This window comes from Rutidosis leptorrhynchoides, chromosome 5 (assembly GCF_046630445.1).
Source record: "Rutidosis leptorrhynchoides isolate AG116_Rl617_1_P2 chromosome 5, CSIRO_AGI_Rlap_v1, whole genome shotgun sequence".
NCBI classification, from domain to species: domain Eukaryota; kingdom Viridiplantae; phylum Streptophyta; class Magnoliopsida; order Asterales; family Asteraceae; genus Rutidosis; species Rutidosis leptorrhynchoides.
In genome coordinates this window covers 60,351,849-60,423,937 of record NC_092337.1, presented here as the reverse complement: position 1 = coordinate 60,423,937, position 72,089 = coordinate 60,351,849, and the positions used below count along the sequence as shown (strand labels likewise).

The following is a 72,089-nucleotide window of genomic DNA, read 5'->3' as shown; positions in this document are numbered from 1 at the left end:
ATTCTCGGTAGTGGGTAGCGGTTCTTGATGGTAAGTTTGTTCAACTCTCGGTAGTCGATACACAACCTGAATGTACCATCTTTCTTCTTGACAAACAAAACAGGAGCTCCCCACGGTGATGTGCTTGGTCGAATGAAACCACGCTCTAAAAGTTCTTGTAATTGGCTTTGTAGTTCTTTCATCTCGCTGGGTGCGAGTCTGTAAGGAGCACGAGCTATTGGTGCAGCTCCTGGTACAAGATCTATTTGAAATTCAACGGATCGATGTGGGGGTAATCCCGGTAATTCTTTCGGAAATACATCAGGAAATTCTTTTGCGACGGGAACATCATTGATGCTCTTTTCTTCAGTTTGTACTTTCTCGACGTGTGCTAGAACAGCATAGCAACCTTTTCTTATTAGTTTTTGTGCCTTCAAATTACTAATAAGATGTAGCTTCGTGTTGCCCTTTTCTCCGTACACCATTAAGGTTTTTCCTTTTTCTCGTATAATGCGAATTGCATTTTTGTAACAAACGATCTCCGCTTTCACTTCTTTCAACCAGTCCATACCGATTATCACATCAAAACTCCCTAACTCTACTGGTATCAAATCAATCTTAAATGTTTCGCTAACCAGTTTAATTTCTCGATTCCGACATATATTATCTGCTGAAATTAATTTACCATTTGCTAATTCGAGTAAAAATTTACTATCCAAAGGCGTCAATGGACAACTTAATTTAGCACAAAAATCTCTACTCATATAGCTTCTATCCGCACCCGAATCAAATAAAACGTAAGCAGATTTATTATCAATAAGAAACGTACCCGTAACAAGCTCCGGGTCTTCCTGTGCCTCTGCCGCATTAATATTGAAAACTCTTCCACGGCCTTGTCCATTCGTGTTCTCCTGGTTCGGGCAATTTCTAATAATGTGGCCCGGTTTTCCACATTTATAACAAACTACATTGGCATAACTTGCTCCGACACTACTTGCTCCGCCATTACTCGTTCCGACACCATTTGTTCCTTTCGTTCTATTAACCCCTGGTCCGTAGACCTCACACTTCGCCGCGCTATGACCATTTCTTTTACACTTGTTGCAAAATTTGGTGCAGAACCCCGAGTGATTCTTTTCACACCTTTGGCATAGCTGTTTCTGATTGTTGTTGTTGTTGCGGTTATTATTGTTGTTGGGATGATTGTTGTAGTTGCTGTTGTTGTTGTTGTTGTTGTTGTTGGGCCGTTTATTGTAGTTGCGATTGATGTTGCGATTGTTGGGATAATTGTTGCGATTATTGTTGTAATTGCTGTTGTTGTTGTATTGGTGATTCTTATCACCGTTTTCCTCCCACTTTCTTTTGACTTGCTTCACATTGGCCTCTTCAGCAGTCTGTTCTTTAATTCTTTCTTCAATCTGGTTCACGAGTTTGTGAGCCATTCTACATGCCTGTTGTATGGAGGCGGGCTCGTGTGAACTTATATCTTCTTGGATTCTTTCCGGTAATCCTTTCACAAACGCGTCGATCTTCTCTTCCTCATCTTCGAATGCTCCCGGACACAATAGGCACAATTCTGTGAATCGTCTTTCGTACGTGGTAATATCAAATCCTTGGGTTCGTAACCCTCTAAGTTCTGTCTTGAGCTTATTGACCTCGGTTCTGGGACGGTACTTCTCGTTCATCAAGTGCTTGAATGCTGACCACGGTAGTGCGTACGCATCGTCTTGTCCCACTTGCTCTAGATAGGTATTCCACCATGTTAACGCAGAACCTGTGAAGGTATGCGTAGCGTACTTTACTTTGTCCTCTTCAGTACACTTACTTATGGCAAACACCGATTCGACCTTCTCGGTCCACCGTTTCAATCCGATCGGTCCTTCGGTTCCATCAAATTCCAAAGGTTTGCAGGCAGTGAATTCTTTGTAGGTGCATCCTACACGATTTCCTGTACTGCTAGATCCAAGGTTATTGTTGGTATGTAGCGCAGCCTGTACTGCGGCTATGTTTGAAGCTAGAAAAGTACGGAATTCCTCTTCATTCATATTCACGGTGTGTCGAGTAGTCGGTGCCATTTCCTTCAAAATAGTTAAATGGAACAAGTTAATCATACAGAATATTAAGAGTAGTTAATAGTATTTCGTAGCATAATATGAACTCATTTATAAAAGCTTTTTCTTCATATTAGCATTTTATAAGTTTAAATTCGGGTAGTACCTACCCGTTAAGTTCATACTTAGTAGCTAATATACAATTCAACTACTACAATTCTATATGAAAAACTGATTATAATAATATTTCGCGTTCAAACTTTTACACAACATTTTGCAAACTTACAATACCGCTTATTTACATATAGCATGAAATATAGCACACAATAAATTTGATACAAGATGGTTGTGAAGATAATTCTAGCTAGTACACAAGTCGTTCAGCAAAGGCAATAAAGACACGTAATTCATACGTCCAGAAACAAGTCATGCATTCTGGTTTTACTAGGACTACTTCCCATCCTTGGTCTTGTGGAACATAACCGTTATGGCCGTTGATAAGACAGCGTGTTGTAACGTCGTCAAAGGGACGAGGGTTACGTAATGTCCAACAGTCCCGTAACAATCTAAAAACCTCATTTCTTACCCCAATTACCGACTCCGTCACTTGTGGGAACGTTTTGTTTAATAGTTGTAGCCCGATGTTCTTGTTCTCACTTTGGTGAGAAGCGAACATTACTAATCCGTAAGCATAACATGCTTCTTTATGTTGCATGTTAGCCGCTTTTTCTAAATCACGAAGTCCAATATTCGGATATATTGAGTCAAAATAATTTCTTAACCCATTGCGTAAAATAGCATTTGGGTTCCCCGCAATATATGCGTCAAAGTAAACACATCGTAACTTATGGATTTCCCAATGTGATATCCCCCATCTTCCGAACGAAAGCCTTTTATAAACCAAGGCATTCTTGGAACGTTCTTCGAATGTCTTACAAACAGATCTCGCCTTAAATAGTTGTGCCGAAGAATTCTGACCGACTCTAGACAAGATTTCATCAATCATGTCTCCGGGTAGGTCTCTTAAAATATTGGGTTGTCTATCCATTTTGTGTTTTTATACTGTAAAATAGACAAGAGTTAGATTCATAAAAAAAATACTTATTAATACAAGCAATTTTTACATATATCATAAAGCATAAGCACACTATATTACATATATTACACCACACGAATACAACTATCTTATTCCGACTCGCTTGTTTCTTCTTCTTCGGTTTTGGTTCGTTTTCCCAAGTTTCTAGGGATATATGATGTTCCCCTAATACGAGTCGTCGTGATCCACATTGGTTTAGAAAAACCTGGTGGTTTAGAGGTTCCCGGGTCATTGTTACAACTTAAGGACTTCGGGGGTTGACGATACATATAAAGTTCATCGGGGTTGGAATTAGATTTCTCTATTTTTATGCCCTTTCCGTTATTATTTTCTTTTGCCTTTTTAAATTCAGTTGGGGTAATTTCTATAACATCATCGGAATTCTCGTCGGAATCCGATTCATCGGAGAATTGGTAATCCTCCCAATATTTTGCTTCCTTGGCGGAAACACCATTGACCATAATTAACCTTGGTCGGTTGGTCGAGGATTTTCTTTTACTTAACCGTTTTATTATTTCCCCCACCGGTTCTATTTCTTCATCCGGTTCCGATTCTTCTTCCGGTTCCGATTCTTCTTCCGGTTCCGACTCTTCTTCCGGTTCCTCTTCGGGAACTTGTGAATCAGTCCACGAATCATTCCAATTTACATTTGAATCTTCATTATTATTAGGTGAGTCAATGGGACTTGTTCTAGAGGTAGACATATATCACATAATATCAAACGCGTTAAGAGATTAATATATCACATAATATTCACATGTTAAAAATATATAGTTTCCAACAAAATTTGTTAAGCAATCATTTTTCAAGTAAACACGGTCGAAGTCCAGACTCACTAATGCATCCTAACAAACTCGATAAGACACACTAATGCAAAATTCTGGTTCTCTAAGACCAACGCTCGGATACCAACTGAAATGTCCCGTTCTTATTGATTAAAAACGTTCCATATTAATTGATTTCGTTGCGAGGTTTTGACCTCTATGTGAGACGTTTTTCAAAGACTGCATTCATTTTTAAAACAAACCATAACCTTTATTTCATAAATAAAGGTTTAAAAAGCTTTACGTAGATTATCAAATAATGATAATCTAAAATATCCTGTTTACACACGACCATTACATAATGGTTTACAATACAAATATGTTACATCGAAATCAGTTTCTTGAACGCAGTTTTTACACAATATCATACAAACATGGACTCCAAATCTTGTCCTTATTTTAGTATGCAACAGCGGAAGCTCTTAATATTCACCTGAGAATAAACATGCTTTAAACGTCAACAAAAATGTTGGTGAGTTATAGGTTTAACCTATATATATCAAATCGTAACAATAGACCACAAGATTTCATATTTCAATACACATCCCATACATAGAGATAAAAATCATTCATATGGTGAACACCTGGTAACCGACATTAACAAGATGCATATATAAGAATATCCCCATCATTCCGGGACACCCTTCGGATATTATATAAATTTCGAAGTACTAAAGCATCCGGTACTTTGGATGGGATTTGTTAGGCCCAATAGATCTATCTTTAGGATTCGCGTCAATTAGGGTGTCTGTTCCCTAATTCTTAGATTACCAGACTTAATAAAAAGGGGCATATTCGATTTCGATAATTCAACCATAGAATGTAGTTTCACGTACTTGTGTCTATTTTGTAAATCATTTATAAAACCTGCATGTATTCTCATCCCAAAAATATTAGATTTTAAAAGTGGGACTATAACTCACTTTCACAGATTTTTACTTCGTCGGGAAGTAAGACTTGGCCACTGGTTGATTCACGAACCTATAACAATATATACATATATATCAAAGTATGTTCAAAATATATTTACAACACTTTTAATATATTTTGATGTTTTAAGTTTATTAAGTCAGCTGTCCTCGTTAGTAACCTACAACTAGTTGTCCACAGTTAGATGTACAGAAATAAATCGATAAATATTATCTTGAATCAATCCACGACCCAGTGTATACGTATCTCAGTATTGATCACAACTCAAACTATATATATTTTGGAATCAACCTCAACCCTGTATAGCTAACTCCAACATTCACATATAGAGTGTCTATGGTTGTTCCGAAATATATATAGATGTGTCGACATGATAGGTCGAAACATTGTATACGTGTCTATGGTATCTCAAGATTACATAATATACAATACAAGTTGATTAAGTTATGGTTGGAATAGATTTGTTACCAATTTTCACGTAGCTAAAATGAGAAAAATTATCCAATCTTGTTTTACCCATAATTTCTTCATTTTAAATCCGTTTTGAGTGAATCAAATTGCTATGGTTTCATATTGAACTCTATTTTATGAATCTAAACAGAAAAGTATAGGTTTATAGTCGGAAAAATAAGTTACAAGTCGTTTTTGTAAAGGTAGTCATTTCAGTCGAAAGAACGACGTCTAGATGACCATTTTAGAAAACATACTTCCACTTTGAGTTTAACCATAATTTTTGGATATAGTTTCATGTTCATAATAAAAATCATTTTCTCAGAATAACAACTTTTAAATCAAAGTTTATCATAGTTTTTAATTAACTAACCCAAAACAGCCCGCGGTGTTACTACGACGGCGTAAATCCGGTTTTACGGTGTTTTTCGTGTTTCCAGGTTTTAAATCATTAAGTTAGCATATCATACAGATATAGAACATGTGTTTAGTTGATTTTAAAAGTCAAGTTATAAGGATTAACTTTTGTTTGCGAACAAGTTTAGAATTAACTAAACTATGTTCTAGTGATTACAAGTTTAAACCTTCGAATAAGATAGCTTTATATGTATGAATCGAATGATGTTATGAACATCATTACTACCTTAAGTTCCTTGGATAAACCTACTGGAAAATATAAAAATGGATCTAGCTTCAATGGATCCTTGAATGGCTCGAAGTTCTTGAAGCAGAATCATGACACGAAAACAAGTTCAAGTAAGATCATCACTTGAAATAAGATTGTTATAGTTATAGAAATTGAACCAAAGTTTGAATATGATTATTACCTTGTATTAGAATGATAACCTACTGTAAGAAACAAAGATTTCTTGAGGTTGGATGATCACCTTACAAGATTGGAAGTGAGCTAGCAAACTTGAAAGTATTCTTGATTTTATGAAACTAGAACTTTTGGAATTTATGAAGAATACTTAGAACTTGAAGATAGAACTTGAGAGAGATCAATTAGATGAAGAAAATTGAAGAATGAAAGTGTTTGTAGGTGTTTTTGGTCGTTGGTGTATGGATTAGATATAAAGGATATGTAATTTTGTTTTCATGTAAATAAGTCATGAATGATTACTCATATTTTTGTAATTTTATGAGATATTTCATGCTAGTTGCCAAATGATGGTTCCCACATGTGTTAGGTGACTCACATGGGATGCTAATAGCTGATCATTGGAGTGTATATACCAATAGTACATACATCTAAAAGCTGTGTATTGTACGAGTAAGAATACGGGTGCATACGAGTAGAATTGTTGATGAAACTGAACGAGGATGTAATTGTAAGCATTTTTGGTAAGTAGAAGTATTTTGATAAGTGTCTTGAAGTCTTTCAAAAGTGTATGAATACATATTAAAACACTACATGTATATACATTTTAACTGAGTCGTTAAGTCATCGTTAGTCGTTACATGTAAATGTTGTTTTGAAACCTTTAGGTTAACGATCTTGTTAAATGTTGTTAACCCAATGTTTATAATATCAAAAGAGATTTTAAATTATTATATTATCATGATATTATGATATACGAATATCTATTAATATGATATATATACATTAAATGTCGTTACAACGATAATCGTTACATATATGTCTCGTTTCAAAATCATTAAGTTAGTAGTCTTGTTTTTACATATGTAGTTCATTGTTAATATACTTAATGATATGTTTACTTATCATAATATCATGTTAACTATATATATAACCATATATATGTCATCATATAGTTTTTACAAGTTTTAACGTTCGTGAATCACCGGTCAACTTGGGTGGTCAATTGTCTATATGAAACCTATTTCAATTAATCAAGTCTTAACAAGTTTGATTGCTTAACATGTTGGAAACATTTAATCATGTAAATATCAATCTCAATTAATATATATAAACATGGAAAAGTTCGGGTCACTACAAAATAAGTCGTCGATTCTCGGTAGTGGGTAACGGTTCTTGATGGTAAGTTTGTTCAACTCTCGGTAGTCGATACACAACCTGAATGTACCATCTTTCTTCTTGATAAACAAAACAGGAGCTCCCCACGGTGATGTGCTTGGTTGAATGAAACCACGCTCTAAAAGTTCTTGTAATTGGCTTTGCAGTTCTTTCATCTCGCTTGGTGCGAGTCTGTAAGGAGCACGAGCTATTGGTGCAGCTCCTGGTACAAGATCTATTTGAAATTCAACGGATCGATGTGGGGGTAATCCCGGTAATTCTTTCAGAAATACATCGGGAAATTCTTTTGCAATGGGAACATCATTGATGCTCTTTTCTTCAGTTTGTACTTTCTCGACGTGTGCTAGAACAACATAGTAACCTTTTCTTATTAGTTTTTGTGCCTTCAAATTACTAATAAGATGTAGCTTCGTGTTGCCCTTTTATCCGTACACCATTAATGGTTTTCCTTTTTCTCGTATAATGCCAATTGCATTTTTGTAACAAACGATCTCTGCTTTCACTTCTTTCAACCAGTCCATACCGATTATCACATCAAAACTCCCTAACTCTACTGGTATCAAATCAATCTTAAATGTTTCGCTAACCAGTTTAATTTCTCGATTCCGACATATATTATCTGCTGAAATTAATTTACCATTTGCTAATTCGAGTAAAAATTTACTATCCAAAGGCGTCAATGGACAACTTAATTTAGCACAAAAATCTCTACTCATATAGCTTCTATCCGCACCCGAATCAAATAAAACGTAAGCAGATTTATTGTCAATAAGAAACGTACCCGTAACAAGCTCCGGGTCTTCCTGTGCCTCTGCCGCATTAATATTGAAAACTCTTCCGCGGCCTTGTCCATTCGTGTTCTCCTGGTTCGGGCAATTTCTAATAATGTGGCCCGGTTTTCCACATTTATAACAAACTACATTGGCATAACTTGCTCCGACACTACTTGCTCCGCCATTACTCGTTCCGACACCATTTGTTCCTTTCGTTCTATTAACCCCTGGTCCGTAGACCTCACACTTCGCCGCGCTATGACCGTTTCTTTTACACTTGTTGCAAAATTTGGTGCAGAACCCCGAGTGATACTTTTCACACCTTTGGCATAGCTGCTTCTGATTGTTGTTGTTGTTGCGGTTATTATTGTTGTTGGGATGATTGTTGTAGTTGCTGTTGTTATTATTGTTGTTGTTGTTGTTGTTGTTGTTGTTGTTGTTGTTGTTGTTGGGCCGTTTGTTGTAGTTGCGATTGATGTTGCGATTGTTGGGATAATTGTTGCGATTATTGTTGTAATTGCTGTTGTTGTTGTATTGGTGATTCTTATCACCGTTTTCCTCCCACTTTCTTTTGACTTGCTTCACATTGGCCTCTTCAGCAGTCTGTTCTTTAATTCTTTCTTCAATCTGGTTCACTAGTTTGTGAGCCATTCTACATGCCTATTGTATGGAGGCGGGCTCGTGTGAACTTATATCTTCTTGGATTCTTTCCGGTAATCCTTTCACAAACGCGTCGATCTTCTCTTCCTCATCTTCGAATGCTCCCGGACACAATAGGCACAATTCTGTGAATCGTCTTTCGTACGTGGTAATATCAAATCCTTTGGTTCGTAACCCTCTAAGTTCTGTCTTGAGCTTATTGACCTCGGTTCTGGGACGGTACTTCTCGTTCATCAAGTGCTTGAATGATGACCACGGTAGTGCGTAAGCATCGTCTTGTCCCACTTGCTCTAGATAGGTATTCCAGCATGTTAACGCAGAACCTGTGAAGGTATGCGTAGCGTACTTTACTTTGTCCTCTTCAGTACACTTACTTATGGCAAACACCAATTCGACCTTCTCGGTCCACCGTTTCAATCCGATCGGTCCTTCGGTTCCATCAAATTCCAAAGGTTTGCAGGCAGTGAATTCTTTGTAGGTGCATCCTACACGATTTCCTGTACTGCTAGATCCAAGGTTATTGTTGGTATGTAGCGCAGCCTGTACTGCGGCTATGTTTGAAGCTAGAAAAGTACGGAATTCCTCTTCATTCATATTCACGGTGTGTCGAGTAGTCGGTGCCATTTCCTTCAAAATAGTCAAATGGAACAAGTTAATCATACAGAATATTAAGAGTAGTTAATAGTATTTCGTAGCATAATATGAACTCATTTATAAAAGCTTTTTCTTCATATTAGCGTTTTATAAGTTTAAATTCGGGTAGTACCTACCCGTTAAGTTCATACTTAGTAGCTAATATACAATTCAACTACTACAATTCTATATGAAAAACTGATTATAATAATATTTCGCGTTCAAACTTTTATACAATATTTTACAAACTTACAATACCGCTTATTTTACATAAAGCATGAAATATAGCACACAATAACTTTGATACAAGATAGTTGTGAAGATAATTCTAGCTAGTACACAAGTCGTTCAGCAAAGGCAATAAAGACACGTAATTCATACGTCCAGAAACAAGTCATGCATTCTGGTTTTACTAGGACTACTTCCTATCCTTGGTCTTGTGGAACATAACCGTTATGGCCGTTGATAAGACAGCGTGTTGTAACATCGTCAAAGGGACGAGGGTTACGTAATGTCCAACAGTCCCGTAACAATCTAAAAACCTCATTTCTTACCCCAATTACCGACTCCGTCACTTGTGGGAACGTTTTGTTTAATAATTGTAGGCCGGTGTTCTTGTTCTCACTTTGGTGAGAAGCGAACATTACTAATCCGTAAGCATAACATGCTTCTTTATGTTGCATGTTAGCCGCTTTTTCTAAATCACGAAGTCCAATATTCGGATATATTGAGTCAAAATAATTTCTTAACCCATTGCGTAAAATAGCATTTGGGTTCCCCGCAATATATGCGTCAAAGTAAACACATCGTAACTTATGGATTTCCCAATGTGATATCCCCCATCTTTCGAACGAAAGCCTTTTATAAACCAAGGCATTCTTGGAACGTTCTTCGAATGTCTTACAAACTGATCTCGCCTTAAATAGTTGTGCCGAAGAATTCTGACCGACTCTAGACAAGATTTCATCAATCATGTCTCCGGGTAGGTCTCTTAAAATATTGGGTTGTCTATCCATTTTGTGTTTTTATACTGTAAAATAGACAAGAGTTAGATTCATAAAAAAAATACTTATTAATACAAGCAATTTTTACATATATCATAAAGCATAAGCACACTATATTACATATATTACACCACACGAATACAACTATCTTATTCCGACTCGCTTGTTTCTTCTTCTTCGGTTTTGGTTCGTTTTGCTAAGTTTCTAGGGATATATGATGTTCCCCTAATACGAGCCGTCGTTTTCCACATTGGTTTAGAAAAACCTGGTGGTTTAGAGGTTCCCGGGTCATTGTTACAACTTAAGGACTTCGGGGGTTGACGATACATATCCGATTCCCTTATTATTTTCCTTATTATTTTATTTTGCCTTTTTAAATTCAGTTGGGGTAATTTCTATAACATCATCGGAATTCTCGTCAAAATTCGATTCATCGGAGAATTGGTAATCCTCCCAATATTTTGCTTCCTTAGCGGAAACACCATTGACCATAATTAACCTTGGTCGGTTGGTTGAGAATTTTCTTTTATTTAACCGTTTTATTATTTCCCCCACCGGTTCTATTTCTTCATCCGGTTCCGATTCTTCTTCCGGTTCCGATTCTTCTTCCGGTTCCGACTCTTCTTCCGGTTCCTCTTCGGGAACTAGTGAATCAGTCCACGAATCATTCCAATTTACATTTGACTCTTCATTATTATTAGGTGAGTCAATGGGACTTGTTCTAGAGGTAGACATCTATCACATAATATCAAACGCGTTAAGAGATTAATATATCACATAATATTCACATGTTAAAAATATATAGTTTCCAACAAAATTTGTTAAGCAATCATTTTTCAAGTAAACACGGTCGAAGTCCAGACTCACTAATGCATCCTAACAAACTCGATAAGACACACTAATGCAAAATTCTGGTTCTCTAAGACCAACGCTCTGATACCAACTGAAATGTTCCGTTCTTATTGATTAAAAACGTTCCATATTAATTGATTTCGTTGCGAGGTTTTGACCTCTATATGAGACGTTTTTCAAAGACTGCATTCATTTTAAAACAAACCATAACCTTTATTTCATCAATAAAGGTTTAAAAAGCTTTACGTAGATTATCAAATAATGATAATCTAAAATATCCTGTTTACACACGACCATTACATAATGGTTTACAATACAAATATGTTACATCGAAATCAGTTTCTTGAATGCAGTTTTTACACAATATCATACAAACATGGACTCCAAATCTTGTCCTTATTTTAGTATGCAACAGCGGAAGCTCTTAATATTCACCTGAGAATAAACATGCTTTAAACGTCAACAAAAATGTTGGTGAGTTATAGGTTTAACCTATATATATCAAATCGTAACAATAGACCACAAGATTTCATATTTCAATACACATCCCATACATAGAGATAAAAATCATTCATATGGTGAACACCTGGTAACCGACATTAACAAGATGCATATATAAGAATATCCCCATCATTCCGGGACACCCTTCGGATATGATATTAATTTCGAAGTACTAAAGCATCCGGTACTTTGGATGGGGTTTGTTATGCCCAATAGATCTATCTTTAGGATTCGCGTCAATTAGGGTGTCTGTTCCCTAATTCTTAGATTACCAGACTTAATAAAAAGGGGCATATTCGATTTCGATAATTCAACCATAGAATGTAGTTTCACGTACTTGTGTCTATTTTGTAAATCATTTATAAAACCTGCATGTATTCTCATCCCAAAAATATTAGATTTTAAAAGTGGGACTATAACTCACTTTCACAGATTTTTACTTCGTCGAGAAGTAAGACTTGGCCACTGTTGATTCACGAACCTATAACAATATATACATATATATTAAAGTATGTTCAAAATATATTTACAACACTTTTAATATATTTTGATGTTTTAAGTTTATTAAGTTAGCTGTCCTCGTTAGTAACCTACAACTAGTTGTCCACAGTTAGATGTACAGAAATAAATCGATAAATATTATCTTGAATCAATCCACGACCCAGTGTATACATATCTCAGTATTGATCACAACTCAAACTATATATATTTTGGAATCAACCTCAACCCTGTATAGCTAACTCCAACATTCACATATAGAGTGTCTATGGTTGTTCCGAAATATATATAGATGTGTCGACATGATAGGTCGAAACATTGTATACGTGTCTATGGTATCTCAAGATTACATAATATACAATACAAGTTGATTAAGTTATGGTTGGAATAGATTTGTTACCAATTTTCACGTAGCTAAAATGAGAAAAATTATCCAATCTTGTTTTACCCATAACTTCTTCATTTTAAATCCGTTTTGAGTGAATCAAATTGCTATGGTTTCATATTGAACTCTATTTTATGAATCTAAACAGAAAAAGTATAGGTTTATAGTCATAAAAATAAGTTACAAGTCGTTTTTGTAAAGGTAGTCATTTCAGTCGAAAGAACGACGTCTAGATGACCATTTTAGAAAACATACTTCCACTTTGAGTTTAACCATAATTTTAGGATATAGTTTCATGTTCATAATAAAAATCATTTTCTCAAAATAACAACTTTTAAATCAAAGTTTATCATAGTTTTTAATTAACTAACCCAAAACAGCCCGCGGTGTTACTACGACGGCGTAAATCCGGTTTTACGGTGTTTTTCGTGTTTCCAGGTTTTAAATCATTAAGTTAGCATATCATATAGATATAGAACATGTCTTTAGTTAATTTTAAAAGTCAAGTTAGAAGGATTAACTTTTGTTTGTGAACAAGTTTAGAATTAACTAAACTATGTTCTAGTAATTACGAGTTTAAACCTTCGAATAAGATAGTTTTATATATATGAATCGAATGATGTTATGAACATCATTACTACTTCAAGTTTAGTAGGTAAACCTACTGGAAGTGACAAGAAATAATCTAGCTTCAAAGGATCTTGGATGGCTTGAAAGTTCTTGAAGTAGGATCATGACACAAAAACAAGTTCAAGTAAGATTTTTACTCGAATTAAGATAGTTTATAGTTATAGAAATTGAATCAAAGTTTGAATATGAATATTACCTTGAATAAGAAAGATAACCTACTGTATATAACAAAGGTTTCTTGATCTTAGATGATTACTTGGAATGGATTAGAAAGCTTGGAAGTAAATTAGTAAACTTGAAGGGATTTTTGAAGTGTTCTTGAAGTGTTCTTCCTATGATGATTATAGCTTGATTCTTGAAGTGATTTTTGATGAAGATGATGGTTAACTACTGGAAAAATACGTTCATAATAGTGTGTGTGTGTTGAGAGAGAATTAGAAAGAGAATTGGAAGTGAAATGGAGTGAATGATGAGTGGTAATTGGTGAGTGGTGAGTGGGGTTAAAAGGAGTTCTAGTTAGTTGACTAGCTCATGGTAGAAGTTAAAATTGATTAGTCATACATGACATAATCAAGAGTGGAATCCCATGCTAGTTCCTATTGGTATATACCCATAGTAAGTACGTTTTGAAGCTGTGTATAATACGGGTAAGAATACGACTAGAATTCTTGATGAAAGAAAAGAATGGGAAAGTAACTGTAACCATTTTCGTTAAGTATGAGTGTTTTGATATATGTCTTGAAGTCTTCTAAAAGTATTTTAATACATCTAAATACACTACATGTATATACATTTTAACTGAGTCGTTAAGTCATCGTTAGTCGTTACATGTAAGTGTTGTTTTTGAAACCTTTAAGTTAACGATCTCAATTAATGTTGTTAACCTATTGTTTATTATATCTAATGAGATGTTAAATTATTATATTATCATGATATTATGATATATTAATATATCTTAATATGATATATATACATTTAAATGTCGTTACAACGATAATCGTTACATATATGTCTCGTTTCGAAATCCTTAAGTAAGTAGTCTTGTTTATATGTATATAACTCATTGTTAATATACTTACGGAGATACTTACTTATCATAATCTCATGTTAACCATATGTATATCCATATATATATCGTCATGTCGTTTTTACAAGTTTTAACGTTCGTGAATCGCCGGTCAACTTGGGTGGTCAATTGTCTATATGAAACATATTTCAATTAATCAAGTCTTAACAAATTTGATTGCTTAACATGTTGGAAACATTTAATTATGTAAATATCAATCTCAATTAATATATATAAACATGGAAAAGTTCGGGTCACTACAAGCGGCTTGTGCCGTATCCTGCCGACCCAGAAGTGCGTAAGACACCCCGTTACGTACTGACTATTTCTGGAGCCGGAACGTCTGCACCCCGTTTCGTGCGGTCTGCACCACCCGCACCACCCGCACCACCGGCACCACCCGCACCACCTGCACCGCCTGCCCCACCATCTCCCTCTAACGAGGAACTGAGGAGGGAGGTGGTAATCCTCCGAGCTCGGGTTACTGAGCTCGAGGAGCAGTTGGCTCAGGTTTTAGACATCCTACACCCACCTTCACCGCAGGACCTTTTGTATTAGATTTCATGATGTAATCTAGTTGTATTTTCATATTTCACTTATGTATTTTACGAATCTATCATGATGTATGAAACTTATTATTAATGAATAGAAACTTTGTGATGTTACTCTTTGCACAAGTGTTCTATATACGTTACTGTATGGTGTTTTGCGGTACTTGTATCAACTTGCGTTACTTAATTAACATGTGTTGTGCTGTTTACATGTTGGTTGTTATATACTATATTATTATATATTGAATGCTGGATTTTAATTTGAGTCAAAATGTTTGTATAGAACACCATGGCTAACGGTCGATCCACACCTACTGCTGCTCAAATTGAAGAGATGATCCAAGAACGTGTAGCCGCAGCCATTGCAGAAATGCAACCCCAAGCTCCACCGCCACCGCCACCGCCACCACCACCAGTTATTCAACCCATTCGAAATGGGTGTACTTACAAGGAATTCCAGAGCTGTAAACCACATAACTTCAGCGGCACTGAGGGACCGGTTGGTCTCACCAGATGGTTCGAGAAACTTGAATCAGTATTTCGAGTTAGCAACTGTTCGGAGGACAACAAAACCAAATTTGCTTCTTGCACGCTATCTGACGGCGCGCTCACGTGGTGGAACACAATGGCACAGGCACAAGGCATTGATGAGGCGTATGCTACGCCATGAGAGGAATTTAAGGGTGCCATGATTGAGGAGTATTGTCTGAGAACCGAAATCCAAAAGATGGACTAGGAATTCATGCAGTTAAAGGCCGTTGGGAACGACCTTGATGGTTACAACAGGAGATTTTTGGAACTAGCCCGGATGTGTCCGACAATGGTCACCCCAGAATTCAAGCGAATGGAGAGATACTTCTGGGACTCCCTAAGAGCATCAAGGGTAACGTCACCTCGTCCAAACCACCAAATTTTCCCGAAGCGATGCGCATGGCGCATACTTTAATGAATCAAATAACCATCGATGAACCGGAGAAAACTAAGTCTGAAGCAGGCACTAGTGAGAAGCGCAAATGGGATAACCACAACAACAACAACAACAACAACAACAACAACAACAACAACAACAACAACAACAACAACAGGGGAAGAAACTATGAACAGAACCCGGCAAAACGACATGAGGGTTTCAGAGGAAACAACAACGGTGGAAACCCCAACCCCAAAAACAACACCAACTCCAACCCGAACTACAAGGGAACCCTACCTCAATGCAAGAGGTGTTACAAACACCACACTGGGTATTGCAATGTTGTCTGCGAGAAGTGCCAACGGTCTGGGCATGTTGGGAAAGACTTCAAGGTCACCACTTTGAATGGGAAGCCGAATACCAATGGACCTAAAAAGTGCTACGAATGCGGGCAGACGGGCCATTTCAGAAATGCGTGCCCAAACAAGCGAAAAGACGGCGGACCACCCTGTGGTAGAGCTTTTAATGTTAATGCAAGGGACGCACGCGAAAACCCCGACTTGGTGACAGGTATATTCAAAATCAACAATCTTTTAGCTTCTGCCTTGTTTGATACTGGTGCAGATAGAAGTTATGTATGCAGACATTTTTGCAATAAGATTAATTGGTCGTTAGTCCCGTTAAAAGAGAGTATGCTTGTCGAGGTCGCCAACGGAAAACTTGAGAAAGTTGACCATATTAGTCGAGGAGCTATTATCAACATAGCTGGTGCAGATTTCGAAATTGACTTAATACCTATCAAACTGGGAAGTTTTGACGTGATACTCGGTATGGATTGGTTGAGCAAGATAAGGGCCGATATTATCTGTGGAGATAAAGCTCTTCGTATACCACACGGAGACGGTGAGCCACTGATCATCTACGGAGAGAGATGTACCTCGAAGCTGGACCTCATTAGTTGCGTGAAAGCACAAAAGATTATGAAGAAGGGACGTCTTGCTGTCCTAGCGCATGCGAAAATAGTAGAAACTGAGGTGAAGAGCGTGAACGACGTTCGAATTGTGAACGAATTTTCTGATGTCTTCCCAGAGGAATTGCCGGGATTGCCACCGCAGAGAGCAGTAGAGTTTCAGATTGATTTAGTACCAGGAGCTGCACCTGTAGCTCGCGCACCTTATAGACTCGCACCTTCCGAGATGCAAGAATTGCAGAGTCAACTACAAGAGCTGTTAGATTGTGGATTTATCCAACCAAGTTTCTCGCCTTGGGACGCACCTGTTCTGTTTGTGAAGAAGAAGGATGGATCCTTCCGTATGTGTATCGACTACCGTGAGCAAAACAAATTGACTATCAAGAATCGGTTTGTGAAGACTTTGATGTAACTTTGATGTAACTTTTGTTTGTGAAGAAGAAGGATGGATCCTCTTCCACGAATTGATGATCTTTTTGATCAACTACAAGGATCGAGCATTTACTCAAAGATCGATTTACGATCCGGTTATCACCAGTTGAGGGTGAAGGAAAGTGACGTGATGAAAACTGCATTCAGGACCCGTTATGGTCATTATGAGTTTCTCGTGATGCCATTCGGTTTGACAAATGCACCTGCCGTGTTCATGGACCTCATGAATCGTGTCTGCAAGCCGTACTTGGATAAGTTTGTTATCGTCTTCATAGATGATATCCTCATCTACTCTAAGAGCGAAGAAGAGCATGAGCGATACCTCCGACTAGTACTTGAACTCCTGAGACAAGAGCAACTTTACGTCAAATTCTCCAAGTGTGAATTTTGGTTGAAGGAAGTACAATTTCTGGGTCATGTTGTGAGCGACCAGGGTATCAAAGTTGACCCCGCCAAGATTGAAGCCATCAGCAAGTGGGAGACCCCCACTACTCCTACGCATATTCGCCAATTCCTAGGTCTCGCCAGTTACTACCGAAGGTTCATTGAAGGATTTTCTCTGATTGCGCGTCCTTTGACCGCGCTGACTCACAAGGGCAAGAAGTTCATTTGGGAACCCGCACACGAATCAGCATTTCAAACTTTGAAGAAGAAGTTAAACACCGCACCTATCCTATCACTTCCTGAGGGCAGTGACGACTTTGTTGTTTATTGTGATGCATCGAAAAGTGGTTTTGGTTGCGTGTTGATGCAACGATCAAAGGTTATTGCCTATGCCTCCCGCCAATTGAAGATTCACGAGTGGAACTACACTACTCATGATCTTGAACTTGGAGCCGTTGTCTTTGCACTCAAATTGTGGAGACACTATTTGTATGGAGCTAAGAGTACTATCTTCACCGATCACAAGAGTCTCCAGCACATCTTCGATCAGAAGCAACTAAATATGAGATAGCATCGATGGATTGAGACGCTCAATGACTACAATTGTGAACTTCGTTATCATCCTGGCAAGGCCAATGTTGTAGCTGACGCTTTAAGCCGAAAGGAGAGGACGGCACCTCTTCGTGTTAGGGCTCTGAACATCACCATTCATTCGAACCTCAACAGCCAGATCAGAGTAGCCCAAGATGAGGCTCTCAAGAAGGAGAATATATCTCACGAACATTTGAACATACTTGTCTCTCGATTCGAGGTTAGGGAGTCTGGACTCCGATGTTATGCCGGAAGAATTTGGGTACCTTATTATGGAGATCTACGTAACCTTATACTTGATGAAGCTCACAAGTCGAGATATTCGATTCACCCTGGAGCAGGCAAAATGTACCATGACCTTAAAGAACAGTATTGGTGGCCGAATCTTAAGAAGGACGTTGCGACCTATGTTGGTAAATGTTTAACCTGCTCGAAAGTTAAAGCCGAGCATCAGAGACCTTCTGGCTTACTGCAACAACCGGAAATCCCACAATGGAAGTGGGAAAGGATCACAATGTATTTCATTACTAAGCTGCCGAAGACGGTGGGCGGATACGATACTATTTGGGTTATTGTTGATTGCCTTACTAAATCTGCACACTTTCTAGCAATGAAGGAAACAGATACAATGGAGAGACTTGCTCAATTATACATCAAGGAGGTTGTATCTCATCATGGTGTGCCTTTATCGATCATCTCGGATCGCGATCCTCGTTTTGCTTTTAGATTTTGGCGTTCTTTGCAAGAAGCCATGGGAACTCGACTTGACATGAGTACTGCTTATCACCCTCAGACTGACGGCAAAGTGAACGAACAATTCAAACCTTGGAGGACATGTTGCGTGCATGTGTCATTGATTTTGGAAAGGCCTGGGAAAGGCATATGCCGTTAGCCGAATTCTCGTTCAACAATAGTTATCACTCAAGCATTAATGTCGCACCTTTCAAAGCATTGTATGGTCATTTCTCATTTCTCACATACACACTTTTACTTACATAACATTTTCTCTCTTTTTTCTCTCAACTTGTATTTAACTTGTTCAAGTTTTCTTCTTCTTTCTTTTTTCTTAAAACCGAATTGCACACATACATTATCATCATCATCACTTGTTCTTTGATTATTGTTTAAGTTACTTGAAGTTTATTGTTACTAGTTGTTGTTACTTTGTTACTAGTTGTTGTTTGTTACTTACTAGTTTCAAGAATCAACTTTTTAGTTTGATTCTTCATAATATCTTGTATTTTCAAGAACACAAGAACATAAACTTACTAGTTTATGATTCTACATTTATTGTTTCAAAAGATTTAGAGTATATGTGTTGCAAATCATACTTGTAAGTCATGTTAGTAAACTTTAAAGTTTACTTTCTAAAGATCAAACTTTGGTTTGAATCTTTAAAGTATGAACAACCCATGAATTTGTTTCTTGTTCATTTAGTTTACTACTTCATTTACTTGCACTTTAATTTTGTGATTATTGGTTGTTGTTGGTCAAGTACAACAAGTTAGTCTTGATCTCATTAATCTTGAACTAAAAGTTAACTTTGAAAGTTCAAGAACACATAAGTAAGCTTTCTTTAATTATAACTTTGTACACTTATGTTAGATCTAGACTTTTGAGTCTTGGATCTTCAAGATCAAACTAAAGAACTATGTTCTACAACTCAAGATCTTGATTTCATAAGTTTACTTTCAAGTTTGTAACTTATTATTATTTTTAAAGTTCATGTATGTGTTAGATCTAAGACTTTGATGTAACTTTGGTTCATCAAACTTCATACAACTCTTAAGTGAGTTGTGCTACATGTCTTAGATCTACACTTGTGTCATAATAGTCAAAACTTGCTTAATATTACTTTATAGTTCATGTATGTGACAAGCCTAAGACATTGATGTAACTTTGGTTCATCAAACTACATACAACTCTTAAGTGAGTTGTGCTTCATGTCTTAGACTTACACAAGAGTTATTGTAGTGACCCGAAATTTTCCATGTTTATATATATTAATTGAGATTGATATTTACATGATTAAATGTTTCCAACATGTTAAGCAATCAAACTTGTTAAGACTTGATTAATTGAAATATGTTTCATATAGACAATTGACCACCCAAGTTGACCGGTGATTCACGAACGTTAAAACTTGTAAAAACTATATGATGACATATATATGGATATATATATAGTTAACATGATACTATGATAAGTAAACATATCATTAAGTACAATAACAATGAACTACATATGTAAAAACAAGACTACTAACTTAATGATTTTTAAACGAGACATATATGTAACGATTATCGTTGTAAAGACATTTAATGTATATATATCATATTAAGAGATATTCATACATGATAATATCATGATAATATAATAATTTAAAATCTCATTTGATATTATAAACATTGGGTTAACAACATTTAACAAGATCGTTAACCTAAAGGTTTCAAAACAACACTTACATGTAACGTCTAACGATGACTTAACGACTCAGTTAAAATGTATATACATGTAGTGTTTTAATATGTATTTATACACTTTTTAAAGACTTCAATACACTTATCAAAATACTTCTACTTAACAAAAATGCTTACAATTACATCCTCGTTCAGTTTCATCAACAATTCTACTCGTATGCACCCGTATTCGTACTCGTACAATACACAGCTTTTAGATGTATGTACTATTGGTATATACACTCCAATTATCAGCTCTTAGAATCCCATGTGAGTCACCTAACACATGTGGGAACTATCATTTGGCAACTAGCATGAAATATCTCATAAAATTACAAAAATATGAGTAATCATTCATGACTTATTTACATGAAAACAAAATTACATATCCTTTATATCTAATCCATACACCAACGACCAAAAACACCTACAAACACTTTCATTCTTCAATTTTCTTCATCTAATTGATCTCTCTCAAGTTCTATCTTCAAGTTCTAAGTGTTCTTCATATATTCTACAAGTTCTAGTTACATAAAATCAAGAATACTTTCAAGTTTGCTAGCTCACTTCCAATCTTGTAAGGTGATCATCCAACCTCAAGAAATCTTTGTTTCTTACAGTAGGTTATCATTCTAATACAAGGTAATAATCATATTCAAACTTTGGTTCAATTTCTATAACTATAACAATCTTATTTCAAGTGATGATCTTACTTGAACTTGTTTTCGTGTCATGATTCTGCTTCAAGAACTTCGAGCCATCCAAGGATCCGTTGAAGCTAGATCCATTTTTCTCTTTTCCAGTAGGTTTATCCAAGGAACTTAAGGTAGTAATGATGTTCATAACATCATTCGATTCATACATATAAAGCTATCTTATTCGAAGGTTTAAACTTGTAATCACTATAACATAGTTTAGTTAATTCTAAACTTGTTCGCAAACAAAAGTTAATCCTTCTAACTTGACTTTTAAAATAAACTAAACACATGTTCTATATCTATATGATATGCTAACTTGATGATTTAAAACCTGAAAACACGAAAAACACCGTAAAACCGGATTTACGCCGTCGTAGTAACACCGCGGGCTGTTTTGGGTTAGTTAATTAAAAACTATGATAAACTTTGATTTAAAAGTTGTTATTCTGAGAAAATTATTTTTATTATGAACATGAAACTATATCCAAAAATTATGGTTAAACTCAAAGTGGAAGTATGTTTTCTAAAATGGTCATCTAGACGTCGTTCTTTCGACTGAAATGACTACCTTTACAAAAAAACACTTGTAACTTATTTTTCCAACTATAAACCTATACTTTTTCTGTTTAGATTCATAAAATAGAGTTCAATATGAAACCATAGCAATTTGATTCACTCAAAACGGATTTAAAATGAAGAAGTTATGGGTAAAACAAGATTGGATAATTTTTCTCATTTTAGCTACGTGAAAATTGGTAACAAATCTATTCCAACCATAACTTAATCAACTTGTATTGTATATTATGTAATCTTGAGATACCATAGACACGTATACAATGTTTCGACCTATCATGTCGACACATCTATATATATTTCGGAACAACCATAGACACTCTATATGTGAATGTTGGAGTTAGCTATACAGGTTTGAGGTTGATTCCAAAATATATATAGTTTGAGTTGTGATCAATACTGAGATACATATACACTGGGTCGTGGATTGATTCAAGATAATATTTATTGATTTATTTCTGTACATCTAACTGTGGACAACTAGTTGTAGGTTACTAACGAGGACATCTGACTTAATAAACTTAAAACATCAAAATATATTAAAAGTGTTGTAAATATATTTTGAACATACTTTGATATATATGTATATATTGTTATAGGTTCGTGAATCAACCAGTGGCCAAGTCTTACTTCCCGACGAAGTAAAAATCTGTGAAAGTGAGTTATAGTCCCACTTTTAAAATCTAATATTTTTGGGATGAGAATACATGCAGGTTTTATAAATGATTTACAAAATAGACACAAGTACGTGAAACTACATTCTATGGTTGAATTATCGAAATCGAATATGTCCCTTTTATTTAAGTCTGGTAATCTAAGAATTAGGGAACAGACACCCTAATTGACGCGAATCCTAAAGATAGATCTATTGGGCCTAACAAACCCCATCCAAAGTACCGGATGCTTTAGTACTTCAAAATTTATATCATATCCGAAGGGTGTCCCGGAATGATGGGGATATTCTTATATATGCATTTTGTTAATGTCGGTTACCAGGTGTTCACCATATGAATGATTTTTATCTCTATGTATGGGATGTGTATTGAAATATGAAATCTTGTGGTCTATTATTATGATTTGATATATATAGGTTAAACCTATAACTCACCAACATTTTTGTTGACGTTTTAAGCATGTTTATTCTCAGGTGATTATTAAGAGCTTCCGCTGTCGCATACTTAAATAAGGATGAGATTTGGAGTCCATGCTTGTATGATATTGTGTAAAAACTGCATTCAAGAAACTTATTTTGTTGTAACATATTTGTATTGTAAACCATTATGTAATGGTCGTGTGTAAACGGGATATTTTAGATTATCATTATTTAATAATCTACGTAAAACTTTTTAAAACCTTTATCTATGAAATAAAGGCTATGGTTTGTTTTAAAAATGAATGCAGTCTTTGAAAAACGTCTCATATAGAGGTCAAAACCTCGCAACGAAATCAATTAATATGGAACGTTTTTAATCAATAAGAACGGGAAATTTCAGTTGGTATCCGAGCGTTGGTCTTAGAGAACCAGAATTTTGCATTAGTGTGTCTTATCGAGTTTGTTAGGATGCATTAGTGAGTCTGGACTTCGACCGTGTTTACTTGAAAAATGATTGCTTAACAAATTTTGTTGGAAACTATATATTTTTAACATGTGAATATTATGTGATATATTAATCTCTTAACGTGTTTGATATTATGTGATAGATGTCTACCTCTAGAACAAGTCCCATTGACTCACCTAATAATAATGAAGAGTCAAATATAAATTGGAATGATTCGTGGACTGATTCACAAGTTCCCGAAGAGGAACCGGAAGAAGAGTCGGAACCGGAAGAAGAATCGGAACCGGAAGAAGAATCGGAACCGGAAGAAGAAATAGAACCAGTGGGGGAAATAATAAAACGGTTAAGTAAAAGAAAATCCTCAACCAACCGACCAAAGTTAATTATGGTCAATGGTGTTTCCGCCAAGGAAGCAATGTATTGGGAGGATTACCAATTCTCCGATGAATCGGATCCCGACAAGGATTCCGATGATGTTATAGAAATTACCCCAACACAATTTAATAAGGCAAAAGAGAACAATACGGGAAAGGGCATAAAAATAGAGAAATTTGATTCCAAACCCGATGAACTTTATATGTATCGTCAACACCCGTATTTCTTAAGTTGTGACAATAACCCGGGAACCTCTAAACCACCAGGTTTTTCTAGACCAATATGGAAAACGACGGCTCGTATTAGGGAAACATCATATATCCCTAAAAACTTAGCAAAAAGAACCAAGTTTGAAAAAGAAGAAATGAGTGAGTCGGAATAAGATAGTTGTATTCGTATGGTGTAATATATGTAATATAGTGTGCTTATGCTTTATGATATACGTAAAAATTGCTTGTATTAATAAGTATTTTTTTTTATGAATCTAACTCTTGTCTATTTTACAGTATAAAAACACAAAATGGATAGACAACCCAATATTTTAAGAGACCTACCCGGAGACATGATTGATGAAATCTTGTCTAGAGTTGGTCAGAATTCCTCGGCACAACTATTTAAGGCGAGATCAGTTTATAAGACATTCGAAGAACGTTCCAAGAATGTCTTGGTTTATAAGAGACTTTCGTTTGAAAGATGGGGGATATCACATTGGGAAACCCATAAGTTACGATGTGTTTACTTTGACGCATATATTGCGGGGAACCCAAATGCTATTTTACGCAACGGGTTAAGAAATTATTTTGACTCACTGTATCCGAATATAGGACTTCATGATTTAGAAAAAGCGGCTAACATGCAACATAAAGAAGCATGCTATACTTACGGGTTAGTAATGTTCGCTTCTCACCAAAGTGAGAAAAAGAACATCGGGCTACAACTATTAAACAAAACGTTCTCACAAGTGACGGAGTCGGTAATTGGGGTAAGAAATGAGGTTTTTATGTTATTACGAGACTGTTGGTCATTACGTAACCCTCGTCCCTTTGACGACGTTACAACACGCTGTCTTCTCAACGGCCATAACGGTTATGTTCCACAAGACCAAGGATGGGAAGTAGTCCTAGTAAAACCAGAATGCATGACTTGTTTCTGGACGTATGAATTATGTGTCTTTATTGCCTTTGCTGAACAACTTGTGTACTAGCTAGAATTATCTTCACAACTATCTTGTATCAAAGTTATTGTGTGCTATATTTCATGCTTTATGTAAAATAAGAGGTATTGTAAGTTTGTAAAATATTGTATAAAAGTTTGAATGCGAAATATTATTATAATCAGTTTTTCATATAGAATTATAGTAGTTGAATTGTATATTAGCTACTAAGTATGAACTTAACGGGTAGGTACTACCCGAATTTAAACTTATAAAATGCTAATATGAAGAAAAAGCTTTTATAAATGAGTTCATATTATGCTACGAAATACTATTAACTACTCTTAATATTCTGTATGATTAACTTGTTCCATTTGACTATTTTGAAGGAAATGGCACCGACTACTCGACACACCGTGAATATGAATGAAGTGGAATTCCGTACTTTTCTAGCTTCAAACATAGCCGCAGTACAGGCTGCGCTACGTACCAACAATAACCTTGGATCTAGCAGTACAGAAAATCGTGTAGGATGCACCTACAAAGAATTCACTGCCTGCAAACCTTTGGAATTTGATGGAACCGAAGGACCGATCGGATTGAAATGGTGGACCGAGAAGGTCGAATCGGTGTTTGCCATAAGTAAGTGTACTGAAGAGGACAAAGTGAAGTACGCTACGCATACCTTCACAGGTTCTGCGTTAACATGGTGGAATACCTATCTAGAGCAAGTGGGACAAGATGATGCGTACGCAGTACCGTGGTCAGCATTCAAGCACTTGATGAACGAGAAGTACCGTCCCAGAACTGAGGTCAATAAGCTCAAGACAGAACTTAGAGGGTTACGAACCCAAGGATTTGATATTACCACGTACGAAAGACGATTCACAGAATTGTGCCTATTATGTCCGGGAGCGTTCGAAGATGAGGAAGAGAAGATCGACGCATTTGTGAAAAGGATTACCGGAAAGAATCCAAGAAGATATAAATTCACATGAGCCCGCCTCCATACAACAGGCATGTAGAATGGCTCACAAACTAGTGAACCAGATTGAGGAAAGAATTAAATAACAGACGGCTGAAGAGGCCAATGTGAAGCAAGTCAAAAGAAAGTGGGAGGAAAATGGTGATAAGAATCACCAATACAACAACAACAGCAATTACAATAATAATCGCAACAATTATCCCAACAATCGCAACATCAATCGCAACTACAACAAACGGCCCAACAACAACAACAACAACAACAACAACATCAACTACAACAATCATCCCAACAACAATAACAACCGCAACAACAACAACAATCAGAAGCAGCTATGCCAAAGGTGTAAAAAGTATCACTCGGGGTTCTGCACCAAATTTTGCAACAAGTGTAAAAGAAATGGTCATAGCGCGGCGAAGTGTGAGGTCTACGGACCAGGGGTTAACAGAACGAAAGGAACAAATGTTGTCAGAACGAGTAATGGCGGAGCAAGTAGTATCGGAGCAAGTAGTGTCGGAGCAAGTTATGCCAATGTAGTTTGTTATAAATGTGGAAAACCGGGCCATATTATTAGAAATTGCCCGAACCAGGAGAACACGAATGGACAAGGCCGCAGAAGAGTTTTCAATATTAATGCAGCAGAGGCACAGGAAGACCCGGAGCTTGTTACGGGTACGTTTCTTATTGACAATAAATCTGCTTACGTTTTATTTGATTCGGGTGCGGATAGAAGCTATATGAGTAGAGATGTTTGTGCTAAATTAAGTTGTCCATTGACGCCTTTGGATAGTAAATTTTTACTCGAATTAGCAAATGGTAAATTAATTTCAGCAGATAATATATGTCGGAATCGAGAAATTAAACTGGTTAGCAAAACATTTAAGATTGATTTGATACCAGTAGAGTTAGGGAGTTTTGATGTGATAATCGGTATGGACTGGTTGAAAGAAGTGAAAGCAGAGATCGTTTGTTACAAAAATGCAATTCACATTATACGAGAAAAAGGAAAACCCTTAATGGTGTACGGAGAAAAGGACAACACGAAGCTACATCTTATTAGTAATTTGAAGGCACAAAAACTAATAAGAAAAGGTTGCTATGCTGTTCTAGCACACATCGAGAAAGTACAAACTGAAGAAAAGAGCATCAATGATGTTCCCATTGCAAAAGAATTTCCCGATGTATTTCTGAAAGAATTACCGGGATCTTGTACCAGGAGCTGCACCAATAGCTCGTGCTCCTTACAGACTCGCACCCAGCGAGATGAAAGAACTGCAAAGCCAATTACAAGAACTTTTAGAGCGTGGTTTCATTCGACCAAGCACATCACCGTGGGGAGCTCCTGTTTTGTTTGTCAAGAAGAAAGATGGTACATTCAGGTTGTGTATCGACTACCGAGAGTTGAACAAACTTACCATCAAGAACCGCTACCCACTACCGAGAATCGACGACTTATTTGATCAATTACAAGGCTCGTCTGTTTATTCAAAGATTGACTTACGTTTCGGGTATCATCAAATGCGGGTGAAAGAAGATGATATTCCAAAGACTGCTTTCAGAACACGTTACGGTCATTACGAGTTTATGGTCATGCCGTTTGGTTTAACTAATGCACCAGTTGTGTTCATGGACCTTATGAACCGAGTGTGTGGACCATACCTTGACAAGTTTGTCATTGTTTTCATTGATGACATACTTATCTACTCAAAGAATGACCAAGAACACGGTGAACATTTGAGAAAGGTGTTAGAAGTATTGAGGAAGGAAGAATTGTACGCTAAGTTTTCAAAGTGTGCATTTTGGTTAGAAGAAGTTCAATTCCTCGGTCACATAGTGAACAAAGAAGGTATTAAGGTGGATCCGGCAAAGATAGAAACTGTTAAAAAGTGGAAAACCCCGAAAACTCCGAAACACATACGCCAGTTTTTAGGACTAGCTGGTTACTACAGAAGGTTCATCCAAGACTTTTCCAAAATAGCAAAACCCTTGACTGCATTAACGCATAAAGGGAAGAAATTTGAATGGAATGATGAACAAGAGAAAGCGTTTCAGTTATTGAAGAAAAAGCTAACTACGGCACCTATATTGTCATTGCCTGAAGGGAATGATGATTTTGTGATTTATTGTGACGCATCAAAGCAAGGTCTTGGTTGTGTATTAATGCAACGAACGAAGGTGATTGCTTATGCGTCTAGACAATTGAAGATTCACGAACAAAATTATATGACGCATGATTTGGAATTAGGCGCGGTTGTTTTTGCATTAAAGACTTGGAGACACTACTTATATGGGGTCAAAAGTATTATATATACTGACCACAAAAGTCTTCAACACATATTTAATCAGAAACAACTGAATATGAGGCAGCGTAGGTGGATTGAATTATTGAATGATTACGACTTTGAGATTCGTTACCACCCGAGGAAGGCAAATGTGGTAGCCGATGCCTTGAGCAGGAAGGACAGAGAACCCATTCGAGTAAAATCTATGAATATAATGATTCATAATCACCTTACTACTCAAATAAAGGAGGCGCAACAAGGAGTTTTAAAAAAGGGAAATTTAAAGGATGAAATACCCAAAGGATCGGAGAAGCATCTTAATATTCGGGAAGACGGAACCCGGTATAGGGCTGAAAGGATTTGGGTACCAAAATTTGGAGATATGAGAGAAATGGTACTTAGAGAAGCTCATAAAACCAGATATTCAATACATCCTGGAACGGGGAAGATGTATAAGGATCTCAAGAAACATTTTTGGTGGCTGGGTATGAAAGCCGATGTTGCTAAATACGTAGGAGAATGTTTGACGTGTTCTAAGGTCAAAGCTGAGCATCAGAAACCATCAGGTCTACTTCAACAACCCGAAATCCCGGAATGGAAATGGGAAAACATTACCATGGATTTCATCACTAAATTGCCAAGGACTGCAAGTGGTTTTGATACTATTTGGCTAATAGTTGATCGTCTTACCAAATCAGCACACTTCCTGCCAATAAGAGAAGATGACAAGATGGAGAAGTTAGCACGACTGTATTTGAAGGAAGTCGTCTCCAGACATGGAATACCAATCTCTATTATCTCTGATAGGGATGGTAGATTTATTTCAAGATTCTGGCAGACATTACAGCAAGCATTAGGAACTCGTCTAGACATGAGTACTGCCTATCATCCACAAACTGATGGGCAGAGCGAAAGGACGATACAAACGCTTGAAGACATGCTACGAGCATGTGTTATTGATTTCGGAAACAGTTGGGATCGACATCTACCGTTAGCAGAATTTTCCTACAACAACAGCTACCATTCAAGCATTGAGATGGCGCCGTTTGAAGTACTTTATGGTAGAAAATGCAGGTCTCCGATTTGTTGGAGTGAAGTGGGGGATAGACAGATTACGGGTCCGGAGATTATACAAGAAACTACCGAGAAGATCATCCAAATTCAACAACGGTTGAAAACCGCCCAAAGTCGACAAAAGAGCTACGCTGACATTAAAAGAAAAGATATAGAATTTAAAATTGGAGAGATGGTCATGCTTAAAGTTGCACCTTGGAAAGGCGTTGTTCGATTTGGTAAACGAGGGAAATTAAATCCAAGGTATATTGGACCATTCAAGATTATTGATCGTGTCGGACCAGTAGCTTATCGACTTGAGTTACCTCAACAACTCGCGGCTGTACATAACACTTTCCACGTCTCGAATTTGAAGAAATGTTTTGCTAAAGAAGATCTCACTATTCCGTTAGATGAAATCCAAATCAACGAAAAACTTCAATTCATCGAAGAACCCGTCGAAATAATGGATCGTGAGGTTAAAAGACTTAAGCAAAACAAGATACCAATTGTTAAGGTTCGATGGAATGCTCGTAGAGGACCCGAGTTCACCTGGGAGCGTGAAGATCAGATGAAGAAGAAATACCCACATCTATTTCCAGAAGATTCGTCAACACCTTCAACAGCTTAAAATTTCGGGACGAAATTTATTTAACGGGTAGGTACTGTAGTGACCCGAACTTTTCCATGTTTATATATATTAATTGAGATTGATATTTACATGATTAAATGTTTCCAACATGTTAAGCAATCAAACTTGTTAAGACTTGATTAATTGAAATATGTTTCATATAGACAATTGACCACCCAAGTTGACCGGTGATTCACGAACTTATCATTAAGTATATTAACAATGAACTACATATGTAAAAATAAGACTACTAACTTAATGATTTTTAAACGAGACATATATGTAACGATTATCGTTGTAAAGACATTTAATGTATATATATCATATTAAGAGATATTCATACATGATAATATCATGATAATATAATAATTTAAAATCTCATTTGATATTATAAACATTGGGTTAACAACATTTAACAAGATCGTTAACCTAAAGGTTTCAAAACAACACTTACATGTAACGACTAACGATGACTTAACGACTCAATTAAAATGTATATACATGTAGTGTTTTAATATGTATTTATGCACTTTTGAAAGACTTCAATACACTTATCAAAATACTTCTACTTAATAAAAATGCTTACAATTACATCCTCGTTCAGTTTCATCAACAATTCTACTCGTATGCACCCGTATTCGTACTCGTACAATACACATATTTTAGATGTATGTACTATTGGTATATACACTCCAATGATCAGCTCTTAGCAGCCCATGTGAGTCACCTAACACATGTGGGAACCATCATTTGGCAACTAGCATGAAATATCTCATAAAATTACAAAAATATGAGTAATCATTCATGACTTATTTACATGAAAACAAAATTACATATCCTTTATATCTAATCCATACACCAACGACCAAAAACACCTACAAACACTTTCATTCTTCAATTTTCTTCATCTAATTGATCTCTCTCAAGTTCTATCTTCAAGTTCTAAGTGTTCTTCATATATTCTACAAGTTCAAGTTACATAAAATCAAGAATACTTTCAAGTTTGCTAGCTCACTTCCAATCTTGTAAGGTGATCATCCAACCTCAAGAAATCTTTGTTTCTTACAGTAGGTTATCATTCTAATACAAGGTAATAATCATATTCAAACTTTGATTCAATTTCTATAACTATAACAATCTTATTTCAAGTGATGATCTTACTTGAACTTGTTTTCGTGTCATGATTCTGCTTCAAGAACTTCGAGCCATCCAAGGATCCGTTGAAGCTAGATCCATTTTTCTCTTTTCCAGTAGGTTTATCCAAGGAACTTAAGGTAGTAATGATGTTCATAACATCATTTGATTCATACATATAAAGCTATCTTATTCGAAGGTTTAAACTTGTAATCACTAGAACATAGTTTAGTTAATTCTAAACTTGTTCGCAAACAAAAGTTAATCCTTCTAACTTGACTTTTAAAATCAACTAAACACATGTTCTATATCTATATGATATGCTAACTTAATGATTTAAAACCTGAAAACACGAAAAACACCGTAAAACCGGATTAACGCCGTCGTAGTAACACCGCGGGCTGTTTTGGGTTAGTTAATTAAAAATTATGATAAAATTTGATTTAAAAGTTGTTATTCTGAGAAAATGATTTTTATTATGAACATGAAACTATATCCAAAAATTATGGTTAAACTCAAAGTGGAATTATGTTTTCTAAAATGGTCATCTAGACGTCGTTCTTTCGACTGAAATGACTACCTTTACAAAAAAACACTTGTAACTTATTTTTCCGACTATAAACCTATACTTTTTCTGTTTAGATTCATAAAATAGAGTTCAATATGAAACCATAGCAATTTGATTCACTCAAAACGGATTTAAAATGAAGAAGTTATGGGTAAAACAAGATTGGATAATTTTTCTCATTTTAGCTACGTGAAAATTGGTAACAAATCTATTCCAACCATAACTTAATCAACTTGTATTGTATATTATGTAATCTTGAGATACCATAGACACGTATACAATGTTTCGAACTATCATGTCGACACATCTATATATATTTCGGAACAACCATAGACACTCTATATGTGAATGTTGGAGTTAGCTATACAGGGTTGAGGTTGATTCCAAAATATATATAGTTTGAGTTGTGATCAATACTGAGATACGTATACACTGGGTCGTGGATTGATTCAAGATAATATTTATCGATTTATTTCTGTACATCTAACTGTGGACAACTAGTTGTAGGTTACTAACGAGGACATCTGACTTAATAAACTTAAAACATCAAAATATATTAAAAGTGTTGTAAATATATTTTGAACATACTTTGATATATATGTATATATTGTTATAGGTTCGTGAATCAACCAGTGGCCAAGTCTTACTTCCCGACGAAGTAAAAATCTGTGAAAGTGAGTTATAGTCCCACTTTTAAAATCTAATATTTTTGGGATGAGAATACATGCAGGTTTTATAAATGATTTACAAAATAGACACAAGTACGTGAAACTACATTCTATGGTTGAATTATCGAAATCGAATATGTCCCTTTTATTTAAGTCTGGTAATCTAAGAATTAGAGAACAGACACCCTAATTGACGCGAATCCTAAAGATAGATCTATTGGGCCTAACAAACCCCATCCAAAGTACCGGATGCTTTAGTACTTCGAAATTTATATCATATCCGAAGGGTGTCCCGGAATGATGGGGATATTCTTATATATGCATCTTGTTAATGTCGGTTACCAGGTGTTCACCATATGAATGATTTTTATCTCTATGTATGGGATGTGTATTGAAATATGAAATCTTGTGGTCTATTATTATGATTTGATATATATAGGTTAAACCTATAACTCACCAACATTTTTGTTGACGTTTTAAGCATGTTTATTCTCAGGTGATTATTAAGAGCTTTCGCTGTCGCATACTTAAATAAGGACGAGATTTGGAGTCCATGCTTGTATGATATTGTGTAAAAACTGCATTCAAGAAACTTATTTTGTTGTAACATATTTGTATTGTAAACTATTATGTAATGGTCGTGTGTAAATAGAATATTTTAGATTATCATTATTTAATAATCTACGTAAAACATTTTAAAACCTTTATCTATAAAATAAAGGTTATGGTTTATTTTAAAAATGAATGCAGTCTTTGAAAAACGTCTCATATAGAGGTCAAAACCTCGCAACGAAATCAATTAATATGGAACGTTTTTAATCAATAAGAACGGGACATTTCAGTTATGATGGTCAAAACTTGGTCAATATGAGGTAAACACATCAATGAGTTATACACTTGAAGCTATATGCATCAAGGATGAGAACCATGATGAACATCAAACACCAAGACCACCGGAACCCACTATTTTTCTGTTTTCTGTCTTCTGCCTACTGTTTTCTGGTTTCCGTAACATACCAGTACACCTGGGCTACTGTAACCTTGATTTTAAGATATATCTTTTCGAGTAGATAATTTTTAATATAGGACTCGTCTTAATCCAAGTTACGGTTTAGGATTTATGGCCCTCCGATCGTCACTATGTCCTTTTAACGTTGTGCAGAAATTTCTGACCTACTCGCACTTAGACCATCGCCACGGTCAAACAAAGACGAGTTTGCTTCTGTAAATTTTACCACACTTAAAGGACTCATATACGGAGTCATGGCCACTGGTCTCAACTTAATTCAGTAAGGGTAGAGGCCGTGGTGACTGATCGAAGTCAGCTTTTGTTTTAAACTACTTTCATGAACGAAATTTACTTTACGCCTTTTGTTTTATGATGAATGATGATGACCCTTAAGACCTTATTTACATACTTTTAAACCTATTCGGACGATTTACTGACTTAGTACTATTTGACTTAGGTTGAGGACCCGTTTGGACAACCTTCATTACTTGCTCACTTTTCCCGACTCGACTTTACCGCTACTTTATCATTGTGAGTTATAGCATTCCCTTTTTACTTTAACATATTTTGGGAACTGAGAATACATGCGGATTTTATATTTTACATACTAGGCACAAGTACTTAAACTTATATATGTGTGGGTTATACAACGGCAGAAACATTCCCTTTAGCTCGGTAACGTTTAGTCATTGGTTTTTGAACCGGTGAACGCGAATCTTAGATATGGATCCATAGGGTTTGACATCCCCACTCGGGCTAGTAGCACTAGCATTTAATGAGTTATTAATACTTCGTAAACATACGCACTTGCCAAGTGTACTTTCAGGGGGTATAAACGTTAAGTTAGTTACCAAGTGCCCACGGTTAACATATACTTTATCATACTATTTTGAAACGCTCTTTGTAGCACTGAAATCTCGTGACCTACCTTACATACTGTTATACTTAAACTATAGCTCACCAACTTTTGTGTTGACGTTTTTAAGCATGTTTTTCTCAGGTGCTTAAGGTTATTTGCTTCCGCTGTCGTGCTAGTCTTGCCGTAGACACCCGCTGCTCTAGTGTTATCACTGCATGAACTGTTTATCTTGCATTTAAACTTTAATACATTTGAAACTATGTTTTGTAATGACCTAAGGGTCTCATACATTTATTCATGCTTGCTATTCGTAGAAGCATACTGTTGGTGTAAAACAATTGACGTCGGTTATGACGTCATCTTTTATCGTGAATGCAACCTCTTTTGTTACAGCATGTAGTACTTAACCTTGTAATGATCTTGTTGTTGATGATTCGTACACGATGGTTTTGTACGGGGCATCACAGTACGCAATTTTTGGGAGATCCTTTCCGCAGCTGGTGCGCGGAGCTTAATATTAAGCAAACTTTTACATTCGTTGCGCATCCGCAGGCGAACGGCCAGTGCGAAGTCACCAACCGGGACATAGTGGCTGGAATCAAAGCTAGGTTGGGCCATGGTAGAGTTGGTTGGGTGGACGAACTGCCAAAGGTTTTGTGGGCGCATAGAACAACGCCCAAAGCAAGCACTGGTGAGACTCCGTTCAGTTTGGTCTATGGATCAGAAGCTGTTGTGCCCGCAGAAGTTGGGGTACCAACGTTCTGCATACAGAATTTTGACAAAAAAAATAACTCAGAAGCTTTGCGGGAAAATCTTAATCTGCTTGAAGAACGCAGACTCTCTGTGGCGGTAAACGAAGCCAATAACAAGCAGAAAATTGCAAAGTACTACAATCAGCGTGTGCGTTCGCACTCTTATAAGTGCGGGGACTTAGTTTTGCGTCAGAATGACGCAAGTCATGCGGAGTATACTGGAAAATTGGGCCCCCGCTGGGAAGGTCCGTATAGGGTAGCAAAAGCAAGCAACACCGGGGCATACCATCTCGAGACATTAGATGGAAAACCTGTGAAACGCACTTGGCACGCGACATTGTTGAAAAAATGTTATATGTAGCTGGATGAACCTGATCACTCCAATTTATTTTAGCACATTATTTTTTCTATGTATTTTCCGTCCGTTTGGATGTGTCGCGGTTGTAATCATTATTAATGCCAATTGAATATTTACTCGCGCATACTTTTATTGTTTATTTCTTTTTGTATGCGATTCCTGCCTACTTAAGGGGTGTCCTCTAGCCCCCGTGCGGCAGAAGCCTGTTTGGTTACAAGGCTAGACATTAACGGCAGGCGAAGGGAATTGGTTTTCCCCTAGCCAAGCGCCATGCAGACTAGATGGCTGCCAAGTCGACTTAAAAATACAAGCATTGGTTTTCTTGTGCGTAATTACTCTCACATTGTTTTGCGCGAGGAACTCTTAAGCATAAAAGCATTGGTTTGTTTTTAGTTGCGTTGCTTACCATACAGCTAAAATGCACCCCTAGTACATGACAAAGCAATAACGCAGTAGCTTTTGAGTCTAAGTTGTTCAAGGTAAAATCGCTAACGTATTGGTTTATTTTACGCAGTACCTGATCATACGCATAAGTTTTGGTTAACTATGCGCATGGGCATGCGGTTAATTCTTTGTTTTGATTCGCTGTATATAAACAAATTAATACACTACGCATGCATAACACGATAATAATATACATAAAGTTATTACAAATGGTAATTGTTTCAAACGCCTGCCCATCACGGGACTTAAGGCCCAAATATTGTATTTACAATTCCTGCCTAAGCATAGGACTTACGGCGCTAACTATTACAACCTCCTAGTAATCCTCCTTGAGAAACCCATCAATCGACATATTAGGGTCCACTGCAAACGCATTAATTAGGGGGATCGGGATGGCAGTGATGGCTTCTTCCGCTTCCAAGAGCACCGCAGCCGTACCCTCCTTCAATTTTTTCTGCACGACGTCGAGGTACGGCGGTGTGAGCCCGCAGGCTTGGATCACCTCTAGCACTCCCTTGTTGATTTCGTGGTCTTTAACCGCGTCAACGTAGGCATTGAACTTGTCGGACACAGGCCCGGAATCCATCACCTTCTGCGCAATGGTAGGAAGAGCGGTGCGAAGCTTTGTCAAATCCGCCTCTGCTAGCTCACGGCCAGTCACCGCATCATCCTTCTCCCTTGTAACCTTTTCCAGCTCCACCCGCAGACGCTCAGTCTCCCCCTTGGACTGGTCAACTGCCCCAACCAGCTCGCGGTTTTTCTTTCTCTCTTCAATCAATGCGGTTTTGGTTTCCGCCGCGGTTAACTCTACCGCCTTGCGCGCTTCTTCCGCGGCGTCCATGTCTTTCTTAACCTGCTCAACCCCCGCTTGCAGCAGCCCTAATTCCGTTTCTTTCCGCACGACCACTTGATACAGGTTAGTGGAACGGCGGGCTTGATCCGCAACCATGCCAAAAAAGACAAGGCCGTTTTGAATGAAGGCGTTGAGCGCCTGATTAAATGGCAGTGCGGCTATTTGGTTGCGGAAATCAGCCGGGAAGATTTGTTGGAGGAAGGTGGATTGCTCTGCGGCGTTTTCCGCCGATGACTAGGTGAGTTGCGCCAAGTTCGCCAATCGGAAACTACCGTGTGGCGGGGTTGGTGTAGACTCAGAGTCAAGGTGTATCGTCTTGTCCTTTGACTCGGCGGTAGCTTCAAGGTCTGGATTGACCCGCGGTGGGGTGTGATGCGTCTCTTCAGCATGCTCTGCGTATTAATAAATGGTTAAATAAATGCAAACTTAAGTATGCGGTATGCGCGAAAGCAGAACTCTTACCAGAAGATGGGGGAGGTAGATCCGCCGAACGGGGTTCGATGGGAACGAAGTTTTCGTTTCGCTTATCCTCCCTCTGCCTGGGAGTGAGTTTCTTCTTCTTCAGTTGGGGTTGGGAGGCTTCGGCGGCCTTGTGCTTATTACCGGAGGTGGCAGGTGCATTCTCGCCAACATTCTCCTGCTCCAACTGCTCATTCACATTCTGCTTGCGGAAGGAAATGCCCGCAATCTCCTCCGCAGTCAGTACTTTCTTCATCTTCATCTCTGAAAACATGTACGCATGCGTTAGCATATATAAATAGCAAACTGTTATGTTAGTACGTGATCATACTATTCCTACCCTTTCCATCCGGTCCGACTATGGCTGGACGCACATCTTCCCATGGCCAGTGTGCGGAGATCTTCCCTAACTGCAACATTACGTTCCCGTATGACCGGTGCACCAGCTGTGCGTTAGCGCACTCCGCCAATAGCTTTGTTTCCTCATCATCAAGGACCGGGGTTTTGTTCACATCCTTCTCCACCTTCTCGCACCATATAAGCGTTTGCGGAAAATTGGTACCAACTACAGTTTGGTCAATGTAAAAGAACGTTTCTTTCCAGTTACCCGCATTCGACTTTGGGGTTTTTGTGAAATTTTGTCCGGCGAAGAAGGTGAACCAGGATTTGTGGTGATTGGCCAAGCGGTGTAGATGACAGAAAACTTTAACAAGCGGTACCTTGTTGAGTGCGACGCACTACATCTCAAACAGTATTATTTTACCTATGGCATAAGGGTGTAGTTGCCCTAATCCCACTCTGAAGTGGTCTAGTACGCCTAGGAAGAAGTCGGAGGGGGGAACCCTAAAGTTGCCATGCTTGAACGCATATTCGTAGATGGCCACCTTCTTCTTCGGTGGCTCGTGAGCACGCTGATTAGACAAGGGTGGCACCGGATTGTACTTCGCTAACGGTGGGTATTGTTTGACTAAGTAATCAATGTGTTTCTGCTCTATAATCGATCTAACACTATCTACATAGGTCTTGTTAGCCTTAGTCATTTTCTATAGAGTGGTTGGAGAATTACTAACCTTTAGACGGTGCCCGGAGTATTTAGGATTTGATCGGAATTGAATATAGCAGCGTATTGGGGAAGCTTGGAGCTGAAAAATGGAAATGTGTGTGAATTGGGGCTATTTATAGTGACGATTTGGAGTCATGGGTTGATCGTGGCTGTACACGTGTTACGCGCTCAACGGGTGGCAATTTAAGTGCGCGCGTGGATGTCAGTTGGGTATGGTTACCTATGAGCGCGTGGCTGTCACGCGCCTGCCAACTGCCACTTTACGTCTTGTCATCCGAATGGTTTTCTGCGACAGTGACAGGCATTAAATGACCTCGAAACGCACGCGAAACATTGAATGCTAGCCGTTTTCTTGTTTTTTCCGCTTAATAGTTTGATGTCATATGTCTTGCGCCATATAACATCAAACTGGGGGAACATAATGATACCGCAATCCGCATGCGCACTCCATATCTATGCGGGCACCCTCTAGGGTGCGTATGCGTGTGCTTATGTGCGTTATGCGGTATGCGGATTCGTATCTAATGCCTTTGTTCCCGGAACAGCGATTACTTGGCTATCAAGTGAATATCTTTTCCATAATTACATCCGTGATTCGGGGGAGTTTGTTATGGAAAGGATTGCCATTATCTCGGATGGTTCTAGAATTAGGGTTTGCCTATATATACAAACCCTAACTATCATTCTAAACATCATCACGTTACGTAACCATCATCTGCTACACGTCTTACGTAACAACATCATCTAGCATCTTCTCAAGGTTAACATGTTAGTTTCTTGATTAACTAGCACCTACGACCTTATTTGGGGCCTTTTAATTGACGATCGTCATTAAAAGGTGGACTTAATCACTTGGCCACCCCGCTGACATCATCATGTCGGCCAGGGTTATTCACGGTAGCCGGACCGGAGAGCCTCGTTCTAAGATCCTTAAACCCCACCCTTCTAACGTGTTGAGCAGGCATATTAAACCCCGTGGTAAAATATGCATGATCAACTATGTAAAGTCAAAGGATAATATTGTGGATTCGCTAACAAAAGGCTTATGCAGAGAGTTAGTGTATGAGTCGTGCGTGGAAATGAGACTAAAGCCCATGAAAGGCTAAGTTTATATGAAGGAAAACCTAACTCAGTTGACTGGAGATCTCAAGATCTGAGTTCAATAGGACAATCTACTTGTATGAACCGACGAAGTCACTGTAGGAGAGTTAATTACGAAACTAGCAACCCCTACATTTTTAAAGGGAATTTACTAATTAAGAGTGGACTTCCTAGTCCATTCATAAAAGTGACATGTAAGAGGACAAGTCCGTGGCTTTTAATGATTCAACTGAAATAACCATGTGTGGTTAATCAGTAGCCATTCGGTGGTGAATCACCTATGTGAGAGAAAAGTGGGGCCGCTTCGAAGGGTATTGTTGGGGCACAATACTTGATAAGCTCTCGCACAACCAGGCTAATGTTCATGAGCATAACGAACATAACTATGAGGACTTGAGTTTGTCAGGGAGAGTCTTGTGTGAAGCGTATTGTCGTCTACACAAATGGCATATGAGTTCAAAGACATTACCGTATACTCAGAGCCAGTAGAATAAGTGCGTTTCATGAGCGAAGGTTCAAAGGGTAACACCTACCTATCGTATGCAAGATTCAACTGCTGGAAAATTTGTTTGAGCATGTGTGTGTTGAGATCGATTTAAACTCATTGAGGTGTAAATAAGGTTTACACCAATTATTAGCGTATATCATAATGATATGGTTATGTAGTCGGTGGCCAAGGCTACATAACATAACGTTATATATCCAAAATATGAGATATCGATGCTCGAGAGCTGTTGAAGTGAGCTACGTTGAATGAGAAGTCCGATAACTGTTAGTTTGTCAGTTATCAATTTCATTCATGTGGGGGATTGTTAGAAAATTAGTTTTGATGTGTGAATTAAAATTGATGTTAAAGAGTAAGTTTGAAAGTTGCAATTATTGTGACTCTTCATATCTTTAACTTGTAAATAATAATGACATTTTATTGTCATTAAGTCACCATCTTTTTGTTTTCTTCCAAGACATATAACAAAATATGTATTCTCTAGTTGAAGTAGTAGAAAAAATGGCTCATGAAAAACATATACATACATACAACTTTACATAAGCTTTTGTAAGTATAGTGTTCATTTTTTTGAACAAGCAAAGTGTGTTGCTTATGAAGAACAATATAGACAACTTTTTCAAGCAAGTGTTCAAGTCCGGCAGTACGCTGCTTCGGACCGGTGTACCCTGGGAACAGACGAAGAATCTGTTTAAGAGAATTGTGTCAAACACAAGCCCGGTTCAACCTTCAATTCAGTTAGCTCGTTTTAATTTTCAGTTCTTATTCTTTATATGTTTATGATCTGATTATATTGCTTGAGTAATATGTTATTATTTGATTTACTCGTTTCAGTTTCGTATACTATATTCCTACATTTACCACACAATTATGACTTAATCTATACTCAATTACTGTATCCATAGTCGCATAGATATACACATGATTATTAAGTGTTCATGCATATTTTTTCCAAGGGAAAACCTACACACGGACATCAATGCGAAAGGGTTTTTTTAGGCGTCAACATCGTTGATCTCCGGTCCGGCTACCGTGAATAACCCGTACCCGAGATGATGATCTCGGGAGGGTGGCCAACGAATTGCCCGCCGGTGGATAGTCAGACCCTATCGACGGCAAAGGGAGAAAAAACCCTACAAGACCCGTAGGTAAAAACCCTAGAGTTGCGATCGTGAAGACGATCGTGGAGAAGATCCGGCGATAACTGCCGTGTGCGTTGCGGACTTGCGGTGGCGGCGTTGCTCAATGAGGTGGTGCTTTCATTGAGAGAGTAAGAGTTGTATGCGATTGGGAGATTGTGAACTTGATGTAGGTTTTGCCTCATATTTATAGATGGGAATTAGGGTTAATTGACTTGGGGTCCAAGCTAATTGTGTAGACCCTAATTGGGCTAAACCCTACGTCATCAAGTCCCCCAAGTTCGGTATGATATTTTTGTCAAGTATCGTATCGAACTTCTCATTATGCTGCGGAAAATAAGTTCACATGAGCCTGCGCAAACAACTGTGCGTAAACCCGCGAACAGATGCGCAAAGAACCGCATGCAGAGTGCGCAGGGAAACCGCGTGAACTACCATGCGTAAAACCACATGAAAATTGCGTCTAAAGTCGCGGACAACTGTGCGCAAAGTGTGCGTAACCTGGACAAAAGCGCGTGGACAGTTGCGCAAGCGCGCGAACATCTGCGCTAAATATTCATGTACTTAAACCGCATATAACGAATTAAAAGCTCAATAAGAAAAGACAAACCTTCTCAAACCGAACGATAGACGGTAGAAACACGAGACATAATGCATCGTGTCCCACGGATGGCGCCAAATGTTCATGCATATTTTTTCCAAGGGAAAACCTACACACGGACATCAATGCGAAAGGGTTTTTTTTAGGCGTCAACGTCGTTGATCTCCGGTCCGGCTACCGTGAATAACCCGTACCCGAGATGATGATCTCGGGAGGGTGGCCAACGAATTGCCCGCTGGTCGATAGTCAAACCCTATCGACGGCAAAGGGAGAAAAAACCCTACAAGACCCGTAGGTAAAAACCCTAGAGTTGTGATCGTGAAGACGATCGTGGAGAAGATCCGGCGATAACTGCCGTGTGCTATGCGGACTTACGGTGGCGGCGTTGCGGTGTGATCGAATGAGGTGGTGCTTTCATTGAGAGAGTAAGAGTTGTATGCGATTGGGAGATTGTGAACTTGATGTAGGTTTTGCCCCATATTTATAGATGGGAATTAGGGTTAATTGACTTGGGGTCCAAGTTAATTGTGTAGACCCTAATTGGGCTAAACCCTACGTCATCATTAAGTTACATCTATAATACAAAATTAATTTATCCTCCCTCAATCGCCTTATACATAAGCCAATTTCTTTTGGATGTTAGATAACCATTTCACCGAAAAAAAGGAAAATAGTCATTGAGACCATTTTCTTATCCACCTCGGAGAACATTTGAAGGTTTCATAACAATATTAGGGAAATGTCATATTTTAGGCAGTATTGAAATTGCCTCTTTTAATTAATTATACAAGAAATACAAAAATTTTAGATTAAACTGCGAGTACATTCTATGGTTACAAGACTCATTGGTCTCTTTATAATTTTTCCTTAGCACTAAGACCGCTAGTAACAGTGCGCGGTTGAGAGCGCTGTTGCTAACACCTTCAATGCCACTGATACTAGCAAGTATCCTTGCCTAAGCCAAAGTTTCATCGTCGTTGTTTGCATCGTTGTATGACATTTCCATTCACATAGCTTTATCAACTTCAACCAATCATATTTTTTATAATTTTGTTTTTAATTGTTTTAATAATAAAAATAATAGAAGTGGGGTCAATGTAGTTGGAAGACATATGTCATGCATATTACTGAAGTGTGATGAGTTTAGTGATATGAATAAGGTGTTGAGGTGACGGTGATATAGGAGAATGTGGTTGTATGACATAATGGATAAAAATAGTCTAAATGATTATGATTATCATTATTATGCCCACTAAAAAAATTAATTTTTTCTTGTTAAAGATAATATAGTAAAATTATACTCCGTAATGAATATGATATATTTAGGGTAGAACTCGTGGTTCTCGGGCTTAATAAGATATATCGGGCTTAATAAGATATGGCGGGAACTTTTGGCGCCATTCTAGGTTCATTCTCTCTAGCGGTCAATTTAATTCCCTATAAAGCCCATCACCATCTCGATCGTTGTCCATTTCGATCATCATCAACATTCAACTGCCTTTCATCATCTAAATCATCATCTGTTTCAGTAACAATGGCGTCAAACAACATAACCAACGGCAGCCTTGAAATCCAAGAACCAACACAAAAGCTTCAGAAACTCGATCATCAGATCAATCTGTTAAAAGTGAAGAAGCTCTCGGAGAACGCCGTTTTGCCTTCTCGAGGCTCGTCACTTGCTGCCGGTTACGATCTCTCTAGGTACCGTTCTTTGATTAGTGTTTTTTTTCGTTCTAGCATTTTATCAAACACCTTGTGCACAAACTTTTTTTTTTGTTGATACTTAACCCATTTTGAATTTGTCTGTTGGTTCAGTGCAATCGAGACAAAGGTACCAGCAAGGGGTAAAGCATTGGTTCCAACTGATTTAAGCATAGCAATACCTGAAGGAACATATGCTCGCGTTGGTATGTTTTTTCTTTTTCTGCTGGTTCTGTATGCTATTTACTGGGATTTCAATATACATCATTTGTCTATTTGTTTGTTTTGTAGCTCCGAGATCTGGGTTGGCATGGAAGCATTCGATTGATGTTGGGGCCGGTGTGATTGATGCAGATTACCGTGGTCCGGTTGGGGTGATATTGTTTAATCATTCTGATGTTGATTTTGAAGTGAAAGTGGGTGATCGAATTGCGCAATTGATTTTAGAAAAGATCATCACTCCTGAAATCATTGAGGTTGATGATTTGGATTCTACTGTTCGAGGTTCAGGCGGGTTCGGGTCGACTGGTGTTTAAAACAGTACTTTCTATTACGTAATTAGTACTCCTATAATAGTATCCTTTAGGAAATGTTAGTGAATACTGACTTTACCTTCTAGGTTTTAGTAATCTACTACTTGATATGAATGAATGTTTTGTTAAGCAGATTGTTGGTTGTTGAAAATGCCGGTTTCACTTGTTTTGCTCGATCAATGAAAACTTTATGATTCATATAGTTCATACTAGTAACAATAATTGTCGTGGTGATTTGCTTCAACATTGATTTCCCATATTTATTGCTTTAAAAACCGATTGGCTTCAACACTGATTTCCCCTAATTATTGCTTTAAAAACTGATTTTGAAGCTTAACTTCACTTTGCTCAAACATAAAGTTTGTCATCCAAACTACTGTAAGGAAGACTGAAAAACAAATTTAGTTATACAACTACTACGTAGTATTTAAATAATGTAAAACCTAAAAAAGTGCGTTATACAAAAAATATATTCCGATGCCGGGAATCGAACCCGGGTCGCCTGGGTGAAAGCCAGATATCCTAACCGCTGGACGACATCGGAATTGTTGCTACTACTGACAACAATAAACTTCATATATGGATTTCGTAACGATAAAAAAAAAGTGCATTGATTGGTTTAGACGTTGCATACAAACGTAAAAAACAGATATGAGATATGTACCACATAACATAAGTAATCAAAATCTTAATGTATTGACTTTCAAGATTTACTCCACATATTCTTTAGTAAACATAATTTTTATATTCCAAAATCTAGATGTAGCACAATATATGTTATAGAAGATTATCAGAAGTAAAAAGGTATATTAAAATAATTTTGAATTTTTTTGTGTTTATAGAAAGATGGAGTAGCAAGCATAGGCGGTTCACCTAAGTGACTATTTAGTATTTGTATATATGTTTACTGCAATTACATACTTACATGTGAAATTGTTATATTTCTTTTTTTTCTTTTTTTTTAAAGGCGATATCGACATCGAATATACTCATTTGTCACTCATAAACGTTAGGAGGAAACCAATTCTCGACGATGTTGGCATTACCATCGAAGGTTTGGGAAAATCTTCAGAGACCTTTCTAAATCGCATTGATGTCGGCAGTACCATCAAATGTTGAAAACTCTCTGCTTGGTGAGACGAACCTGAGTTGACACTACCCAAGTTGGATCCCACCCATACCACTCAAGCCAAGCTTTGGTATTATATTTCCTTTGATTTATAACTTTTATTAAGTATATTTTTGTTTTCATTAAATAAAATATCTGGATTAACTCTACATTAAGTATATTTCTATGACTCTATGAGTACAAAAAAGTGATAAAGAAAGAATCACTTGAAATTCATGACATTGCTTGCTTTAAAATCAAAGTCATTTTGATTATTATTTAGTTGAATTGCAGAAGGTGCGTGAGAAAACGTTCACGTCAATTTTTCTAATATAAACACAAACATTCTAAAATCAAAATGTAGTTTTCTTTAGGCTTCATTTCCCTACCCTCACCTGATCTCGATTAAACCATCCCAACTAAACCACCATATATGTACCAAAACTCTATCATGTCATCTTCAATTCTCACCCATATATTAATATTCTTTTTCCCGTTATACTAAAATTAAACTCAACCAGTTTTTGGAGACTGATCAAGGTACGAAAAATGGCATTCAGGTCTGATTTTGCACAAAAGTTGCTGAATGATCTCCGTATCAGGAAAGAACGAATGGGTGTATCTCAGGGCTCGATGTCATCAACACGTAACGCGACCACTAGAGGTACATGCTTATCTTTTTTGAAATACAAACTTACACACTCAATACGAGTTATACAAAAGGTACATGTTCGTGCTTTTTGTATCTGGTTTTCAAATGTTTGGCTTTATAATGTTGGAAGTTATAGATAGTATCTTAATGACCAAAGGGTCTTTTGGCTAGTGGTACCGATTCAACTCATTAATCTTGAAGTTGTGAGTTCGAGTTCCAGAATGGACTATTACTAATTGGATGTGTGTGTTTTCCGTTCTATAAAAACCTTAATGGTTTTTTTATAGATATAAATTTGGTTTTGAAATGTAATTTCACATTCTAAATATACTTATATTTCTTGTTAATTTTGAAGTTTAAAATATGACCATGTTTTGACACTGAACTGTCAATGTTAAGCTAGATTAAGATTCTTATATTATGGCTTGAAGCGATTCCAAAACTAGGAGAATCACAAAGTGATAGTTGTGAATAAACATGTTTATCTTAAATCAATTAACGTTTTATTTTTATTTTTTTTAACTGTGACAGGTAATTAAGAAAACAATATATCATGTTGAAACTTATATCTATAATCTATAAAGTAATATATAGTTGTAAAAAACATGTTGATATTAAATTTAAGCTAATTTTTTAATAATCTAGCTAGCATTTGATCTTAAAAATGATGTGGAAGGACAAGTCAATTCAAATGAAACAGTAACTCTACAATATGTTAATTAGTATATATTATCTATATATTAATTGCATTTCTGAGACCTTATATATTTTTTTGTTGATCAACACAGATGCTAGGAACCCAGGAAATATGCAGAGAGGATCTAGACAAACAAAATCACTTGAATCTGTATGTAGATCTATCAAACCTAACTCATGAATATTAATGGAGGGTTTTAAAAAAACAAAACAAAAAAAGTTTCGAATTTGTCCTGCCACATGTAAGACTCAATTTGTGTGTAGTCTATGCGTCTTGCGTGTTCGCAACCATCAATTTCTCGATCATGATCGGGAAAAACAAGTTGCAACTAGCGATTTTTCATTTTATAACCGAGTCATGATACGCAAGATGTACTAGGCTACACTCAAATTGTGTCTTGCGTCTTGCGACTTCCAGGGATATATTCACGACTTTTTATAAGAAAAAAATGTTATAGTTCGTTTTTTAACAACTTCTTAAGAGTCAGTGACGGGGCGCGATAAGCTATCCACCCGATCATCTCCGGACCACCTGTCAGGAAGAAACCTAGATTAACTGCCTAGAAGGCACAATCTAGAGAAAATCCCCTAGGAGATTTTCCAAATTAATTTTCCATAAGGCAGAATCTGGAGATGACTTCCCTTAATTCGAACCCTCGATCCCATGAAACACGAAAAACCCGGGGTACTACTGCTCTGTTAACTTAATGGAAGTGGTACTATAGTTTGTTTAAAAAGGACATTTTTAATAATTTTCATATGTTTTATTATTATCAATGTATCATGTATTATGTATATTTATCAACCCTTTAATTACTTGTTTATAGTAAGTAGATCTTGTGTGTTCCTACAGATTGGTGGATCAAAAACAATGAACCAGAGCATCAAAGAATCATCACAACAACTAGTTCCATATGCAGGTGGACAACACCAAAGATCTGAATCTTTAAAGGACTTATCAATGGCATTCACTTACGCACTTAAAAACGGCGGTAACACTAACACGATGATCGATTTCTTACAACAGATTGGTCGAAGATCGCTCAACGTTGAAAGTACACGAACTGGGACGATGACTACTAGCCTAGTAAAACATCGTCCCTCGAATGGTGGTGGTACAATTGCACCTGTACTCACTACTATCCAAATTAAAGAGATATCGAAAGGGGTTCAAAATTTATACGAAATAATAAGATCGAATTCGAATGGTGCCCATGTGGACAGGTATTCAGTTGAAGTTGGTAAAGAGTTGTTGAAAGGGGCCAAGGGATTAGAAGAATCTTTAAAAATGCTTGTGAATTTGCAAGAAGCTTCAGAGTTAATGGTGACCACTCAACGAAAGAGTCGAGTTACGTTACGAGAAGTTGTTGATGAGGATGATGAAAATGATGAGGATCGATCGAAAGTTGTTGATCGAAACCAAGTTCAGTTGCCTAGATTCTCTTTTGATAAACGTTCGAAGAAGTCGAGTTTAGCGTTAACCGATGGTTCGAGTAAGTCGTCGAGTCATCGGAGGTCAGCTAGTTGCGGTGCTGAAAGTGTTACAACGATGAAGGATAGCCCGAATCGTTCAGAAAAAGGGAGGATTTCGAACGTGATAGCGAAGCTAATGGGACTAGAAGAAGTTCAAGAAAAGCCCGATTCGGGTACCAAGAGAGACGAGGTAAAAACCGCCCACGTTTCGAGCGCAAACAAGGTTTACAAGACTTCGAGAACCGAGAAACATGGACTAGTTTCGTTGAACGTACAAAAGTCTCAACAAATCAACGACTCGAGTACAAGTGTTTCATCAAAAACGAGGCAGAACAACAACAACAACAACCGACTGGATCGAGTTGCAGAGAAGCAAAAGAGACAAACGAACGTGGAAACAAAACATAAAACGCAACAAAAGCGTACAAACGCAGAAGGTGCAGCTAGTTTACGAGTGGACAAGAAGAGAACCATACGAAAGGATGAAAGTAACGAGATCAAACTCATTACGAGAAACTATAAAGTTGAAGGAAAAGAAAAAAGAACCCAACAGAACAAACAAGATTCACAACAAATCAAACAAGTGAAGCACACTAATTTGTTTTCGAAAGAGCCAAAACCGCAACCTATTGAGCATATACCGAAAACTAAAGATGTAACCCCGAAGGTACATGAACTCGAAAGAACAGAACGTTACATGCAACCGTTAGTTAAACAAGAAAAGCCAGTGACACGAAACAAGGTGGATTCAGTCGCTATACGTAGAACTGAGTCACCTCGAATAAGAGACGAAGTACTGAAGATTAGGGATCGAACGGTGATCAGCAACTTAACGACACCATCGAAACATAAACTTTCGGTTCTTAAAGAAACTATAAGAAAAGATGTATCATCCATCCTTTTGAAGCCAGCAGAAGAAACCAACAACATACATTCGAATTCAAACGAATCAGAACAAACAATTCGATTTAACTACTCGCGTTTTCATAACACGGTTACTGATCAGGTACCAGTATACGAAAACACAATCCAGAGTGATCGTCAGTTAACTTCTGAAATCACAGTTTCAGGTAAACAAATGTGCACTTTTGTACTCATTTTGTCAACTATTCCAACATTGTCTAAATTTAGCCAATTTATTGTAATGTATGTATGCAGGTCCCCCAAAAGTTATCCTAAAGCCTGCAAATCTCGTGGAAAACAAACCAACTTCAAATCTTGTTGAACACAAATCAACTTCAGAAGTCATGGTTTCAGGTAAGCAAATTTGTACTTCTGTACCTTTTTTTATTGAAATGTATGTATGGTAATGAGATAATTCAGTTAGGCCATGTCTAATAAGACGGTAGTTTAGGGTTGACCCAAAGTCTAACCGTGCGCTTTGGTTCATTAGGTTTAAATAAAAACACTAAAACCCCCTGAGGTTACATAGGAAATCATAAATATCTTATTTAACCCTAATGTACCAAAGCCCGACTTTTGGCCAACCCTAAACTATAATCTAATAGTATATCTTATTGGGAAGTGATATTTCCGCTTTAATTTTTGATAAATCCACTACATTTATGCAGTAACTAATTGTATTGTACAACTGCTTAATGCATAAATGTAGTTGATTTATCGAAAATCAAAGTGGATTTATCATTACCTTACATGAAAAACTTCATTCGCATTGTAATATGCATATGCAGGTCCACAGGAAATCGCAATAAAGAGTGTTAGTCTTCATGTAAACAAGCCAAAGAAAACATTTTACTTGAACAAACAAGTAGTACTAAATGATCACGAGAAGCAACTAAAGGAGATTTTAATAAAAGATCAACTCTTTTTAAGCACATCACAAGCCCTTTTCAAGCTCAACATACCTATCGGTTTTCTTCACGCGGATGATCAAAACCATCACAAGGACGAAACTACGTTGAAACTAGATTGTGGGTACGAAATCTTGAAACGAAAAGCAAGGAATCAAGAACTATCACTTCATCCATACGTAAAACCGAGTATTGGTGCAATGGCTATAAGTTTGTTAGATGAATTGGTGAAGGAATTGTATAAAGATTTGGAGAGTTTGCGATTATACGGTAGGAATACTCGTAATGAATATGATGAAGCTGATTACTTGCATTATATGCTTGAAAAAGACATTTGCAACACGAGTCCTGATGTTAATAGTTTTTGGGACTTTGGTTGGAACATAACGACGTTTACGTTTTTAGAAAAAGATGAGTTTGTGAACGATGTGGAAGCGTTTGTGCTTCGTATACTTGTAGATGAGATTGTTAACGATTTGTTGACCATGTCGTTACCCTTTTGGTCTAAGTAAAAGGTTTTTTTTTTTTTTTTTTTTTTTTTGTAAAAAATTGTAATGTATTATGTATATTGAGCTAGTTAAGGTTTTGTGGGGTAATTATAATAATAAAATCAAATTTTCAATTTAAATTGTTGATTAATGTAAGGGTAAACGTCATTCTCATTTGGATTAGTTGTTGGTGAGAGAGTGAAAGAACAACTATCATTAAAAAGTCATTATTATTTTATTTTTATTTGTGTTTATAATTGATAACTTATGTAAAGAGCATTTCGATTTTTGTCATGTTAAAGACTTCTCCAACTCAGACCGATCAACGAAGAAATCTGAAACTAAATATAACATTTAGAAACTTGTTTTGGGTTAATTTGTTTCTTCGTTAAATGCATAAATAAAATAAATCTTAAACATTAAATAATACTCCGTATTAAATACGGAGTAGCAAAGATTAAGATTACTAGTTTTAAATAATGATGCCAGCATAGCTTTTCCGATGTCGTCCAGCGGTTAGGATATCTGGCTTTCACCCAGGCGACCCGGGTTCGATTCCCGGCATCGGAAAGTTTTTTAATAGTATCGTGTGTTTCTTGTGAAACAAAGTCATCATTTGTTGTGGGTTTTATCTGGGAACTCGGGTTCTAACATTTGACCAGCCTCAAAGTTTTTTACCCCCATTATTTTTTAATTTCTTTGTTTTAATAACAGGAATTCATAAAGATTCTATGCATTTAGTTCCAACCACAAATTCTATTTTCTAAATCTCTGCAGAAAATATGTACATTCAAACAGATTACTTTTTTTTTTTTTTTCGAAAAGCAAAATATTATTAACTCGAAAGCCTATTAGAGGGAGGCAAACCCAATACAAGCAACCCGAATGTTATGATGAGTACAAAAACTCTCGAACAAAAAATAAAAGAAAAAATACAAGCTGAATAAGTTGCGGAGAGAGCAAATAAAAAATGCAATACACTAGACAAAACAAGACCATGGATCCGAGATCCAACTTAGCCAATCCATCTTCCGATTTTTAATGCTATTTGAAATCCATTCAAAAGACTTGAGTTGTATTTCCATTAGACCCGTAGGGCCATTCCACTAAGAGTTAGAAAACACCTTTTGATTTCGATTTTTCATATCAAATAAGCACACGTCCACTCGATTGATTGCCATAATTTTGCCCAAATTGGGGATAAGGAGCGGTTACGTTTGCCACGAAAAGCTTCATTGATTCCTAAAATTTGATACCGCCCCTAACCCCCACCATTTGTAGACCCGAACCCAAATATCCATCGCATGTCGACAAAATATCAAAGTATGATCAATTGATTCCGCATCATCCCATAGAGGGCATCTAACGGAGTCTAGGTCAATACCTCTCTTATTAAGTTCGGTACGTACCGATATCCGTCTTTTTAACACCCTCCATATGAATATTGAGACTTTAATAGGAACCAAATAATTCTTCAAAAATTCTTCATTCGAACTCGAACCATTACCAAGGATTTTGTTGTCAATGATATTCGCCAACTTTTATATAGTAAATACCCCGTTCTCCGCCAAGTTCCAAACCCATAAATCCATAGCCTTATGTGACGACCCAGAAATTTTCGACCAAATTTAAACTTAATCTTTATATGATTTCGATAAGATAAGCAAAGTCTGTAATGTTGAGTCTCGAAAATTTTGAAACTATGTTCATATATTCAATTACCCTTTTGACTATACTCGACGATTCACGAACATTTATGTATATATAGATATGTATATACAATATATAGTTATAATAATTGAAAACGTTAACAAAGTATTAGATGTATAATAATTTACATGAACGTATTTGTTTCAATATATGTTTAACATATTCATCGAAGGAATTAAAAGATAATATCAAATGATTGAATTATCAGATACATTGTGATATGATTACGAGCCTCTGTTGTGAGGTCCACGTTAATTTAAGAAATCGTTTTATTTTAACGGCATACGGAATAAATGGTAAAGTAATCTACGAGTGAGAACAAAGTGTCAAATAACGAGATTTAGACAAAAGTTAGTGGAGAACTAAATTTCATAATATTCTATTGATTTAATTTCAAACGTGCGAAAACGTTTTTAGATATAATAGGAATTGATTGTTAAAATGTTTTTGACGTAATTTGAATATATATTTTACAAAGTGATAAAATATAATATTAACTTGGTCATAAAACGTTTTGATTTAAAACAATATTATTAAATATTCTTTGATAAATAACGAGAAAATGATTTAAAGAAGCAAATGACCAAAACACTCGAAAGTTCAAGATACACTTTAAGTAATATAGTTTTTTGATAATTTAAGACTATATTTTGACAAAAGTACGAATCACGAAACGTAAAGTACAAGTTTTCTAAACGTACGAAAGGACGTTCGAAACAACCGGAAACGGGACATAAGTCGAACGTCAACGTACAAGTTATCGTGTGACGACCCGAAAATTTCCGACCAAATTTAAACTTAACCTTTATATGTTTCCGACACGATAAGCAGAATTTGTAATGTTGAATCTCAAAAAGTTTGGAACTACATTCATGTAATCAATTATCCTTTGACCGTGTTCGACGATTCACGAACAATTATGTGTATATAGATATGTATATATAATATATAATATTAACTGAAAACACTAACAAAGTATTAGATATATGATACTTTACATGAACGTATTTGTTTCGATATATTTATTGACAGAATTAAGAGATAATATCAAATGATTGAATTATCAGATACATTATGATATGATTACGGGCCTATGTTATGAGGTCCACTGTGATTTAAGAAATCTATTCTTTTTGACCACTCATTACTTAACTAGTATGATAAAATAACGATATTTATATTTTATTTTATCAAATATATATAACGATTTAAATTAATATTATATATATTTATACGCGTATTATACGTACATAGTTTTATACTTTTACTATACTTTAACTTTACCTTTACTTTACTTTTACTTTACTTTAACTTTAATAATTAATACTTTAATAATTCACTTTAATAATTCATACTTTAATAATTCACTTTAATAATTCATACTTTAATAATTCACTTTAATAATTCACTTTAATAATTCATACTTTAATAATTCACTTTAATAATTCATACTTTAATAATTCATACTTTAATAATTCACTTTAATAATTCATACTTTAATAATTCACTTTAATAATTCAAAAATCTATTATAAATAGAATTCAATAGGTTTTATTATTTCATAGAAACTTGAAAATATATTTCTCTAAACTCTCTCAATCGAATTACACATATATATTTTCTTTGTATTATTTCAAGATATTATTAGTATACATAAAATACTACGACGGAGTTATATTCAGACGATTTTAAAATAAGTTTTCAAACGGGATAGAGCTAAGGAAATTATGGGTTATAGCTATGGAGGTTATGGGTATTGATCGAGGGTATTGCTCGTGAGGTCAACCTAACGTTTATCATTTTCGTTTCGTCTACGTACTTTCCTGCAATATTGAATCTCAATATTGATACGTGAGCACTCATAACTTAACTTTTATATTTCAATAGTGTATCCCTGACTAGTGCTCGAGTATATAGGATTATGCATGCTTGTACATTCGATATTGTCCTTAGATAGGTTTGTTGAATCCTGAATTAGATACATATGCTACTGAGATAGGGTATATGATATGCATGTCATTGGAAAGCTAGCGAAAAATTAAGAACTTTTCATTTAGATATCGAATGGTTTCGATGAACGGATTAGAAGTTATAGTCAACTGAATTTTAGTATTATTGTTAAAATGATTATTATTACTATCGTCGTTATTATTTTAATAGAAATATCATTGTTATTATAAAATATCATTATTACTATTATGTTAGTATTATCATTTTATCATAATAACATTTTTAGTAAATATAAATATTGTTATTTTTTTATAGAATAATAATAATTATTATTACAAAATAATACAACTTTTACTTATTATTATTATGATCAATATTATTTTATCAAATAAATAGGGGACACAAAGATATTTTTCACCACGCGTAATATAATTACATTAATAATACTTACCACTATAGTTTTACGATATTAAGTGAACTTTATAAATTTTACTACTTAAGATATATAAAAGTATATTTTATCATATATAAACGTTAATATAAATTTTTATTAATAAATGACTTTTATTATTATAAAATCTAATAAATATATTTAAATATATAAAATGACTATAGTTAAGTTATATAATAAACACGTATAAATTTTAGAAGTCATTTTGGGTTAAGTTGGCTTTTGTTGACTTTTGCACATTAGTCTCGAGCATTAGGATTGTGGTACACTATGACTTGACCAAAAATTGTTAGACAAATATTGACCAACATATAAATATATATAATTAATATAGGTTCGTGAATCCGAGGCCAACCTTGCACTTGTTAAATGACGTTATATGTATTTTTACTACGAAATACAGTATGGTGAGTTTCATTACTCCCTTTTTATATATATTTTTGGGCTGAGAATACATGCCCTGTTTTATAAATGTATTACTAAATAGGCACAAGTACTAAAACTAATTCTATGTGGGTTTAAACCAGAAATATACCCTTAGCTTGGTAACATTAAACTACTTGTCTATGTACGGTAGGCGCGAATCCTAAAGATAGATCTATTGGGCCTGACAAACCCCATCCTGACTATGGGATGCTTTAGTACTTCGAGGTTATTTTAAACACACCTGATCTGGTGTACTTCAGAGGGTAAAACATGAACGTTAAGGCTTGTTACCGGGTGCCTACAACTTATAGATTACTTTTATACACTTGCGAGTGTACATATATTTATAAACGGAAATCTTGTGGTCTATTAATATATTGAAATGATTATTATGATAAACCTATGAACTCACCAACCTTTTGGTTGACACTTTAAAGCATGTTTATTCTCAGGTATTAAAGAAATCTTCCGCTGTGCATTAGCTCATTTTAAGGATATTACTTGGAGTCATTCATGGCATATTTTGAAAGACGTTGCATTCGAGTCATTGAGTTCATCAAGATTATTATTAAGCCAATTATAGTTGGATGTATTATGAAATGGTGTGCATACCGTCAACTTTCGTTGTAAAGAAAGTTTGTCTTTTAAAAACGAATGCAATGCTTGTAAAATGTATCATATAGAGGTCAAATACCTCGCGATGTAATCAACTATTGTGAATCGTTTATAATGTATATGAACGGGTCCTTTTAGTTGGTATCAGAGCGGTGGTCTTAGCGAACCAGGTCTTGTAGTGATTCGAACTTTTCCATGTTTATATATATTAATTGAGATTGATATTTACATGATTAAATGTTTCCAACATGTTAAACAATCAAACTTGTTAAGACTTGATTAATTGAAATATGTTTCATATAGACAATTGACCACCCAAGTTGACCGGCGATTCACGAACGTTAAAACTTGTAAAAACGACATGACGATATATATATGGATATACATATGGTTAACATGAGATTATGATAAGTAAGTATCTCCATAAGTATATTAACAATGAGTTATATACATATAAACAAGACTACTAACTTAAGGATTTCGAAACGAGACATATATGTAACGATTATCGTTGTAACGACATTTAAATGTATATATATCATATTAAGATATATTAATATATCATAATATCATGATAATATAATAATTTAACATCTCATTAGATATAATAAACAATGGGTTAACAACATTAATTGAGATCGTTAACTTAAAGGTTTCAAAACAACACTTACATGTAACGACTAACGATGACTTAACGACTCAGTTAAAATATATATACATGTAGTGTATTTAGATGTATTAAAATACTTTTGGAAGACTTCAAGACATATATCCAAACACTCATACTTAACGAAAATGGTTACAGTTACTTTTCCATTCTTTTCTTTCATCAAGAATTCTAGTCGTATTCTTACCCGTATTATACACAGCTTCAAAACGTACTTACTATGGGTATATACCAATAGGAACTAGCATGGGATTCCACTCTTGATTATGTCATGTATGACTAATCAATTTTAACTTCTACCATGAGCTAGTCAACTAACTAGAACTCCTTTTAACCTCACTCACCACTCACCAATTACCACTCATCATTCACTCCATTTCACTTCCAATTCTCTTTTTAATTCTCTCTCAACACACACACACTATTATGAACGTATTTTTTCAGTAGTTAATCATCATCTTCATCAAAAATCACTTCAAGAATCAAGCTATAATCATCATAGGAAGAACACTTCAAGAACACTTCAAAAATCCCTTCAAGTTTACTAATTTACTTCCAAGCTTTCTAATCCATTCCAAGTAATCATCTAAGATCAAGAAACCTTTGTTATATACAGTAGGTTATCTTTCTTATTCAAGGTAATATTCATATTCAAACTTTGATTCAATTTCTATAACTATAGACTATCTTAATTCGAGTAAAAATCTTACTTGAACTTGTTTTTGTGTCATGATCCCACTTCAAGAACTTTCAAGCCATCCAAGATCCTGTGAAGCTAGATCATTTCTTGTCACTTCCAATAGGTTTACCTACTAAACTTGAGGTAGTAATGATGTTCATAACATCATTCGATTCATATATATAAAACTATCTTATTCGAAGGTTTAAACTCGTAATCACTAGAACATAGTTTAGTTAATTCTAAACTTGTTCGCAAACAAAAGTTAATCCTTCTAACTAGACTTTTAAAATTAACTAAACACATGTTCTATATCTATATGATATGCTAACTTAATGATTTAAAACCTGGAAACACGAAAAACACCGTAAACTGGATTTACGCCGTAGTAGTAACACCGCGGGCTGTTTTGGGTTAGTTAATTAAAAACTATGATAAACTTTGATTTAAAAGTTGTTATTCTGAGAAAATAATTTTTATTATGAACATGAAACTATATCCAAAAATTATGGTTAAACTCAAAGTGGAAGTATGTTTTCTAAAATGGTCATCTAGACGTCGTTCTTTCGACTGAAATGACTACCTTTACAAAAACGACTTGTAACTTATTTTTCCGACTATAAACCTATAATTTTCTGTTTAGATTCATAAAATAGAGTTCAATATGAAACCATAGCAATTTGATTCACTCAAAACGGATTTAAAATGAAGAAGTTATGGGTAAAACAAGATTGGATAATTTTTCTCATTTTAGCTACGTGAAAATTGGTAACAAATCTATTCCAACCATAACTTAATCAACTTGTATTATATATTATGTAATCTTGAGATACCATAGACACGTATACAATGTTTCGACCTATCATGTCGACACATCTATATATATTTCGGAACAACCATAGACACTCTATATGTGAATGTTGGAGTTAGCTATACAGGGTTGAGGTTGATTCCAAAATATATATAGTTTGAGTTTTGATCAATACTGAGATACGTATACACTGGGTCGTGGATTGATTCAAGATAATGTTTATCGATTTATTTCTGTACATCTAACTGTGGACAACTAGTTGTAGGTTACTAACGAGGACAGCTGACTTAATAAACTTAAAACATCAAAATATATTAAAAGTGTTGTAAATATATTTTAAACATACTTTGATATATATGTATATATTGTTATAGGTTCGTGAATCAACCAGTGGCCAAGTCTTACTTCCCGACGAAGTAAAAATCTGTGAAAGTGAGTTATAGTCCCACTTTTAAAATCTAATATTTTTGGGATGAGAATACATGCAAGTTTTATAAATGATTTACAAAATAGACACAAGTACGTGAAACTACATTCTATGGTTGAATTATCGAAATCGAATATGCCCCTTTTTATTAAGTCTGGTAATCTAAGAATTAGGGAACAGACACCCTAATTGACGCGAATTCTAAAGATAGATCTATTGGGCCTAACAAACCCCATCCAAAGTACCGGATGCTTTAGTACTTCGAAATTTATATCATATCCGAAGGGTGTCCCGGAATGATGGGGATATTCTTATATATGCATCTTGTTAATGTCGGTTACCAGGTGTTCACCATATGAATGATTTTTATCTCTATGTATGGGATGTGTATTGAAATATGAAATCTTGTGGTCTATTGTTACGATTTGATATATATAGGTTAAACCTATAACTCACCAACATTTTTGTTGACGTTTAAAGCATGTTTATTCTCAGGTGAATACTAAGAGCTTCCGCTGTTGCATACTAAAATAAGGACAAGATTTGGAGTCAATGTTTGTATGATATTGTGTAAAAACTGCATTCAAGAAACTGATTTCGATGTAACATATTTGTATTGTAAACCATTATGTAATGGTCGTGTGTAAACAGGATATTTTAGATTATCATTATTTGATAATCTACGTAAAGCTTTTTAAACCTTTATTTATGAAATAAAGGTTATGGTTTGTTTTAAAAATGAATGCAGTCTTTGAAAAACGTCTCATATAGAGGTCAAAACCTCGCAACGAAATCAATTAATATGGAACGTTTTTAATCAATAAGAACGGGACATTTCAGTTGGTATCCGAGCGTTGGTCTTAGAGAACCAGAATTTTGCATTATTGTGTCTTATCGTGTTTGTTAGGATGCATTAGTGAGTCTGGACTTCGACCGTGTTTACTTGAAAAATGATTGCTTAACAAATTTTGTTGGAAACTATATATTTTTAACATGTGAATATTATGTGATATATTAATCTCTTAACGCGTTTGATATTATGTGATAGATGTCTACCTCTAGAACAAGTCCCATTGACTCACCTAATAATAATGAAGAGTCAAATGTAAATTGGAATGATTCGTGGACTGATTCACAAGTTCCCGAAGAGGAACCGGAAGAAGAGTCGAAACCAGAAGAAGAATCGGAACCAGAAGAAGAATCGGAACCGGATGAAGAAATAGAACCGGTGGGGGAAATAATAAAACGGTTAAGTAAAAGAAAATCCTCAACCAACCGACCAAGGTTAATTATGGTCAATGGTGTTTCCGCTAAGGAAGCAAAATATTGGGAGGATTACCAATTCTCCGATGAATCGGATTCTGACGAGAATTCCGATGATGTTATAGAAATTACCCCAACTGAATTTAAAAAGGCAAAAGAAAATAATAATGGAAAGGGCATAAAAATAGAGAAATCTAATTCCAACCCTGATGAACTTTATATGTATCGTCAACCCCCGAAGTCCTTAAGTTGTAACAATGACCCGGGAACCTCTAAACCACCAGGTTTTTCTAAACCAATGTGGACAACGACGGCTCGTATTAGGGGAACATCATATATCCCTAGAAACTTGGCAAAACGAACCAAAACCGAACAAGAAGAAACGAGCGAGTCGGAATAAGATGGTTGTATTCGTGTGGTGTAATATATGTAATATAGTGTGCTTATGCTTTATGATATATGTAAAAATTGCTTGTATTAATAAGTATTTTTTTTATGAATCTAACTCTTGTCTATTTTACAGTATAAAAACACAAAATGGATAGACAACCCAATATTTTAAGAGACCTACCCGGAGACATGATTGATGAAATCTTATCTATAGTCGGTCAGAATTCCTCGGCATAACTATTTAAGGCGAGATCAGTTTGTAAGACATTCGAAGAACGTTCCAAGAATGCCTTGGTTTATAAAAGGCTTTCGTTCGAAAGATGGGGGATATCACATTGGGAAATCCATAAGTTACGATGTGTTTACTTTGACGCATATATTGCGGGGAACCCAAATGCTATTTTACGCAACGGGTTAAGAAATTATTTTGACTCAGTATATCCGAATATAGGACTTCGTGATTTAGAAAAAGCGGCTAACATGCAACATAAAGAAGCATGTTATGCTTACGGGTTAGTAATGTTCGATTCTCACCAAAGTGAGAACAAGAACATCGGGCTACAACTATTAAACAAAACGTTCCCACAAGTGACGGAGTCAGTAATTGGGGTAAGAAATGAGGTTTTTAGGTTATTACGAGACTGTTGGTCATTACGTAACCCTCGTCCCTTTGACGACGTTACAACACGCTGTCTTATCAACGGCCATAACGGTTATGTTCCACAAGACCAAGGATGGGAAGTAGTCCTAGTAAAACCAGAATGCATGACTTGTTTCTGGACGTATGAATTACGTGTCTTTATTGCCTTTGCTGAACGACTTGTGTACTAGCTAGAATTATCTTCACAACTATCTTGTATCAAAGTTATTGTGTGCTATATTTCATGCTTTATGTAAAATAAGCGGTATTGTAAGTTTGTAAAATATTGTATAAAAGTTTGAACGCGAAATATTATTACAATCAGTTTTTCATATAGAATTGTAGTAGTTGAATTGTATATTAGCTACTAAGTATGAACTTAACGGGTAGGTACTACCCGAATTTAAACTTATAAAACTCTAATATGAAGAAAAAGCTTTTATAAATGAGTTCATATTATGCTACGAAATACTATTAACTACTCTTAATATTCTGTATGATTAACTTGTTCCATTTGACTATTTTGAAGGAAATGGCACCGACTACTCGACACACCGTGAATATGAATGAAGAGGAATTCTGTACTTTTCTAGCTTCAAACATAGCCGCAGTACAGGCTGCGCTACATACCAACAATAACCTTAGATCTGGAAGTACAGGAAATCGTGTAGGATGCACCTACAAAGAATTCACTGCCTGCAAACCTTTGGAATTTGATGGAACCGAAGGACCAATTGGATTGAAACGGTGGACCGAGAAGGTCGAATCGGTGTTTGCCATAAGTAAGTGTACTGAAGAGGACAAAGTGAAGTATGCTACGCATACCTTCACAGGTTCTGCGTTAACATGGTGGAATACCTATCTAGAGCAAGTGGGACAAGACGATGCGTACGCACTACCGTGGTCAGTATTCAAGCACTTGATGAACGAGAAGTACCGTCCCAGAACAGAGGTCAATAAGCTCAAGACAGAACTTAGAGGGTTACGAACCCAAGGATTTGATATTACCACGTACGAAAGACAATTCACAGAATTGTGCCTATTGTGTCCGGGAGCATTCGAAGATGAGGAAGAGAAGATCGACGCATTTGTGAAAGGATTACCGGAAAGAATCCAAGAAGATATAAGTTCACACGAGCCCGCCTCCATACAACAGGCATGTAGAATGGCTCACAAACTAGTGAACCAGATTGAAGAAAGAATTAAAGAACAAACTGCTAAAGAGGCCAATGTGAAGCAAGTCAAAAGAAAGTGGGAGGAAAATGGTGATAAGAATCACCAATACAACAACAACAATTACAACAATAATCGCAACAATTATCCCAACAATCACACCATCAATCGCAACTACAACAAACAGCCCAACAACAACAACAACAACAACAACAGCAACTATAACAACCATCCCAACAACAATAATAACCGCAACAACAACAACAATCAGAAGAAGCTATGCCAAAGGTGTGAAAAGTATCACTCGGGGTTCTGCACCAAATTTTGCAACAAGTGTAAAAGAAATGGTCATAGCGCGGCGAAGTGTGAGGTCTACGGACCAGGGGTTAATAGAACGAAAGGAACAAATGGTGTCGGAACGAGTAATGGCGGAGCAAGTAGTGTCGGAGCAAGTTATGCCAATGTAGTTTGTTATAAATGTGGAAAAATGGGCCACATTATTAGAAATTGCCCGAACCAGAAGAACACGAATGGACAAGGCCGCGGAAGAGTTTTCAATATTAATGCGGCAGAGGCACAGGAAGACCCGGAGCTTGTTACGGGTACGTATCTTATTGACAATAAATCTGCTTACGTTTTATTTGATTCGGGTGCGGATAGAAGCTATATGAGTAGAGATTTTTGTGCTAAATTAAGTTGTCCATTGACGCCTTTGGATAGTAAATTTTTACTCGAATTAGCAAATGGTAAATTAATTTCAGCAGATAATATATGTCGGAATCGAGAAATTAAACTGGTTAGCGAAACATTTAAGATTGATTTGATACCAGTAGAGTTAGGGAGTTTTGATGTGATAATCGGTATGGACTGGTTGAAAGAAGTGAAAGCATAGATCGTTTGTTACAAAAATGCAATTCGCATTATACGAGAAAAAGGAAAACCCTTAATGGTGTACGGAGAAAAGGGCAACACGAAGCTACATATTATTAGTAATTTGAAGGCACAAAAACTAATAAGAAAAGGTTGCTAAGCTGTTCTAGCACACGTCGAGAAAGTACAAACTGAAGAAAAGAGCATCAATGATGTTCCCATTGCAAAAGAATTTCCCGATGTATTTCCGAAAGAATTACCGGGATTACCCCCACAGCGATCCGTTGAATTTCAAATAGATCTTGTACCAGGAGCTGCACCAATAGCTCGTGCTCCTTACAGACTCGCACCCAGCGAGATGAAAGAACTGCAAAGCCAATTACAAGAACTTTTAGAACATGGTTTCATTCGACCAAGCACATCACCGTGGGGAGCTCCTGTTTTGTTTGTCAAGAAGAAAGATGGTACATTCAGGTTGTGTATCGACTACCGAGAGTTGAACAAACTTACCATCAAGAACCGCTACCCACTACCGAGAATCGACGACTTATTTGATCAACTACAAGGCTCGTCTGTTTATTCAAAGATTGACTTACGTTCCGGGTATCATCAAATGCGGGTGAAAGAAGATGATATTCCAAAGACTACTTTCAGAACACGTTACGGTCATTACGAGTTTATGGTCATGCCATTTGGTTTAACTAATGCATCAGCTGTGTTCATGGACCTTATGAACCGAGTGTGTGGACCATACCTTGACAAGTTTGTCATTGTTTTCATTGATGACATACTTATTTACTCAAAGAATGACCAAGAACACGGTGAACATTTGAGAAAGGTGTTAGAAGTATTGAGGAAGGAAGAATTGTACGCTAAATTTTCAAAGTGTGCATTTTGGTTGGAAGAAGTTCAATTCCTCGGTCACATAGTGAACAAAAAAGGTATTAAGGTGGATCCGGCAAAGATAGAAACTGTTGAAATGTGAGAAACCCCGAAAACTCCGAAACACATACGCCAGTTTTTAGGACTAGCTGGTTACTACAGAAGGTTCATCCAAGACTTTTCCAGAATAGCAAAACCCTTGACTGCATTAACGCATAAAGGGAAGAAATTTGAATGGAAGGATGAACAAGAGAAAGCGTTTCAGTTATTGAAGAAAAAGCTAACTACGGCACCTATATTGTCATCGCCTGAAGGGAATGATGATTTTGTGATTTATTGTGACGCATCAAAGCAAGGTCTCGGTTGTGTATTAATGCAATGAACGAAGGTGATTGCTTATGCATCTAGACAATTGAAGATTCACGAGCAAAATTATACGACGCATGATTTGGAATTAGGCGCGGTTGTTTTTGCATTAAAGACTTGGAGGCACTACTTATATGGGGTCAAAAGTATTATATATACCGACCACAAAAGTCTTCAACACATATTTAATCAGAAACAACTGAATATGAGGAAGCGTAGGTGGATTGAATTGTTGAATGATTACGACTTTGAGATTCGTTACCACTCGGGGAAGGCAAATGTGGTAGCCGATGCCTTGAGCAGGAAGGACAGAGAACCCATTCGAGTAAAATCTATGAATATAATGATTCATAATAACCTTACTACTCAAATAAAGGAGGCGCAACAAGGAGTTTTAAAAGAAGGAAATTTAAAGGATGAAATACCTAAAGAATCGGAGCAGCATCTTAATATTCGGGAAGACGGAACCCGGTATAGAGCTGAAAGGATTTGGGTACCAAAATTTGGAGATATGAGAGAAATGGTACTTAGAGAAGCTCATAAAACCAGATACTCAATACATCCTGGAACGGGGAAGATGTACAAGGATCTCAAGAAACATTTTTGGTGGCCGGGTATAAAAGCCGATGTTGCTAAATACGTAGGAGAATGTTTGACGTGTTCTAAGGTCAAAGCTGAGCATCAGAAACCATCAGGTCTACTTCAACAACCCGAAATCCCAGAATGAAAATGGGAAAACATTACCATGGATTTCATCACTAAATTGCCAAGGACTGCAAGTGGTTTTGATACTATTTGGGTAATAGTTGATCGTCTCACCAAATCAGCACACTTCCTGCCAATAAGAGAAGATGACAAGATGGAGAAGTTAGCACGACTGTATTTGAAGGAAGTCGTCTCCAGACATGGAATACCAATCTCTATTATCTCTGATAGGGATGGCAGATTTATTTCAAGATTCTGGCAGACATTACAGCAAGCATTAGGAACTCGTCTAGACATGAGTACTACCTATCATCCACAAACTGATGGGTAGAGTGAAAGGACGATACAAACGCTTGAAGACATGCTACGAGCATGTGTTATTGATTTCGGAAACAGTTGGGATCGACATCTACCGTTAGCAGAATTTTCCTACAACAACAGCTACCATTCAAGCATTGAGATGGCGCCGTTTGAAGCACTTTATGGTAGAAAGTGCAGGTCTCCGATTTGTTGGAGTGAAGTGGGGGATAGACAGATTACGGGTCCGGAGATTATACAAGAAACTACCGAGAAGATCATCCAAATTCAACAACGGTTGAAAACCGCCCAAAGTCGACAAAAGAGCTACGCTGACATTAAAAGAAAAGATATAGAATTTGAAATTGGAGAGATGGTCATGCTTAAAGTTGCACCTTGGAAAGGCGTTGTTCGATTTGGTAAACGAGGGAAATTAAATCCAAGGTATATTGGACCATTCAAGATTATTGATCGTGTCGGACCAGTAGCTTACCGACTTGAGTTACCTCAACAACTCTCGGCTGTACATAACACTTTCCACGTCTCGAATTTGAAGAAATGTTTTGCTAAAGAAGATCTCACTATTCCGTTAGATGAAATCCAAATCAACGAAAAACTCCAATTCATCGAAGAACCCGTCGAAATAATGGATCGTGAGGTTAAAAGACTTAAGCAAAACAAGATACCAATTGTTAAGGTTCGATGGAATGCTCGTAGAGGACCCGAGTTCACCTGGGAGCGTGAAGATCAGATGAAGAAGAAATACCCGCATCTATTTCCAGAAGATTCGTCAACACCTTCAACAGCTTAAAATTTCAGGACGAAATTTATTTAACGGGTAGGTACTGTAGTGACCCGAACTTTTCCATGTTTATATATATTAATTGAGATTGATATTTACATGATTAAATGTTTCCAACATGTTAAGCAATCAAACTTGTTAAGACTTGATTAATTGAAATATGTTTCATATAGACAATTGACCACCCAAGTTGACCGGCGATTCACGAACGTTAAAACTTGTAAAAATGACATGACGATATATATATGGATATACATATGGTTAAAATGAGATTATGATAAGTAAGTATCTCCATAAGTATATTAACAATGAGTTATATATATATAAACACGACTACTAACTTAAGGATTTCGAAACGAGACATATATGTAACGATTATCGTTGTAACGACATTTAAATGTATATATATCATATTAAGATATATTAATATATCATAATATCATGATAATATAATAATTTAACATCTCATTAGATATAATAAACAATGGGTTAACAACATTAATTGAGATCGTTAACTTAAAGGTTTCAAAACAACACTTACATGTAACGACTAACGATGACTTAACGACTCAGTTAAAATGTATATACATGTAGTGTATTTAGATGTATTAAAATACTTTTGGAAGACTTCAAGACATATATCAAAACACTCATACTTAACGAAAATGGTTACAGTTACTTTCCCATTCTTTTCTTTCATCAAGAATTCTAGTCGTATTCTTACCCGTATTATACACAGCTTCAAAACGTACTTACTATGGGTATATACCAATAGGAACTAGCATGGGATTCCACTCTTGATTATGTCATGTATGACTAATCAATTTTAACTTCTACAATGAGCTAGTCAACTAACTAGAACTCCTTTTAACCCCACTCACCACTCACCAATTACCACTCATCATTCACTCCATTTTACTTCCAATTCTCTTTCTAATTCTCTCTCAACACACACACACTATTATGAACGTATTTTTTCAGTAGTTAATCATCATCTTCATCAAAAATTACTTCAAGAATCAAGCTATAATCATCATAGGAAGAACACTTCAAGAACACTTCAAAAATCCCTTCAAGTTTACTAATTTACTTCCAAGCTTTCTAATCCATTCCAAGTAATCATCTAAGATCAAGAAACCTTTGTTATATACAGTAGGTTATCTTTCTTATTCAAGGTAATATTCATATTCAAACTTTGAGTCAATTTCTATAACTATAAACTATCTTAATTCGAGTAAAAATCTTACTTGAACTTGTTTTTGTGTCATGATCCCACTTCAAGAACTTTCAAGCCATCCAAGATCCTGTGAAGCTAGATCATTTCTTGTCACTTCCAGTAGGTTTACCTACTAAACTTGAGGTAGTAATGATGTTCATAACATCATTCGATTCATATATATAAAACTATCTTATTCGAAGGTTTAAACTTGTAATCACTAGAACATAGTTTAGTTAATTCTAAACTTGTTCGCAAACAAAAGTTAATCCTTCTAACTTGACTTTTAAAATTAACTAAACACATGTTCTATATCTATATGATATGCTAACTTAATGATTTAAAACCTGGAAACACGAAAAACACCGTAAAACCGGATTTACGCCGTCGTAGTAACACCGCGGGCTGTTTTGGGTTAGTTAATTAAAAACTATGATAAAATTTGATTTAAAAGTTGTTATTCTGAGAAAATAATTTTTATTATGAACATGAAACTATATCCAAAAATTATGGTTAAACTCAAAGTGGAAGTATGTTTTCTAAAATGGTCATCTTGACGTCGTTCTTTCGACTGAAATGACTACCTTTACAAAAACGACTTGTAACTTATTTTTCCGACTATAAACCTATACTTTTCTGTTTAGATTCATAAAATAGAGTTCAATATGAAACCATAGCAATTTGATTCACTCAAAACGGATTTCAAATGAAGAAGTTATGGGTAAAACAAGATTGAATAATTTTTCTCATTTTAGCTACGTGAAAATTGGTAACAAATCTATTCCAACCATAACTTAATCAACTTGTATTGTATATTATGTAATCTTGAGATACCATAGACACATATACAATTTTCGACCTATCATGTCGACACATCTATATATATTTCGGAACAACCATAGACACTCTATATGTGAATGTTGGAGTTAGCTATACAGGGTTGAGGTTGATTACAAAATATATATAGTTTGAGTTGTGATCAATACTGAGATACGTATACACTGGGTCGTGGATTGATTCAAGATAATGTTTATCGATTTATTTCTGTACATCTAACTGTGGACAACTAGTTGTAGGTTACTAACGAGGACAGCTGACTTAATAAACTTAAAACATCAAAATATATTAAAAGTGTTGTAAATATATTTTAAACATACTTTGATATATATGTATATATTGTTATAGGTTCGTGAATCAACCAGTGGCCAAGTCTTACTTCCCGACGAAGTAAAAATCTGTGAAAGTGAGTTATAGTCCCACTTTTAAAATCTAATATTTTTGGGATGAGAATACATGCAGGTTTTATAAATGATTTACAAAATAGACACAAGTACGTGAAACTACATTCTATGGTTGAATTATCGAAATCGAATATGCCCCTTTTTATTAAGTCTGGTAATCTAAGAATTAGGGAACAGACACCCTAATTGACGCGAATCCTAAAGATAGATCTATTGGGCCTAACAAACCCCATCCAAAGTACCGGATGCTTTAGTACTTCGAAATTTATATCATATCCGAAGGGTGTCCCGGAATGATTGGGATATTCTTATATATGCATCTTGTTAATGTCGGTTACCAGGTGTTCATCATATGAATGATTTTTATCTCTATGTATGGGATGTGTATTGAAATATGAAATCTTGTGGTCTATTGTTACGATTTGATATATATAGGTTAAACCTATAACTCACCAACATTTTTGTTGACGTTTAAAGCATGTTTATTCTCAGGTGAATACTAAGAGCTTCCGCTGTTGCATACTAAAATAAGGACAAGATTTGGAGTCCATGTTTGTATGATATTGTGTAAAAACTGCATTCAAGAAACTGATTTCGATGTAACATATTTGTATTGTAAACCATTATGTAATGGTCGTGTGTAAACAGGATATTTTAGATTATCATTATTTGATAATCTACGTAAAGCTTTTTAAACCTTTATTTATGAAATAAAGGTTATGGTTTGTTTTAAAAATGAATGCAGTCTTTGAAAAACGTCTCATATAGAGGTCGAAACCTCGCAACGAAATCAATTAATATGGAACGTTTTTAATCAATAAGAACGGGACATTTCAGGTCTTGCATTAGTGTGTCTAACTGATAGTTGTTAAGATGCATCAGTGAGTCTGGACTTCGACCGTGTCTGCATGTCAAAAGTTTTGCTTATCATTTTTAGTCTGAAATCATCTACTTACCACCTTTAGGAAATTACCTGCTTATCATTCTTAAGTCTAGACGCGTTTTCCTACATTTATTGCATAATAGTGTATAGACGAATTCTTATCTTAGCATATCTGTTACTGTGAACTTTGACTGACATCTTTCAAAGATTCCTCCGTAATTTATGGGATTTTGGTATTATATATACATATGTAAATTATGTATTGAAGAATACCAAATCTAAATTCTACAATCTATTTCATACAAAAAAATTCTTTCCCTGATCATACAAGATGGATCCCTCAACCAGTTTGAGTTCCTCGGATTCCGACAGCTATGCCGATATGGATTTCCACATGAGCTCCGAAAGCAGCGTGACCGGAATGGATCAACCAATTAGCCATCATCTATTCTGGATGAATTGGGGATGGGTTCGTAATCTACTTAACCATTGGAGACAAGAAGAAGGTGATCCCTTTCATCCACCACATTGCCCTCTTGGCAATGAACCTGAAGCACTTACTGGCGAACCTGTCCGAAACACCATTTTTTCTCTCATTTCCAGAGTATCTCGTCATGATTATATACTACACCAAATTCTAGATCTTATTTATCCGCTCGTCCGAACCGACAATCACCCCGGTGTAATAGAAGAAGTCAACAAGCTTCGAGCTCGGGTAGTGACTTTGGAGAATATGGTGCAAAGGTTACAAACACCAGTAGCAGCACCAGCAGCATAACCAGTACCACCACCAACAACATCAACAGTACCATTACCACCACCAACAACAACCGCATCGCAAACCTCAACTTCACAATCTGTCCCACGAGCATCGACGTCATACGCCATGTAGATACCAAGGAATACCACAACGATTAAGTATTGATTCATAACTTCATTGGGGAAACATTCTACGGCGATTATGTAATTTCTAAAGTTTAGAAATTATCTATCCTAGCCTTAACCATAAATCAAATGAGTTTAATTTAATATTAACTCATTAAATCTATATTACATCTGAAGAAATATACACATATATATTTCCATAAAGACTGTAATAAAATTCTTTTGTACAAAATATTAATTGTGAATTTTTTTTTAACGGGTAGGTAATACCCGAGAGATATATAAATTCACAATTAATATGTTACATTCTTCGAATCTGATTCAGAAAGTCATCCATTATACTCCCTACTTTCACAACAATATACATTCTTTTATAGAAATCAAAACAACCATACTCATTCAAAATCTAATTACATATTCTGATTTTAAAATCTCAGAATTCGATTCAAGATATAACCGAAATCATCACTCTTAGATTCCTACATCTTTCAAAACTATACTTTGACTTCAAAACTGTCATAGAACCTCATTTCTATTCATGGAACTCACAAAAATATTTGTATCATTCAAAATCTTAGAACATCATATGTATATTAACAATTACAATATGTGTTCAAACACTTCGAAATTCCTAAAGACATGCGAGATGATTATCCAACCACACATTACCCACTGTCATGCACCTGAAAAGCTCTCGAAACCAAAGTTATAGTTTAACATGTATGCATGTCAGATCCTTTGATATTTATTACCAAATATAATTTTTCAATCTCTTTTCAAAATAGACAGTTTTGTCACAGCTCCAGCAAATCACCTTCATTTGTTTATACGAATAAACCCTTCATCATGGTTACCGGGGAACCTTTCATATCTCGTCACATTAGCAGTAAACTTATCAACAACTTCATTAACCTTCGACTTAAGCCTCTCCGAAAATCCACTATACTTATTCATTAAAACCCCATCATGTACTCACCTACATCCTGTAACAATAATTGTCACACCAACTACTGGGAATTAGCAATCAGTATTTTGAATTTCGCAACAATTTTACGTTAAAAGTTATATGTATACATATAACGTCTATCTCCTAGACTTACATACTTCGAATGTGAATTTTCTGAAAAACATCCCAAACTATGAACTAGTTCTCCGAAATTGGAAAAATGCTGATGAAGCAGCAAAAACTGTAAACGACTTTAACAGTCAAAAGTTTGATGATAAAGAATAGTATGGTGGTAAAGCTGAGAAAAAGAGAAGGTTTGAAACTGGAAACTGGATTGAGCAGACCATGAAGGAGGCTGTGGACAAATCACAAAGACTAAACCTGCCTTCAAAGGATCCAAATATTTCAGTGTCTACTGAAATCGTTAGCAAACACCTTACTTCTTATTCTAAACCTTCACAGACAAATCTTCTTCATTATGCATCTATGTTAAGAATTCTAAGATATTATCGTATCTTTTATTATAAATATCTTCGATATTCCTGAAGATATTTTCACAACTATTCTTATCCGAAATCTTTTATCTCTTCGCAATATCTGCGTTACAACATAAAAAGAAACTGTGTTAGTTTCTAAATTCTGAAAAGAAAAAAAATTCGAATTTAAAATAGGAATGTTTTTAAAGCAGTGTTGGGAACTGAAACATGAGTTAGTATAATATAATGACACTTGATCAACGTGATTATATTACAGTAAGTCATGCTGAGTTTCTAATGGAACGTGATGATTCATAGAACATACCGTCATCATGTACTATTTACACGACTCTTACATTCTACCCAATTTTCAAATATATTAAGAACATATCATCTTGATAGCTCTATATTTTCAGATATTCTGGTAAGTTGCCAAATTAAGATCGTGCCATTACGATTTTCTTCTTGGTACATTAACTATGTTCATCCAAAAATTCATATCTACGAATTCTGGACCATTATCCGCTTGACTTAAGGCTGGGAAGAGAAAATGAAAGCATGAAGCTCCGAAATATAATGGAGAATATAAAGCCCGATAACAACCTCGAAATTATAAACCGTGTATATCAATGCGTATAGCAATATAAAGACACGGGAGAATGAAAAACACAATAACCCCAAGGTAATGGTAGAAGAAAATAACTTCCTCCGGTGGTAGATGAAAAAGAAGAATGACAGATATGAAAGTTAAGAGTATATCAAGAATCAATACTGGATGAAGCATATTAACGAATGCTTTAAAGTATGAATTGGGGAGAAAGACTAGAAGGTGTGAGCTGTGGAAATAAAGAAACGAAGGGGGTGGATTTATAGTAAAATATCAGACAGAGAAATCGAGACAGATTATCGCATTTAATCAAAGAAGGTCATGATTTTCTTAATCGCCGAAGAACCAAATCTTATTGCAAAGATTTTCTTTAAATCCAATGAATTCTGGAAATCAATCATAACTACGTCATCGGTTAAAATAAATATACGTTTACTCATTTCACTCTCTTGCGATAGCTTCACTTATACTCTTCACGTAATCAAATTGTTTTATCTATATTACTCAATGATGATAAAACTCTATTTATCAACTCATATTCGTCATGAAAACATTTTTATAGTTAGCCATGATGACCTCGATCAAATTTCGGGACGAAATTTCTTTAACGGGTAGGTACTGTGACGACCCGAAAATTTCCGACCAAATTTAAACTTAACCTTTATATGTTTTCGACACGATAAGCAGAATTTGTAATGTTGAATCTCAAAAAGTTTGGAACTACATTCATGTAATCAATTATCCTTTGACCGTGTTCGACGATTCACGAACAATTATGTGTATATAGATATGTATATAT

General features: G+C 35.9%; 2 protein-coding genes and 2 non-coding genes across 4 annotated transcripts; 3 read left to right on the top strand and 1 right to left on the bottom strand.

The window, feature by feature from the left end:
- Nucleotides 1-42,803: 42,803 nt before the first annotated feature.
- Nucleotides 42,804-43,853, top strand: LOC139849545 (deoxyuridine 5'-triphosphate nucleotidohydrolase-like). The gene is made up of 3 exons (XM_071839188.1): nt 42,804-43,151; nt 43,266-43,357; nt 43,443-43,853. The coding sequence occupies exons 1-3, from the start codon at nt 42,829-42,831 to the stop codon at nt 43,685-43,687; spliced, it is 660 nt and encodes a 219-aa protein (XP_071695289.1). The 5' UTR covers nt 42,804-42,828; the 3' UTR covers nt 43,688-43,853.
- A 303-nt stretch (nt 43,854-44,156) lies between these two features.
- On the bottom strand, nt 44,157-44,228 carry TRNAE-UUC (transfer RNA glutamic acid (anticodon UUC)). The gene has a single exon. It is a non-coding gene; the product is annotated as a tRNA-Glu (tRNA).
- Nucleotides 44,162-49,936, top strand: LOC139848661 (uncharacterized). Its single transcript, XM_071838374.1, has 6 exons — nt 44,162-44,190; nt 45,314-45,456; nt 46,233-46,291; nt 46,994-48,683; nt 48,772-48,870; nt 49,305-49,936. The coding sequence occupies exons 1-6, from the start codon at nt 44,162-44,164 to the stop codon at nt 49,934-49,936; spliced, it is 2,652 nt and encodes an 883-aa protein (XP_071694475.1).
- Nucleotides 49,937-50,410: 474 nt separating this feature from the next.
- Nucleotides 50,411-50,482, top strand: TRNAE-UUC (transfer RNA glutamic acid (anticodon UUC)). The gene has a single exon. It is a non-coding gene; the product is annotated as a tRNA-Glu (tRNA).
- Nucleotides 50,483-72,089: the final 21,607 nt, after the last annotated feature.

Coding starts and splice junctions, on each gene's coding strand:
- LOC139849545 (XM_071839188.1), top strand. CDS start 42,829: ATGGCGGGAACTTTTGGCGCCATTCTAGGTTCATTCTCTCTAGCGGTC. Junction 43,152..43,265: donor GCCGGTTACGATCTCTCTAG/GTACCGTTCTTT, acceptor CTGTTGGTTCAG/TGCAATCGAGACAAAGGTAC. Junction 43,358..43,442: donor AGGAACATATGCTCGCGTTG/GTATGTTTTTTC, acceptor TTTGTTTTGTAG/CTCCGAGATCTGGGTTGGCA.
- LOC139848661 (XM_071838374.1), top strand. CDS start 44,162: ATGCCGGGAATCGAACCCGGGTCGCCTGG. Junction 44,191..45,313: donor ATCGAACCCGGGTCGCCTGG/GTGAAAGCCAGA, acceptor AAACTCAACCAG/TTTTTGGAGACTGATCAAGG. Junction 48,684..48,771: donor TTCTGAAATCACAGTTTCAG/GTAAACAAATGT, acceptor GTATGTATGCAG/GTCCCCCAAAAGTTATCCTA.